Source organism: Pipra filicauda, unplaced genomic scaffold (genome assembly GCF_003945595.2).
Source record: "Pipra filicauda isolate LSUMZ 115617 unplaced genomic scaffold, ASM394559v2 scaffold53_size3534045_pilon, whole genome shotgun sequence".
Taxonomy (NCBI): Eukaryota; Metazoa; Chordata; class Aves; order Passeriformes; family Pipridae; genus Pipra; species Pipra filicauda.
In genome coordinates, this window is record NW_024104687.1 from 2,388,324 (window position 1) to 2,458,896 (window position 70,573).

Genomic DNA, 70,573 nt, shown 5'->3' on the forward strand with positions numbered 1-70,573 from the left:
TGTACACATCAACACCTTGATTTACTGCATCTTTAAATCTTTTTAGCTCCAGGATGTCCTTGAGCAAGAGAAGCTAGCTGCTGTGAGTTCTAAGGGCGCAGTGCTAATTCGTATTCAATTTGCCATCGACCAGGACTCCCGGGTCCCTTTCCGGGGTGTTGCTCTCCGGGGTGTTGTTCCTCAGTCTGTCTGTATATCCAGGGCTGCCCTGTCCCAGGTGCAGAACCAGGAACCTGCCCGGTAAAACATCACATGGTCAGTGATTATCAGTTCACAGAAACAGAATGTTAAACGTTGGAAGGGACCTTAAAGCTCATCTCGTTCCAACTCCTGCAATGGGCAGGGACACCTTCCACTGGACCAGGTTGCTCCAAGCCCTCTCCAACCTGGCCTTGAGCACTTCCAGGGATGGGGTAGCCACAGCTTCTCTGGGTAGCAGATACCAGTGCCTCCCCACCCTCACAAGGAACACTTTATTCCCAATATCCAACAGTCCCTTCCCCGCCGGGGCCTCCCCATTAAACACAACACCACTATCACAGTAACTGGACTACAACTCCCACCATGCCCCGCGCCGCGGTGCCGCGCCCCCCGCTACCGCACTACATGTCCCAGCAGGCTGCGGGGCGGCGGCGCATGCGCAGGGAGGTCTCCCGTCGGGGTGGCGGGAGGGGCCCGATCCCTCGGCGGGACTCGGGAGCGGGGGAGGCTCCGGGCCGGGAGTGGGCCCGGCAGCGCCCGGCTCTGCTCTGCTCGCGGCTCCGCCACGGCTCTCCCTTCCTCGCGGCTCCTGTCACGGCTCTCCGCACTGCCAGCGCTCCAGTAAGTGCGGCGGCCCCGCCCTGGGTGATGCTGTTCCTCCCGCGCCTGCCCGGTGTGTGACCGCGCAGAGCTCTGTCCCGCTCCCGCCGCGCCGCTCCCTCCTCTTCCCTTCCCGTTTTCCCGGGAAGCCGCCGCCGGGCGCGGGGGCTCCGTGCGTGTGTCACCCGTGGGATCGCCCCGGTGGCGCTGTCACGGCCCCAGAGGTAAGGGCGGGGGTGGGCGAGCTCAGCGCCCGGCACGGGTCGGTCCCCTCGCAGCCCGGGGTGAAGGGGCGACGTTATCCGGGCAGACCCTGCAGGGGCGGTGCGGGCTCGGCTCGGGGATCCCAATCCCAAGCTGCAGCTCCAAGGAGGAGAGCGGTGTGGCTGGGACAGCCGGCGTGTGGCGGTGGGTTTGTTTTTAGCCTTCGGAAAGGCCCGTGTTGGAAAACTGTTGCCCGTGTTCCAGGTTAGCTGTAACCCGGGCTGGTTATTTACTGAGCCAGAGCGATTTTGAATGGATAACTTGACTATAAAAATGAGTGTTAAACTGTAACTACTGTTGTTATATCCGCGGTTTTTATCACCTGTAAAATTCCGGAGAGGCGTTTGACGTGCTGCTGGCTTAATACGGGTTTAAATACTGCGTGTGTTGTGCAGCTCCCTTAGGAAGGAGTCAGGCATGACCTTCGTAAAAGGCATTATGTTGTTGCATAAAATGTTTGCAAAGTAACATCAAGAGGACAGCAATTTCACTTCGGGGAACAGGCTGCTGTTTTGAGGCCTTTTTAAAAAAAAGTGTCTAGTTTTCACTAATCAATGCACTGTGTTTATAATCAAGCAGAATGAACAGTCTTCAAGAGGGGAAGCGGTTATTAATTTGTTAGGCTGAGCGTGTGAATTAGGCCTGAGCAAAAGGGGATTACTTATCTGAGTAAAGTTGAGCGGTAGAATTCCTTTTTAAATTTTTTTTAGGTTCTCGAGAGCTAGATCTCCCCGTGCTTCACCTTCTTACCAAAGCACAGTACTTTTAAAGAGACTACTAGATGTACAGCAAGCTGGACAGCATCAGCTTTTTTGTTGCCTTTTGACAAATTCCTTACTTTACTCACAGAGGCTGTAATGTCTGTAAAGATAAATTTTCTATTCTCTTCCCATTATCCAATCCCACACATGGCACTGGAAGACAGAGTCATATTTGATCCTGCAGTTTGGGCCTGTGGGGTGTGAGGAATGGCTTCTCGCTGTTGAATGCATCAGGGCTTGTTGGGTTTTGCATTTTTTTCTCAGATTTGTCCACTTCCTTTTTTATATTTGGGCTGTATTCATTCTAAAGCAGCACAGACACAGTCTTTACTGAGCTGGAATTGTACCTGGTAACTTTGATGATGAGTTATTCTGTCTTACTGAGTTTACTACGCTGCACTTTTAAGGATGGGGGTTTTTTTTAAATACTTTTGATTTGGAAATAGTTATGAAGGGTGATAAATTCATGTCAGTTTATTTCACAGCTGAGTTACAACTTCAAAGCAAACTCAGCAGTCCTCAAGAAGGTCTCTACATCCAGTTTTGTAAAGGAAGACTTTTAAGTTTTATTACTTGTTCTCATGAGGCTCCACACTGGATAATTTCACAGAGCACTCACTGCATTCTAGGGAGTCTTAACAGTGAGTTTGGAACAGTGAACTTATATTTTAAGTCCATTCAGTCTTGTTTCCTACTCTTGGTTATTTTTAGTTGAGGGAGTCACACAAGTAACAATACATAAAACTGTCAGGTTAGTAAAGCAAAGAAGTGTAGAAGTGCTGCTTTCCTGTTTGTCACGTGAGTAAGTGTTAAAAGTGGGCTGGAATCTCTCATGGGAGAGAGAGATGCTGAGCCTGGTTGGTATTTGGAGGAAAACTTTTTAATTCAGGGATAGGTAAGCACTGACGCAGAACGTGATAATTCAAGAAATAATACATGGGGGGTTTATGTATCCTGGATATCAGTGAATGCTGGACTGCTGGAGTCAGCTTTGCATAAAAAATGAAACTTTGCGTGACTCTCTTATGTTCCATTTGCAGTTATTAAACATTGTGATTTGATTTTGTGAGTGTAGAAAATTTAATTTTGAGTTCGTCAGTTCTAACGATACAATCTATTTCCTTAAGCTATTTCACTGCTTTATAACTACACTTGGCCTCATGTTCCACTGTGTAGCTCTGCATTTTAAGGGTGAAGTTAAAGAACAACATGCACACTGGGTCACTGACAGGTATATTGCAGTGTTTAAATATTTTAGAGGAGGAGATGCTTTCATATAAATTAGAGAGTAGGCAAAGAAGAACCAGTGTATGAAGAAAATAGGCAGCATCTTATTGCTTTTCCTCCTTCTCTCCCCCTGTATTTATTTTTCCTCAGCAGTAGTAACTGAGTGACAGAAGACAGACACACACATGGGGAATAAGGAAGGCATGTGCATGAGGAAGAGACATGACTGCAGGAGAAGGCCTTGCTTTTTCCAGGTAGCTGTGGCTTATTTCCCAAGGCAGGGGAGCTGTTTGAGCTCACATAAAGGCTGCTGTATGTCAGAGCGTTGGTGCAGAGGAGAGGAAGTGCAAAAGTCAGTTTTTATTGACTGTAACAGATTAGAAAGAACTTTAGGACATTACTGAAATGTGAACAGATCTCTGCTTGTAACACAGCCTCCAGTGCAGTGTTGGATGTAGCCCAGACTGCCAGGCCTGCACAATTCTTAATCTATTTCAGTAGATTTAGGATTCCATCGGTGTCTTTATTACTGACTGTTCCTGGTTATTTAAGCTGACAGTTATCAGAGTAAATGCAGTTCCTTCAGAGAGCAGCAAACCAGCAGCATTGGCAAGTGAGTGCATGTTCTGATGAGAAGTTCCCTTGCATGCTCTGGTGTGCACTAGGATGTGTCCAGCTGTGCATCAGTTTAGACAAACAATAACATGTGATACCAGAGGATGTATCTTTCTTGCAGGGTGGTTTTTGGCAGGTTGGTGTTTTTTGGTTTTTTTTTTTTTGACTGATAATTATGACAATAGAGATATTCTTAGAAAATACTTACTGAGGTTTGGAGCCAAGTGAACCTATAATTGCATGAAAGTACAGGATAGAAGCTTACTTCAGTGCCAAAATAGGGGAATTTAGGTAACTGGCTTTAGCATAAAACATTTTTACAAAGTGTAGCGAGTGCTTAAGAAGTCACCAGGAAACAAATTATATAAGAAACAGAACAGTCAGTACGTGTATTCTTTTGGTTTTGGGCCTAAATGCAATAAGACATGGCTAGAAGCATTGCTATCAATGATTTATAAAATTATGTAAGAAACCTAAATATCAAAATTGTAGTGAGCTTATCTGACATTTAAAAATAACGTAACTGCTTTAGAAAAATTTCCTGCTGAAGAGGTCAGAGTAGTGAGAATGGTTTGAGTTCAGGTTTTGAAGTTACCCTTTAATGCAGAGAATGACTGAAATGAATTGGAATGGGAGATATGGCAGAGCCATTTCAGAATTTTTTTCTCCTCTTGCACTGATCTCTCAAATTAGGGCTTTGAAAATAAATGGGTCTAAGGTCATCTTGCCACATGCTGTACCCTAACTGTGAGAAATATTTAGATACGTGTTCATATATGGCTGAATTCTATAAATAACACTTTCCTCTCAGTGCTAGGTAAAGCAGCAGGGTTTTGTTGCTGTTGAGGAAGGAAGCTGGTTCATTGTCTCAGCACTAGGCAGCATTTTCTCCCTCCAGGGACTTGCAGAAGCATCTAGAATGTGTAGGTGTTTCTTTAATCTTGGAGAAGGAACTTATTAAGCTTTCTGGTGCAGAACTATATGAGCCACTTACTTTTAACAGATGTTATCTGCTCGAGGAGGGAGTTGCAGGTCTGGTAGACATTTGTGGCATTCAACAGTTTAAACAGTTTTCAGGTTTGAACATATGCCTTTGCCTTAAAATCTGAATAGTTTCAGGTATTTTATGTAGAAGAAAGGTGGTTCAATGGTGAGGTTGCTGCTCTGGGACTTGGGAAACAGGTTCAGCTCACTGTGTTGCCAAAAAGCTTCCTGTGTGGCCTGGGACAAGCTGCTGCTCTGTCCCTCCGTTCTCATACTGAGACTGCAGAGCAGCAGCAGCTCTGCCTTGTGGGAGCATTGTAAGGGTATGTCAGGTTTGATGTGTCCAGTGTGCTAGTCCAGGTGTGGTAATAAAGCTCCATTGTGCTGGGAGGGAGAGGCTGGAGAAACTGCCCAAGGTAAAAACCAGGGATGAACTCCAGGCAGGAGGAGTCAAACCAGAGTAATAAGTGGGGGTAAAAAAAAGTTTTGATTGGAAATATCTTGGGTCAGTTAAAGACAGAGAAAACAAGTCCTTGAAACTTTAAGGAGCGCTGCATTGCTTTGTTTGTTTAACAAAAATTTATAACAATGCTTAAAATACCCGAACAAACATGCAAATCTTTTCTGTTATGGCTCTGCCACGCAGGGAACGGTAGCAAAGCTCTCTCTGTTCCTTTGTTGGCTGTTCTCTTCTTTGGAAGATGGTTTTAATTCTAGCTAACCATTGCATCCAAATGTTTTGGGTATCAGTTTTGTTCCTTTGTTCTGCTGGCATGATAGGCAGAATCTCTTAAATTAGGCCTGATTTATTGACTTTTCGTGTGAAAGAGGCTGAGAAAAAATAACTTCTGTACCTCCCCACTGCCCCAAGGGGGAAAAGAATTTGCAGCCACCTCTAAAGAGCAGTGTATTTAGTAACGTTATAGAGCTAAAAGTCTTTTGGATCTAAAACTCTTCTGGTGCAAATAGGCCCTTGTCATTGCTATAAATTGAAAATGTAGACTAGACAACAATTATCAAGCTTTGCAAACATGTTTTCATTGTTGAGAGTCAGCACTCCCAGGAACAGTCTGGATACTGACAGATAGGTGATAAATTCGTTCATTTAATATGTAATTGGTTTGATGTGTATGCTCTCCTTGGGTGCTTTGGTACCCACCACATTTACATGCCATGTCCAAGAAAATGTGTTTAAACTTGTTCAGACTAGTGGCTTAATTAAGTGTTCTTCTGTTAAGCGCTAGAACAGTTACATGCCAGGTTTATTGTAAGAGTGAACAGTCCTCTTAAAGCTGCACTTCAAAAGATGTTGTTAAATATATTGGTTAACTCTTTAGGGAGGCCTAAAATGACAAATGCAAACTTAGGCTGTACTAAAAATTTGTTTGACAAGTTATTTCCGTGTCTAGTAGACTCTGTGCCTGTGTGTGCATTTAGTGCTGCTTAAGGGATGTTCTTGATTCAGAAGTGTTTTTGCTTATTCAGGACTTCTGGCTTTGGGTATATTGGGTTTTTTTCTCATTAACCTTTTTCTTTTTATTTTTTCTTCCTTAAATCAAGTTCACTGCAGGTCCTGTAATTTATTTATACTGTCTTGCTAATTTGTGCAGTGCCCTGTTTTTTGGGTGGAGGAGCGTGATTTCTTCAGAAGGCTCCTTTGCTCCCTTCTTGGGGGAAGGCAGCAGGACAGTGTGTTGAAAATCAGCCTGTTGCATGTTCATGGTACATCCAGGATTTCCAGGCACGTTGTTGCACATCCACAGGACTTGCGATCCCTCTGGAGTGTTTCCATCTCGCTGTGTGTAGGTCAGACAGGAGCCTGGTGACTTCCTGGTGCTGTTGGGATTACTGTGTAGGTGGAATGGTGTTTTTCTCCATATGCACTGTTTACTTGGGGTTTGGGAAACACCTTTGTCAATGCAGAGCAACAGCTGAGCAGTGACTGGTTTTTGTGTCACCCCACAAACAAGAAGAAAGGTGAGGGAGAAGGTCAGCAACCAGACGTGGGCTGTACCTGGGGTGAGGACAATTCCTTGGGCTCGTGGCTTGTTTCTGAGGATGAAGGCTGCTGGAAATTAATTCTGTGAGAACTTACAGTGAATGATGTGCTTCAAGTCAAGTGCTTGTGTGCTGGCACTGTGCTACAAAACCTGTCACTGCAGATAAGCTTTCACTTAAGGGGTTTCTTTCGGTGTCAGGTGAGACTTTTATTAAATATGCCAGCGTGGGATTTAATGTTCTTGATTTAAGATGTATAAAAGAAAGGAGGGGGGAGGCAATGTCCCCAATATCTTGTCATTTGATGGGAGCTTAATTTTCCCCTCCCACTGTGGTAAACAGGAGCTGACATGTGTTCTGTAAATGCATGTTGGTTCTCTTACATGAGACAGACAAAGCCTTGTTCTCCCTAAAGAGCTTTCACTACACTTGCACTTACTGAAGAGCTCTGAGATTAGTCCTAATCTCTGTGAATCCTTGTGTATATAATTGATAAGTGAGCTGGATTCTGGAGGAGATATCTGGCCTTTGCAGTAGAGGGAATTTTGGCCCACATAAGTGACATGCAATGAACCAAACATGGTCTGTATTGAAAAGTCCCATGGTATTAAAATAACAGTCAGGTGGAATTTTTAACAGCAGTAATTTTTCCTTTACAAAGTTTTAATGTAGAGGAACTGTGGCCTTTTTTTAAATTATTCTGCATTGAATTTGCTAAATTAGATCTATAAAATCAAATTTGATAATCAGTTACTTGCTTTGAGTGCTTTGGTTTCCATTAAATCCTTCTACATCTTTCAAAAGGGCCAAACCACATATTCATCTGATAATCTTCTATTCATTATTTGACCCTTTAACTGAAAGTTCAGTTATTTACAGCCCTTGTTAGACTCCAGTTTGGTTACAAGTGTTAAAGGAATATGCTTCCTTTGAGCTCACTGTAGACAGAGTTGTTAAATGTTGTCCTAGACTTGTGCTTGGAGGGAATAATATGTGATATGTTGTGCTCCTAGTAGGCAAATGTAATGTGAAGTCACAGTTTGCAGGTATTCAGCTACTCAGAGCTGCCTTTAGAGTGTCTTAAATATGTGGAGTTGAATGGAATTGGTCTGAGTATGATATTTTTGCATTTAAATTTGGAACTTGCCTGGATCTCTGTGCAAAAGGTAATCCTTTGCTACTGCAATGCTCTTTTAATTTTTCCTCTGGCTTCCACACAGTGTTTTCAGCACAACATTTTGGTGCTACTGAGGCAGATAATTTCTTTAAGTAGTACTTTCAAAATTAATTTAACACACTCCTATGTACATGCGGCTATTTCTTTAACAATGCTAAAGTACCCTGTGAAAACTGAAGAAGATATTTTCAACTCACTAATTTCCTAACCAGCTGGCCTTTTCATTTCTTGAATACTTCACAGGAAGGAGATCTGTGTTTGTTTATACTGCTGAGTTTATACCCAGGATTCAGAGTGAAAATCAGCAAGACTGGCTCAAAAATGGCAAACTTCTTTTTTTAACCAGCCTCACCTTCTTTTTGTGTTGAACTTCCTCAAGTCAAACAAGCCTCACCAGGATTTATAGTTCGAGGCAAATGGGAATTTGAAATAGATGGCAGTGTGTGGAATCCCAGTGCTCAGAGTGGTTGGCCTACATGAAACAGTTAATAATTTATTATTGAAATTAAACAGGGTTTTTTTACGAATGGTTAACTAGTAATAATAATAAGTAATCCTAATAAGTAATATGCTTATTCCCTGCTTCATTTCTAATTTGTTGTAGTTGTCACGAATGGAACAATTTCTGTAGATGAAGCCTGTAAGCCTTTTCAAGAACAAGGACCTGATTTGTCTGATTTGGAGTTTTGTAGATGGCACTTATTTAAAATTTTGAAAAGGTTTATAATAACGTTAAAAACCATTGTAAATAATAACCAACTCTGAACCTGCATTTTTAAGCATTTTAACTAGTCTGTAACTGAAATGAATGAGCATTTAAAAACTTGAGGATTCTGTGAGATAAGTCAAAGTGAATTAGAGTATATATATTTTGGTTTTGTCATACCTGTCTCTGGTTATATCTCATTTTGGACTAACTTTGTATTACCTAGACTTAATATGAAGTGATGAAAACTGAACTTCTGACTGTTGTAAAGACTTGGCGTTATTGAACATGTTCTTTCCCTGTCTCTTAGCTTTGTTATTTTTCTTTACTGCTTTGTAGGCTGGTCATCATAAGTTATTAATGAATAAATTCCAAGAGGGTTTTTTTATAATGGCCTCATTGCACGGGGCATTTAGAGGGACAATTAAAATACTTGTTTTAGCTTGGCAAAAACCATTAATAGGCGAGGTGGGGTTTTTTTTGGTTGTTGTTTTGGCTGTCTTAAGAGATCAGTGATAGAGAGGAGTTTGCATCCTGTGCAGTGCATTTCCTCATATCCCAAAACCTTTGGCTCCTATTGCAAATACCTTGAGATGGAGGAAAGTAGTTAAATTAAGGATAGTTAAATCAAGAGCATGAAACATCACTGAGAGAAATTTCTGCAAAAGTTTTTGAGGAAGTACCAGTCTGTTCCATTGTGGAATTTGTAGAACAGTACTTGAAGTAGGCCAGTGAGTGATGGATTCAGGTAACTTCAGAATGTTTTCCTTAGAACTCCAGTCTTCCCTTAAAACATAATGAAATTTTTACCCAGGCAAAAGGAACATTAGTAGATAGTATGGAATAAAATTAAGTCATTTGACTTGCTGGGACACTGGGACAGGCAGGAATGGGTGGCTTACCCTGACTTAACAAGCCTTCCTGGAAAACAGCAGATCCGTGTTTTGAAGACAGAATCATGACTGAGTAAGACTTAAGTGCAAGATAAGGCTGCTGGTTTTGTGAGATGATTCATCAGTGCAAAGGATGATTTTTCTATCTTGTGGTCTGGTTGGGAGTTGGATTAGGTACTGGGGGAGGGATGTGGTGGTTGATATCCCTCATAGTTTGGCCAGGGGTAGGAGAGGTCAATGCTACCAGTGTTGACTTCAGGTTTTTTAATTTTGAAAAAAATTAGTTATTTTTAGGAATTCTCTTCCAGGTGAATACTGGCCTTTTGCAGCTGCTTTTTCCCTTCTTTTTGACCACTTTAGAGAAGAAATATAAATTTAGGGGGCAGTGTTTCATGGAGATTTCCACTTCCCATTCTTAGAGGTAGTTAGAATGTTGCTAATAGTGTCATAGGGTTCTTGAAATCAAAGTCATGTCTTCTCTGTTAACAGAGGTATCCAATGGCTGTTGTGCCCTCCAGAACAAAAAGGAATCAGTGAAGGATCTTTGGGAAATAGAAAAGCTCCGAGTGTAATTTTAAATTCATCAATTCTGAATTATCTTTGGCTGTCATCAGATTTGCAGCCAAATCACCTCTCCAGCTCTTGGATTAGGGTTTTTCTGTCATGTTTTTGATACTTAGGAAATTGTAGCTTAAAGGGTTGTGTGAAAGATGAGCAGAGACATTGTCTCGTAGTTTGAGTGATCTCTGTGGTGGACTGCCTGTGCTGGAGGGGCTTCAAGGGGCTGAAAATACAGAATTTTGAACTGCTGTCCTGGCAGATTTATGGGGCTTGTTTTTAGAGGCTGTTCTGAGCTGGTTGTCTTAGGGTTGGGATTTTCCCCCCCCTCTTCCCTTCCTTGTCCTGGATGTCCTCAAGAAGGAAAGCTTTCATTACCCTGTTCTTCAGGGGATAAGCAAGACAGTCTGAACTCATCCCTTCCCCTGGGGAGTCAGTAAATGGTCAGTAAAGAGATGACCAGCTGGACAGGAGCTGATTTACTGCAGGAAGCTGATAGTAATTGCCTGGGCAAAAACCAGGAGCACTCACTAATTGAGCTGTCCCTGGAAGTGCAGGAAAGACTGGACATTGCTGGGGATGCTGCTCACCTTCCCTCTGTGGTGATGGAGCTGGTGTAAACAGGAGGGCTTGGAAAGGGAGGTGGGGAGGAGGGATGGGCATGACTCATGGCATCATTTTGTGTTTATCAGGTGGAGTTGTGCTAAGGTTGTTCTTCATTTCACAGACATGAGTAAGTAGGTAATGTGTGTTTCTTAATCTCCTTAGCTAATAGGAAAAGAACCCCAAAGTCATCTCCTGGGGTAGGTTAAATCCAGAGTTTCAAATGTCCACACCTTAATAGAGCAGGAAGTACAACTGTTGCTCTAAATCAAAGAAATAAAAGTAATAAATCATACCTGGAGCTTGGGGAAAAGATGTAAAATAAAGCTAAAAGGTGAGCTAAAATATTGCTGTATTTCTTAATCAATCTTTCCTGTGGAAAGCCTATTGCATGGGCTTTTTATCCAAACAAAATTCCACTTTGTCTAGTCAGCCAGTGCTCCGTGGTTTGTACCTACCTGTGCTCAAAGGAGAGATTGGGGCATAAGAAGGTCACCTGGTACACCACTGCAACAATCTTGTCTAGACTTTATACTTGAAGATATGGAGGCTGTGACCAGTCTGTAAAAGAGGTGAACTCAAGAACAGGTGCTGGTGGGAAACTAAAAATAGGAATTAATGTAGGAGAGTTGAAGCTGTCTGTTATAAATGGTGAAAAGGAGATGCTTGTGTGCCTCTGCAGGTTCTACTTGTGCAGTCATGCGTTTGCAGGGAGACTGGAGAAGGTGATCTGGGATTTTTATTTATAGTGGTGCCCAGGCAGCCTCCAGTGTGTGATATAAATGTTGGGGAATGCCAGTATATGTTGCACCCCAGAGGAAAAGAGCGGGGAGAGGGGAAACCCGAGAGAAGCTGGGCTGATGAGGTATGTACCTACTTAAATTAGTGCACTGCTGCTGCAAAGGGGGATGGAAGGCTTCAAAAATAAGTGAGACCTCCTCACTTATAACACAACCCTCCAGGAAAGAAGTTAAAGGAGCTGAGAGTTTTCTCAGTTCTTACAGAGTGTCACTATACACCCACAAAAATGGGTTTTCAGAAATCTTTTCGTTTCTGGTGGATTATGGTGAGAGCCAAGAGGAAATGGGCCACAGGGATGTTTTTTCTGAAGCAGCACTATGTCACTGACCCACATCTCCCCTCCCCTGTGCTCCCACCCAGGAGAGGGAAGGCAAAATCAAATGAAGTTTTATGTGATCTATAAAAGGTTTGATACCTTCATCTTTTCTCTCTAAGAACTCGTGATCTTTTTATATTTGATTGTAGAAGTGGGCAGAGGAGTTAATACACTGTTCTGTGCTGCAGATTCTGCTGCAGAAAATAACTAAGGGTTCGTGTAGTAAGTGCTGCAAAATAGACACAGACCTGGAGATTTTTGTTTTATAATTGCCTAAAATAATATAATGACAAGTCACATCTATGCAAGACAGGATCTGTACTCTGAAGACACTGAAGCTGAAGTTCTGATGAATTCTTAGGCTGGTGGTCTTCTAACCAGATTCCCTGTGCTGAGGAATTAATGCTGGCGTTCTGCAATTCCTCATATGAATCTTTAGAAATAACATGGCAATTCCATCATTGCTTTTAGATCTGTCAGGAGTTGCAAGGAAGGGTATTGTGGTGGTGGTTTTGTCGTGTGTGTTCAGTCGCTTCAGTAACTGGAAGAAAGGCACAAATTGCTTTTTTGTTTTTTTAATATGCATTACAAATTGTGATTCATTATTGAATGCTGAATAGAATAGGTACTCATTTACAGGGGAATCTTGCCAAGGTGTGATATAGTGGAAGCAAACTTTTAAAGCTGGAAAGCAGCTGTATGATATTATGTTAGATTTCAGTGTATTATAAAGTGAGAGGGGTTTTTATTTCATATTCTTTAAGAGCATCAATCTGGAAGAGGTCAGTAATCCCATGAGGAATTTAAAACTAATCTGAAGAAAACGGTAGTTACAGAACTGAAGTTTTTAAATTAATGGTATTTTGTGCTGTATTTTCATCAGAGGATAGAGGAGCTGCAAATAGTATAAATTTTTATGCTAGAAATAAGGTAGTAGTACTATGAAGTAGAAAATCTGTATTACTTCATGTTTGGTTTGAGTTTTGGGTTTTTTTCCTGTGAGAATTGGTTTATTGACAAATGAAAAAAAAAAGCTTCTGAATTTTGTCTCTTGCCCTGGAAAAAAAATAATTTCAAGTATTGGAGTAGTTCAGCTTTAGCTAATTGTATGTTCATAATGGAGCATTATGAGCATCCTCCTTTCATTTGCCTTGAAAGGTTTTTTTTCTCATAGATTCTCTTATAGGGGAAAAGCGCTTTGAAAATCCAGTTGGTTTTATTCAAGGACTCTTAATCAATTCGTATCTTGTTTCAAAAACAAGTTTTCCCTGTTTCATTTTCTTCACATCTGCAGAGAACACAGCCCTAAGTCTGCTCAGACAGGAAACCAGCCACCAATATTTGCTTTTTTTAGGCACAAGCCTTTTCTGGGCTTCATAAACTGTTGATATGAAGCCGAAATGGTGCCCCAGAAGTGCCATGTATTTTGTTGAGGGACCACCTGGCCCAGCTTAGGACAATGCTGGTAAATGATGATTTTTATATTCATTTAAATGAAAACCGTGTGTGATGCCAAGTTCTGCCAAATTAGAGGTATAATTTACAGAACAGATCCCCTTAAACGTGCCCTCAGCTACAGATGTGTTTATAAGGAGGTGTTGCTTCGGTGTGAAGTGATCCCAAGAGCCAGCAACTGAATTACTGATGACTTTATTACAATTATGGTATTGTGTTGAGTGCTCAGGTGTTTGTTTTTGTATTACTTATTGTTATAGCTTGGTTACAGAACTTGTCTTAGATCTGTGATATTTAAGTCGTGAGTAACATACCAGTAAAATTTACATTACCTCAGAAAATTTTGTTACTTTATTGAAAAGCAAGCCTTTGCCTATTTAAACCATTGTTGCATCTCTTAGATATAGAGACTCTTCTACCTTTTGGAGGTAGAAATTAAAGCAGATCAGAGAGGTGCTTAATGGAAAGCTTATACACATTTAATATCCTTGTACTTCACTTGTCCTTCCTCTCCTTCACAGAAACCATCTTGCATCTCAAAGCAAAGTGTGTTAACTTTGTCATACACAAAAATGCATTTAGCTTTTTAGTTCAATAGCTTGTAGTAAAAAACCCAAGCTAACATCCCCATGATATTGCAATCTCTCTAACTTTTTGCAAATACTGCTGAATTGAGGTTGGTAGATCTGGTCCCTGGTGCAAAACTTAATGTATCAAACTTGAGCTTGCACCAAAGGATTAGTTTGGTGTTGGGCACAAAAAAAAGGTTAATTGTTTTACAGATCAAGTTAAATGATTTAAAACTGTTTTCTAGAAATTCTTCTGGTATGGTATCAAAGTCATGATAATAGATTTGTAAAAAATTGTTTCTCAAAGTGGTCGAACCAAAATTTGTCTTGTATTCTAATTAGTCGTATAAAATGACAGCTGTAAATACAAGGATACATCTACATGTTTGTATATTGATCCCTAAAATGTGTGGTTATCTGCATATCTGAGTCCCCAAAATGAACACTGATTTCCTCCCCCTCCAAAAAAAAAAACCACTTCAAAAGCCAAACATCGTGTTGTGCTGTGGTGTATCAATAGCTAGCTACAGATAATTATCAGATGTCTGCCTCATTGTGTCTGTATGTAACTATATTTAAATCAAGTAACCTTAAGGAAATAATAAAGGTAAAGAATTTAAAGAAATATTAAAATTAAACTTCCATATTACACAGTGAAAGCTGTAAGATTTTGTGAGAAGTGTGGACTGCTTAAACCTTCTGTTTCTCATGTTAATATTTTTGGATCTGTATTATTTCTGAGTATTGTAACAAAATGTAAAGACTGAATAATTTCTTTCCTGCCCTGGGAAAGATTGGCATCGACCTGATTTTTACCATTTAAATGTCTTTTCATTGCCATTTTTAGATAAGCATGCAAAGTTATCTTTGGTCTTACACAGCTGACTCTTAAGGTAAAATGACTGTCCCATAAAATAAAAGGAAGCAAAACCAATGATGCAGTAGCTGCAGTAAGGCAGAGCCATAAAAGGTGAAGCAGGTAAAATGGGGATAGGTGGTCAGCAGGGCAGATTTGAATTATTTTTTTTTAAACAAACAAACAAAAAAGCCAAAATAAATTAAAAAAAACAAACCTGTCATTCTCAAACCTTAATACAAAGTGTGTTCACATCTCTGTTGCTGCTCATACCGACTGCATTTTGACTGTTTAATGTATAAGGGTGAAGCAATTTCTGTTCTTGGATATGGTTAGACGTGAAGCTCTTTTTTGTAGAAGGAAAGAAAATTGTGCACAATGTTTCTAAAAGCTTTTTACTGAATTTGCCTGAGCAAAATATGAAAAATTGCATTGGGCAGGAGAGCTGCTGACAAAGGTTCTTTCTTGCCATGAAAGGCAGTGTCAAAGGAGGAAGTGTAGCCCCAGTGTTCTCTGAGCTTGGTGCGTGTCATGAAGGAGGATCTTTATTTTTTAGTGATCTTGTAAAAGCTAGTCTAGATCTCATCTGCTATTTACCACTTTTATTTTTTAGGCTATTAGATATCTAAGTACAGTTTTCTAAGAAGAATGGAAGACCTGTCTAAAAATTCAGTGGCAGTGGGGGGGAGAAGCTACGCCTCACTTACTCTTCCGTAGAAACCTCTTGAACCTACGAGTTGAAACTGCTCAAAATGTCACGGGCAGGCACAGAACAGGGTTAAAATTAGCAACGAGGAACTCTGCTCAACTTGTGTGTGTGTGTTCTGTTCTGCAGTGTGATGTCCAGGGTCAGAAATGCCTTATGTGGATCGTCAGAATCGCATCTGTGGTTTCCTAGACATTGAGGAAAATGAGAATAGCGGGAAGTTTCTGCGGCGGTACTTCATCCTGGACACACGGGAAGACAGCCTGGTGTGGTACATGGACAACCCACAGGTGAGGTGGTCTTGGCAGTAGTTTCCTGGTTTATATCAATTCCCACTTTTTTTTCGGATTTTTTTTTAACAATTTCACTTAAGAAAAATGGGGTTTGGCACTAGATTATGGACCCAGAAGCTGAGCAAAAAATAAGTTGCCATAAGCGAATTAATTGTAAATCAGTTTAATATAACCTGATGAACCAAATCACATACATGCAGTTTTAACACAGGTGTTTTAATTCACCTTTAGCCTTATGTGGAGGTGTGTAGTTTTCCTTGCAGTGTGACTCATTTAACTGTCTCATATTACTTTACTTCAACAGAATCAGTTATTGAAAAGCAATTCACAATCATGCCTGCAGTTGCAATCCAGCATGAATGAGGAAAGCTTGTGATGGAGAGCATCCTTTAGATAAAAGCTGCTTTTACAGTGTATGTGGATCCATATGTTTTCTAGCATAGGGAAGGACAGATAATTGCTTAAGTTTTGGGTACAGAGACAGTAAAAGCACATGATCCAGGTCAGCTGGCAGCTGCCTGCCAGGAGAACATCCATGTACCATTCTGCCAGAAAGAGCAGAGATAAAATGCAGGAATCTGCTGTTCAAAGGAACCAGCAAAACCAAAATGTAAATGATGTGCAGCTCCATGAATGTGACTTGTGACTGAAGCATTTAGCAGTTCTCACTGAGGAGAAAAAGAATTGCTGGAAATAAGAGACTTCAAACATTTGATCTCAGTGACTGGTATGAAGCAGTTGGTTGTTTTTTTTTCAGTTGCTCCTGTGATGTAACCAGGGCACATGGACAAAAACTTGGAGTGCTGTAGAAACTGCAATTTTTCAGAAGTTTTAACACTTAATGCTATTTGCAGTGCACACCCAGGCCTAGTTCAGGCATTTTTTTAACGTTAGCATTCACGTACAAATGAAAGGATTTCTTGCAAGAGGCAAATTGAAGCTCCTTGATTTTCTTGAGTTTTGAAGAACAGCAGGGTTTTTATAGAGTCATCATGTGAAGACCATTCTTAATCCCTGAAGTGATTGGAAAATACGTGAGATGGCCTTTGAAGTCTCTGACATAACAGATGAATGTCACTTCTTGTCCCTTCCTCCTGCCCTGGTCAAAGTACACGAGATTCCAACATCTGTTAAGGAAAAAGTATTCTTTCCGGATTTCCTGGATGCAGACCCACAAGAATCCTTTTTCCTCTAGTAAAATACATAAACCTCTGAAACAATTACTATTTGCATTGTTTCTGGCAGTCTTTCTGTTTTTAGTTGATTAACAGATGTGTGTATAATAAACAAGTAGTTTAGATCCTGTTTCAAGCATACATTGTGCATTGTCTATAAAAAGACGTAGGATTTTCTTTTTGTTTGTGGAATTATTTGCTTTTTATGCATAAACACTGCCTGTGATGTGAGAATAAACCAGTTTCACTTTGTGACATATGTGATTTGTTTCAGAATCTTCCCTCTGGATCTCCACCTGTTGGGGTCATTAAACTTACCTATATTTCAAAGGTAAGATAATATGTGAGACACTTGTTGCTAAATTGTTGGTGTATCTACTACAAGCCTCAACTTCAGACAAAATTAAGTACCACTTACTATTTTTGTATGTGTGCTATTCCTGAGTTAGAGAAGTGTTACTAACACTTCAACAGGTTCAGATTAAAATAAGAACAGATTAATTACCATGTTGTCTAGGTTTGTGTAGTGAATTTAAGTAGCAGTTCTTTGTGCAGCATAGAATGAACAGTTCTGAACTGTATATTTCAATTCTTTATGAGTGTTTGAGTTCCAGTTAGTCTTGTTGAAAAGACAGGCCACTTATGAAGTGGAAAATAAGTCTTTGGGACTGATAGTTTGCAGGTACTAATGATCTTTAATAGACAGGACAGAAATATTTCATTACTCTCTATACAGCCAGTTCTAAATATGTGTGAAAAAGAACTGTGAACTAAGAAAGTCTGCTTTGCCTTCTCCCCCACCCCTGACAGAGGTGCTGTATAATGTAAAAATGTCAACACCTCCCTCAGAACAGGACACCTGCTTCTCTCCTCCCCCAGCACCGACATTTTAGAGACCCCTGAAGAAAAGTGGCCATTATTCTGATGTTAATGAACCAAAATGCAAGCAAAAGTGTTATGTTTTCAGATTTCAACATTTGTCTGGTAAAGAATCCTTAAATTTAAGGTGTAGGGACATATGTCTTAAACTGTTTTCTTACCATAGGCTGCATATCTTGAACTGAATCTTATATAGTATTTTTGTTATATCTGTATATCATTATACATAACCAGCTTGCTGTGCTGCTAATCTTTGAATTTAGCCACTTCAAAGAGAGTAAAAACTTGTGATATCTGATGTATATTTTGTATGCACAGTGACACTTATAATCCTAATTTCCCTCCCAGGTTAGCGATGCAACTAAGCTAAGGCCAAAGGCAGAGTTCTGTTTTGGTAAGTTCTTGCATGTGGTGTGTGCATCAAGTACATTCTTCAGAAACTTGAAGGAAAGATTGTGTTCTGCAGTTCTGTTACTGTCTAAGATGGCAGTGTATTTTTAAAAACCAGCTTGTATTCACTTTCTTATTTAGTATGAGGGAAATGTTGGCTTCTTCATAAAGTGTTTTTGTATTTTTTCATATTGCAGCTTAATGAGGAGTAAGTCAGAGCTGTTTTTCAGATGTCTGAAATTTTTGAGGCATTAATAAATGGCATGCCTGTCAGCTATGAAGACGAGAAATTTAACTGTTTTAATCTGTTTCACTGATAAAACAGTCGATTTAGAAATTCTGTCAGCCACTGTTCTCGAGTTAAATTGCAGCCTCTGTTGCTGCATGGAAGAAAAATAATTTGTTTGGGGTACCTTCTCTGTGTTGGAGCCTGTGAAACACTTGGTAAATCGTGTGTGTAGGGCTGCAGGGGTTTTAGGCAAGTACCTGGTGTGTCAGCTCAGTGCCATCTACAGATTCCTCTGCACATGTATGTGTGGAGAGATTTGTCTTCAGCACTTGTAAAATTGCTCTTGTCAGTTGGCCAGCTCTAAAACACCTTAATTATCCAAGCTGCTGGTTGAAAGCTTTAAATATCTATAATCTATTAAAGCATTTTTTATACTTTTTAAAGGAAAACTATAAATTTGTTGTCATTTTATTCAACTACCAGGAGCTGTTGTTTCAGTCAACTCATTATACGGTTTTGTATTTTCAGTTTATATTTGCATCTAATACTGTTTGTTTCAAGCCATCCACTTTGGGGAGAAAGATGATAGAAAAGCAAAAGTATCTGTTTCTGGCCTGCATTTGCTGTTAGTGGTGACCTGAAGGACTGTTATGTTATAGGTAGAGCAGCAATATCTGTGCAGGTTTTAGCTGCAATACTTCAGAATTCCAGGAGGGTTTTTGTCACTGCTCACCTTAAAACCAATTTCAAGATAAGTTCTTAAAATTTGGGAGCAAACTACCTATGATTTTTTTTTACTGTTACACAGAAGTACGTTTGTCCTTTTTGGATAAAGGATGCTGGATGTTTCCAGTAGAGATATAAACTTATTAAAATATGCTTTCTTTGCCAAGTCACTAAAGTAAAAGAAAGATTTATGTTCTGACTATTTTCAAGTTGTTTGGTCTTGAGCGTCATCTACTTAGTAATCAATACTGAGTTTTGCAGAAATAAAAAGTAAAAAGTAAAACCCAGTGATCATAGTCATGTTAATGAGGTTGTCACAGTCTGTATGATGCCATTTAAGTGGAGAGCTTAAATTATTACTTGTTTTTTAGAATAAAGCAATCCTGTCAAATGGATATACGTATTTTAAGGTGGCTTTCTAAAAACAAATGTAGCAGAGCACTTGAATACTTCAACTGGATTTTTCATCTGAAATCAAATCTTTTCATGATGATGTTAAGTTTACTCTTAAATGTCAGTGTTGTTAACATTTCATACTGGTTTTTAACAGTTATGAATGCAGGGATGAGAAAATACTTTCTACAAGCCAATGATCAGCAGGACCTAGTTGAATGGGTAAATGTTCTGAACAAAGCTACCAAAATCACAGTAAGTGATTGAGTTGATACTTAGCAATGCTTTCGAATGGTGACTGTCTCAAGGTGCTTATGTGTAACCTTTGCCTCCAGTTTTTATCACCACAAACAAGTCATGGCTCTGCTTTCCAAGACTTAAAGAAACTCCCCCTGAATTTGATTTTACTTTTTGGAAATCAGACAAAAATGTGCTTGATTACATTTTTAATTACAGCATAGGATGTTTTCTAATAATTTAAAATTAACTGTGCACATTTAATATTGATTGAAATATCTAGAAGACCCTTGCAAACAATTGAAAGACACACATACTTTTGCCTGTTGTCAAAATTTGGTATTTCCTAAAGCATCACTAAAATATTGAGCAAACACATCATGCCAAGTTCCAAAGGCTCTCTCCTGATTTCAGGTAACATCCGTGCAAAGAAACATTAGTGGTTCTTCTGGAAGATGTTAAATTATTCTATTATTTTCTGGTTTGGGCCAGGACAACTCGTTACCTTGTGACAGAAAACCCCGTGTGTTACCTCAGTCTTTTCAGGAGGCAGAAGTTATGGTTTTGTTTTCTCTCCAGTTTTGGGGAAGTGATGACGATGAACAGTTTTGAGAGCATACCCTGACAAAGAAGGGGTTCTGAGCATGGGTGCACATATTTGTATTTGTTGTCAGTAATTTTCTCATTTTTAAGTTGTCTAAGGATGTTTATATGAGTTGTTTGCTTTGTTTTGAAGTAGCCATTTCTTTGGAGTTATAAAAACATTACTGCTAAGGATAAATAAAAAACCCTCAGAACCGAAAAGCTTTTTCATGAGGAGGACACATCACAACCAGGCTTGAGTTGTTTCCAGTTCAAGAAACAGGGTGAATAAATAAATAAATAAATAATTGCATCAATTTAAAATATAGTCTCAACACTGATTACCATGTGTTTAACTTGCATTTTTAAATGGCTGGTGAAATCATCAGTATTCTGTCTTTGAAGGAACAAGCCTTTGAACTGTTAATCTGTTCACAGCTTATTTAGTACAGCCAATTATTTAATCAAATAATTAAGCTAATTCAATTATTCATTTTCACATGAGCATTACTTGCTGTAGATTGTAGTCCTCCAAGATTGATTGCATATTTTAGTGCTCTTGAGTGCTGATAATTTGGGAATGGCTATGAGCCTCTGCAGCCCAGCACATTGTGTACCTGTGCCTGAGTGCTGTTGGAAAATGCCTTCGTGTGAGGAGGGGGTTGTGGGGTTGGTCTGCAGCATTTTAAGCAGGAGTTTGTGGCAGCTGGAGTACTTGCCCATAAAGCTGTAGCTACAAGCCCTGGGCCCTAGGGAGTGCCTTGTCCCTCAGTGCCAGACTTGGCTGGGACTGGAGTCACTCCCTTCTCTTCAGGGAGTCACCAGAGAAGGGGACAGTGGAAGTGAGAGGATGAAGCTGCTGAGTGCCACCATTACTCGGCCAGCCCAGCTGTCCTGGGCTGACATTTGGGCTCTCAGGACTGTTTGTACTTCTTTGCAGGCTGCTTTTTTTGTAAAATAAGCAGTCCCAGGCATAGGAACTAGAGTCACAGCAGACTGTAAAGTAGCTTTGTTTTTTTGTCTGGATCAGTTCAATTTCAAGATTTCAGTGTGCCACAGTCTTGGATGATATTTCGCTGTGTAAAGACAATTTGTGTGTCCCTTGTGTCTGAATGACTTTGGGTGTCTTCTGTAAATAGCCAAGTAGGTTGCTGGCTGGGATATTTGTATGTGAGACTTGATCTCTTCAAATTTACTATATTAATATTAGGGGTGTAAGGAGATTATGAATAAGAATGTCTTAGGTAGCCAGTTAGTGCATTTCTTAGGTTAAAGAATTTTACTTCCTGCATGAACTCAGAAATGTGAGTAAACATTTTAGATCAAAACACTTACTGGGGAAATGAAATTCCCCTGAAGTTTTGATTTAGCTCCACATTTGAGATAATTATCTAATTGTTAATGATAGTTAGAAATAGGTGGGTAGGGTCGTTTTGGACAGAATTTAGCAATATATGTAGGATTAATGGGGGCAGTACATGCAGTATTCATGCCAAGTACCTGTGAGGACAAATGTCACTGGTCAGACATCCCGTGTGACAAAGGGCACTGGGATGTTTCCAGTGTAAAGCACTTACAACTAAAACTGAAAGCAACTGAAAAATTAAGAACCAATTCTTCTACAAAGTAGCAGTGCTTCTTGACTATCAAGTGTAGAACTTATGGCAAAGCTTGCAGTTGATTTCATCCAGTGAAATGTCTTTCTTGGCACCAGTTTTCTGAGCACTAAACCATAGTCATTACAACAAATTTCCGTGTAAGCTATTTCTGGCCTTTTACAATTGGAGAACATTTGTTAAATCCTGCTGAAGACAAATGCAGAATTCTTCAGAAATGCTTTGGGCTTTTTTAAGTCTTCATAAAACTTATGTCAGTTGTCACATTCCACTTCCAGGTACCAAAGCAGTCAGATCCTCTGTGTCAAATGGATAATGCAAATCGTCAAGCTGAAAGCCCAGGTGGAAAGAAGCAAGTCTCTTACAGGACAGAAATTGTTGGTGGTGTTCCCATCATTACACCTACCCAGGTAACACCCTTCAAACAAGTGGGTTATTGTTTGATACAGGAAGCTGTGTTTTTACAGTGTTATATATCACAGTACAGCTGTCAGCTTCCCCTCTTGCTCAGAGGGCCTCTCAGTTGCCTCTGGAAATCGGTTAAAATATTTTGTCCTTTCAAACTGGGAATGGGATTTATGAGCATGGGATGATACAATTATTTCCTATTATAACTAGTATAGTTATTCTTTAATCTTGGGAATAAAACTTGAGTATTTTCTACTTTCCTGCTTTATTCTAGAAAGAAGAAGTCAGTGAGTGCAGTGAAGGGGCTGACAGGAGTTATTTGAAGCGATCACAAAGTCACCTTCCTTATTTTGCTGCTAAGCACCCCCCAGATAATGCTATTATCAAAGCTGGTTACTGTGTGAAACAAGGAGCAGTGGTAAGTGTGGGAGATCAGTGTGTTTCAACAATCAAGAACAATGGTCCTAAGGTGGCAGTTGTACTGATCAAGTAGATGATTAAATAAAAACCCACACAATTACCAGAAACATTACTACAACTGACAGTATTAAGGATGGCTAAAGATAAAACTTATCCTCCTCTAGCATTTGATTTTATGTCTGTTTTACTTCTTTTTGTGACTTTCTTCAGTGTTATGTTGTTGAAGATATTTTAGAGAGGCAAAGTGTGTGCACAGACTTTCACATTATGGTGGGTGCATGCAACTGGGAATTCTCTTCTACAGTTACGTAGAGATTCTTATTTTGCTTATTAAAAACCTCTAAATTAAGGCAGAAGTTCAATGCAGGCCTTTAAAATCACTAAAATGTTTGCAAAAAGCTGACTTTTCAGTTCAGAGGAAGAACTGTACAACTTCTCAGGCTGATTGACACAAGTGGAACTATTCACATGATGCCTTGCTAAAACAAGGAATTAGTAGTTCAGATTAAGCAAGACACGCATCTTCGAGTTCTCAGACTCATTTTATCTTGAATTATGAAGCTTCTTTTTGTAATACTCCCTTTTTAGTTAAAAATAAACTAGAAACCTGTAATTAATATTTCCTCCAGGATATTTGTGCTGCTGAGTTTCTACAGCTTGAATAAATCTTATAATAGTAAATTGTAGCTTCCAGATTTTTTAATTATTGCAATTTTTAAAAAAGAATTAAACAGAGCCTTGCATAATTATTTTGGGGACACTATATATATGTGCACACACACATCACACATACAAAAAATGAAATTTACAATTATTTTAAGTTATAATAAATACATTATTAAAATGAATAATTATGAATAAAATTAATTATACCGTATCATATGTTATAAATATAAATGAGAATTATATCGTTCCATATATGCATAATATATGACATGTAGGTATGTTTTATTTTATGTATAAAATGTAGAAATATTTATTTCTTTTCCTTTAACAGATGAAGAACTGGAAGAGAAGATACTTTCAGTTAGATGAAAACACAATAGGATATTTCAAGTCTGAACTGGTAAGTTTCCAACTGTGTGTTATTTTTCCAGTGATAGTTGCAAGAAAATCTAAATAAATGGGCTTGTATTTGAAAAATGTGCTGTACTGTGCTTGTTCCTGCAACTCCTAAGTTTGTACTGTAATAAACCAAAAAAATAGGGCAACTGTAAACTTGTACTTCAGTCTGTTTGGGAACCCATCTGTAGGACACTGGAGAACAGTAATAGGATATGCTCTACAATCACCCTGATTTTTGTATTAGTATCTTATGTCACTTTTCACTCACAAATAATTAATTGTGTTCTTGAAACAGCAAATCATTATGGGAGAGACAAAACTGTAACCTGGCAATTCTTAATTTAAAGGTAGAATTATGAGGTGTTTTATCATAGAAATGATGGGATCTTCTCCCACATGCTTGTTTCACCAGAGCAACCAAGACAGGCAAAAAACTCTGATTTTCTGTTCAGCAGCAACTCTTGCAGAGTTTGTTTCAGTTCCATGACCTTTCTTCCCACTCATCACTCTCGTTTTGACCACATGATAAATGCCTTCAGACTTCATTTAAAAATTAGGTGGCTGGTTCTGCAGACAATGTGTTTTACCAAAAAAGGAATCCCACACTTAATAACAGTAAGAAAACCTGTACCTAAGGAATGAAGTCTGCATTGTACAGTATTGTAAATTGAGTTTGCAGGCCAAACATAAGATGTGAAATGTCAAGAACCCAAATTTCAGGCTGTTACTGAAGTGAACTTTGGCTCCCCTCTTAATGAGGGTGTATCCAACAGTAGCAGGAGTTTGATCTTGCATCATTACCTTTGTTAAGCTGTCAGCATAACAATTCTGACTCATTGCCTATAATAAACCCTCTGTTTTTGTTTAAAAAACAAATCAGAGTGCAGGTGGCTCACAAACAAATTCTCAGTGAAGAATTGTACTGTGTGAGAGAATACTAGATGGTAGAAATGCCTACACTTCCAGTGTTTCATCATGCTCCTTGAGCAACATAAAATCTGGTAGTATCCTCTGTTTTTCAGGTTACTATTCCCTTGCTGCAGTCTGAGGAAGATGCTGGGCTGACCAGCTGTCAGAGAACAGTGAATTAGATCCTGCTTCACAATTTATACTGAAATCGGGAGGTTTTTTCCATTTTAAGAGAGTCATCCCTCTTCAGGAAGTAAATACTGAATATGTAGAGAATATAGTGTCCTTTTATCATATTATAGTGGTTAATCAAAGAATTCCATGTTTAGGAAACATAATCATGATAATGTTTCATATAGTTAGAGGTCATATTCAGATAATGTAGCACCAGACTTCTAGTTCTGGAGAATTTCTTTCTGTTGGACTTAGTTCCCAGTAGCTGCAGTCTCCAGTCCACTATGGCTTGCACTGGAAGTTTGTCCTGACATCCAGCCTGCTCACCCTGGTTTGATGGAGAGCCCATGTCAGCCAGGTGGAGCACAGTGGAATACAGGCAATATGAGACTCAGGAAATGGTAATTTCTGAGCTGAGTCTTTCCCTGTGACAGGTGTCTGTACTGCAGAGATGATCTTGCCTTTCACTCTTGATGTATTACTCTGAAAATTCATTGTAGGGGATGAGTGAATCTAAGAACAACAGAGAGAGGATGAGAGGAGCAAAATAGCTGAAAACATTGAGTTTTAAACTCTCTGCATTTGATCTGCTGTAGAAACAAGTGATCTAAGGAAAACTGATATTTGAGGATGGTTATATTTGAGTGACATTTGCTGTTTGCTGTAACAACATAAATCTCTTCAGTATCTGTAATAGGAATGGTAGAGAAAGTTATTCCAGAGCTGACAGCTTTTGTTTCGTCTGGAAGTTGTAGCCAGCTGAAGTAGTCCATTGTACCACTGCTTAAAGAAAACACATTAGGAGGTAAAATAAGCTGTTTGTTTGTGGTTTACTGCAACAACCACCGGAAAATAATAGTATGTGTGACATTATGCTGTCATGGCAAAAGTGAAAGTATTTCTGTTTGAGTAGTCTCACTTTTTTCCTGTTGCGTGAAACTTAAACATTTATTTTTGTTATGGTAACAGAGTTTTCTGATATTTTAAGAGTAGCTACTCTTTTACAGATGTTGTAGGATTAGTTTCTTTGTATTATTTTTAATTGTATTAAATACAGAATACAATTAATCTTGCTTAAAGCCATGTCATGCAGTACAATTAATAAAGCATCTTCTATGTTAGCATTTCATAGCAAATGAATATAATGACAATTTTACTGAAATAAGCTGCTTGAGGCAGATTCAATTTTCTGACCTGGTTAGGGGAAGAGGACAGGGGTGGTTGTCTCCATGAGGGTATGGAATGAATGTTTTGGGTTTTTTTTTACTTCTTGATTTGTCCTCCTCTTCATTGCAAGTGCCATGGTTAGTTTAACACTTGCAAAAGCAAACTAAATTTTGGTTGACACCACCTTTTGCTTAAGTGACTGCCTTGAAAATCTCAGTTATGTAAGTCTGCTGTCCTGACCTCTGGCTTTCTGACTCCATTCTAGCTGTTAGGTATACTCTACTGAAATATGTTTGCCTTTTTATTTTTCCAGGAAAAGGAACCTCTCAGGGTTATACCACTTAAGGAGGTCCATAAAGTCCAGGAATGCAAACAAAGGTGAGGAGAGAAGCACAGATGCCATTACATGGGATGTAATTCCCTGCTTTGTCATGGCCAGACTGCCCTTTGGAGAACTGTTTAGTAACTTCAGTTGATGTGTGCGTGTGGGATAGTCTCTCTTTATGGGACAGGACCTGTTTTTGTGCATAAATCTGGTTTTAAGGTCTCTATATTAGTGTGTGTTTCCAACTTGTAACATTCAGTAGGATGTAAATGCACCGGACAAGGGTGGAACAAAGGAATATCATGGAATCATGAGTTAGAGATGCATGGGTGCTGTTTGATCTGAGCCAGCAATTTTAGGAGTCTCTATTCTGCTTATATAATCTGTCAACCTTTAGAGGACATTAACTCACATCAGATGTCTGAATCTGGATGAGAACACTCTTTATCCTGCTGTTTCCCTCCCACCAAATGCCAATATTTTAAGCAATAATTGCCTTTGCAGTAGTCATGATGGATATTGAATTTTTTTTTTATCAGGCTACTGTTTAGGACTAGTACTTTACAAAGACATAACAAAATATAAGTGAAAAGTTTTACAGAAATTTGACAAGCATAGTTAATATTTTTAAACTTATTATATGATTTAGAATGTTCCAATTAGAAATATATATAGTAGCACGCATGCCACTGATAAATTAAAGTGTCTTAAGGCTAAAATTAGCAGAAAACCAATAGTAGAGTGGTCAAGAAATGCAAGAGTCAGGCAACAAATACTCTGATTCTCTGCCCACCCTAGAATATTGTTAAAATAGAGTGGGAAAGTTGTACTTGCTTTTGATGTATTTTTGTATTTCATTTACAGTGATATAATGATGAGAGACAATCTCTTTGAAATTGTAACAACTTCTCGAACCTTTTATGTACAGGTAATTTCTTCTTTTAAACTTGGGGCAAAACCAAGAGACTGCCATAGTTAAATACAGCTTTGAAATAGAAGTGCTTCTTTACTTTGACTGTGCCATGATTTTCAGAGGGAAGGTGATACTCAGTATGTTTTATTTATTGTTTTATATAGCTATATAAACGTAATAGTAAATTCAGGGTAAGAACTTCAAAAATGCCTGGGTTAAGAAACAGAATTTCCAACGGCTTTGAATAACAGAGTGAAGCAGGGTTAGGCTGTTATTCTGGTGCAGGTGATCATGACACTGGGAGAGCTGAGTTGTGTTGACCATGACATGTGTGCTGTTTGCTGCAGGCTGACAGTCCCGAGGACATGCACAGCTGGATAAAGGCAATTTCGGGGGCCATTGTAGCACAGCGGGGACCTGGGAGATCAGCAGCCTCCGTATGTCACTCTGCACCTCACAGAAGATGTGATTAGTTGATGTTCACTTGTGCACATTAAGTTCTGACTGTTTTTTTTTTTTTTTCCTTTTGCCTTTCCTCTCTCCTGTCCTGTAGTAATGTAGCCTCTTTGCATGAACTTTTGTACAGACTGGCATAAAATACTCAGTGTTTTTAGTTGAGCCCTTGGCTTAGTCCTACCTGTGTGCGACTTTCTGTGCCTTGTTTGTCTTGAACCTGTAGATAATGCAAGTGCTAACCTAGAAAAGTTCCTCTGAGTTCAGTGTGATCTTTGTCACTACTACTAGTGTGGAAGTTAAATTGAAACTTTCTAATTCCTCTCAGGTGTTTCTGCTAGTTGCTGCATTTTACAATCAAATGATAAATATCCTAATTTATTTTTAACAATTCTCACTACTAAATTATCATTCTCCATTGCTGATAATTTATTGTATTTGCAGATGTAGATTCAAGTTTAAAGTTACTAAGAGATCTCTACTTGCATGAGTTAGTTTTTGCTGTTGGAAATGTGGTGAGAACAGCATCTCCCAGTACTGAACTGAGGCACTGTGACAAAGCTGAGCCTTTCTGAAGCCAACATTTCATACCTACTTGCATTTAAACCATATTAGATGTTCAGTGCAAAGTGCAAATTAACTTGTGACAAGTAGTGAAAGTTACTGTGGTATCACAGTGTCTCCAAGTATGTCCAGATTTAGCACATGGAATACTTTACAGTTCAGATGTTGCATGCTATGGTTTTCATTTTCTGGCTCTGGGATATTTTGTAATAAGCTGAATATATCATTACCCCCATAAGCTGATATATAATAATTTAAATCTGGCTTTTGACTACTTTTGCACCAATACTGTGTTTCTGGTAACTCAGTCTAAGCTCTCAACTGTGTTTTTGGGAGCTGCTTCGTGCTTTTACATAAAACCTCCCATTACAAATTCTCTTCTGTTTTGGGGGGAATGAAAATACGCAGATAACTTTTCCTGGTGTATGCTTGTTTTGTTGGTTTTTTTTTTTTTTTAATGTGGGGCTAACTGAGCAATGTAGCTATGACTGTCTGCATCACTTCTTGTTCCCTCTGTTCTCTTCTTTCCCCGAGTCCAGGTTACTCTAATCTTAGCTTTGCACTGTGTTCCAGATGCGGCAGGCCAGAAGGCTGTCGAATCCTTGTATACAGAGGTATACATCAAGAACTGGTGAATGCAGCACGTATGTGGGCTCTCATGTAAACTCGCCTTCTTCACAGAGGGCTACGACTAGAGACTAATTTGCACTGTAAAAAAAAAAAAAAAAGCTAAAAATAACGCTACCTGTTGTCATTACCATTCCTGAAAACTAACTCGTCAATAATATCGTTCACTCGCAGGTTTGCACTGGGTTTTTTTTTCATGCTTTTAAATGAATTGAAAGCTAAAAACGGCAAAACCACTGCTTACACTTCAAAGTGTGCTAAACACTTAAACGTAAGTGATCTGCTGTCACTGCAGTAGCAAAGTACTAAAGCTGATTTGCATGAGAGTTCATATTTCCATTTTACTTTACATTTGTTTTGAAACTGCGCAAAGGCGAGGTGAGGTCGAAGCTGCCCACAGACTAATCCAGATGCGTGCACACAAAACATGCACCTTGTAACTCCAGTGTTTGGGAGGATCATATTGTAGCCTGATTTGCATGGCTTTGTAAGTCCCTGCATGAAATTACTAGTTCAAACATAGAAGCTTTATAACCTATAATCGATACACTGTCCAAAGCAGTGCAACTTAGGAGCAGTACAGCAGCACGGCTTCTTAACTGTGTAATTACAGCCAGTGTGGGAAGTAAAATCTGAGTATCCTTCAGGCCAGATTAGCAAAAAGTCATAGAGATGTTTCTTAACACCCCTTTTGTCCCATTTGTTGGACTAAAATTATTAATAGTAAGAAGAATAGTAGGTAAATCACTGAACCATATGTTCTCCTAAAGCAAACGTTGTTCTTAAAGTGGAGTATCCTCAAGGTAAAGGCAACGGAATAATGAAATTAAATAAGGCAGTGTAAATCATGTGAAATACTTCAGTGAAACTGAACACAAAACTGAAGTCCCAAAACAGTTGCACAGCTTCACCCAATAATATTAGTTCATTTATAAAAAGAAATAATGGTAGCACTTGGCAGAATCCATTAGGATTAAATTTATGAATTTATGCGGTAACATTCTAAGAAAAACCACTGCGAAAAAATAAGTATTTCAATTAGTATGTGTATTTGCATCTTGGACACACATCTGGGATGGGGTTTTTTTGCTAACAAATGTGCTTGAAAAATGCCTTGGTTTGTGTATGCCCATGGGTTGGCAGACTCCTGGAGTTCCTGGACTAACACTGGTGATGGCAGAAGTGGCAGCATCTGCAGCTCCTGATGCACACACAGTTCACTGCGTTGTCACACAGCATTTGGATCACAGCCTGTAAAACTGGATCCAGCAGTGTTCAGGGGTTTGAGACATCCCTGCAGAACTGATAGATAATGCTGCACAACCTGAGGAACTCCTGGTTCTGGAGATAGAGCTGTAGGTTGGGCAGCCTGCCCTAAAATATCTAAAATGGCACTCTGTGCCTGTGTTTTAGACAATTAAATCAGACCTAGGTAGTCTGGGAACTCGCTTTTATCAGTAGGTAAATGGTGGAAGATTATTTTCAGTTGTTTAAAGGTCGACAGACCAGCAGTTAACAATGATAAACACAAGACAATAACCTGACAATTGGAAGGAATAGCTTAAAGATCAGTTACTTTTCTAGGTCCGTTAGCTCTGTAAATTGTTACACAGTCTTGATAGCATAAAAAAGCTACTATGTTTGTTTGGTCCCTGGAAGAAATTGGGCATGTGGTTACCCCAAGAAGAGGGAACAGTAAAATGTGCATTACTCCAGGATTTAGGATACAAGTACTCAATTTATATGAATAGGTTTGAATACACTTTTCTCTTGGAAAGATGTCTCTTGCAATGACCTTTGAATTGTTTATCTTCAAAAGCTTACTTAACACCTGAGTAAAATAAGGAGCCTCAATTTGCTGGACTATATTACAAAGTCTAAAGAGCTGCTGTGCTTGATTTAAGAAATTTAATGTCTTTAAATGAAGAAACTGATGTTGCTGTCACATCCTGCTGTGAGCTCACACGTAGTAACACACCGCCTGGAGAAAGCACCTGCCTCCTGCTGCCGTGGCTGATGCTTCGCTTTGTGTTATTTTCTGTCTCGATTTTTTGTTGTTGTTTTGTTTTGTTTCCGAGAGTTGAAATCTGAAACTGCATCTTTCCAACACGACGTCAGCGGCTTCATCTGACGCGTTCTCTTCTCTTCCAGGAGCATCCCGAGCCTTGTTCCGAACCCAACCATGCTGTCCGTCCTGCCGGCCCAGCCCCAGCCTCCTCACATTCCAGCCCTCTGGTCCCAGCCCCTCACCCCAAACCCCCTGCCTTGGAGAAGCGAGGATTTCACGAGTCTTTTACCAAGGCCAGGCCAGGGAGCTACAAGATCCAGGCTGTCGCTCCAAGAGAATCAGCTTCCAAAGTGACTGACCGGGGCCCCTGGGAACTCCGGAGTAAAAATGGCACTCAGGAACAGGATCCTGGCCTTGTGGATCTGGATGATGCAAGCCTTCCAGTTAGTGATGTGTAGGGATGGAAGTGTTTGGAGAATGATCCATTTGTTCGGTCCTCTAATTTCCTTGCTTGGACTTTGAACCAAAGAAAATTATAGGAAATGAGAACAAAAAACCGGAACACTGATGTTATATATATGTGTGTGTGTGTGTTTGTGGGCACACACGTGTATATATATATAATGTGTTTGTATTTTGCCTTTTCACCTGAGGGTCAGAAATGGACCTTAGGCGTTTTCTCAAAGCCTGATAGTAAATCACTTGCTAGGGAGGGGCCAAACTGCACAATTTAGAAAAAAAAACCAACCCAAAACACGTACAAAGGAAAAAAAAAATTTTTAATTCCCAATCTGGCAAATTTACCAAATTTGCAACTAATGCTATATTGTGGAGAACTTATTGCCAACAAATGTGATTATTTAATTTCACCTTGAACTACAGTAAGATTTTAGGCATAAATGAGAATTGTTTCTCTCCATGACTTTCAGATATCAGGAAATGCACAAAATGTTTCCTCTGTTCTTTAGTATCAGCAGTGTCAACTGATTTGTTATCAGAACAAGAATTCTGAACTCCCTTGGAATTCTAGTTATGGTGCTGTAAAATTTCCACTAAAATAATATTTTGACTAGTCAGCCTATTTTTGATGCACTCCTAAAGGTGGGTTATAACTTTTTGCACATTTGGATTTCAATGGACTGCATGTAGTGATGTTTTGGAGGGGGGGAGAAGAGAAATTGGACTTTGGAATTTGGACACTTTAGCTCTTTTGAACTAAGTAGGGTTTGTGTTACATTAGGCTTTGCAGCAATTATGTTTCCTTAAATGTTTAAATGTATCATTTACTGTTTTTTGAGAGTGGTTTCCTTACCAGTGCTTTGTGAACAGTTCTTGTTTCTGTATTGATCAGTGGAAGACCTCGTTGTTTAGTTTTGTTGTTATTGGTACTGAACTGTTCCTAGTCCTGCAATCGTGGCCTATAACTTTTGGTGCACTAATAATCTGAAGTGCCTGTGTTTTCTCTCACGCTGTTGAAACACTTTTGAGTTAGTTCAGTACACAAACCATTCCCGATGATTTTGAGCGTTGGCTTGGAGTCGCTCTGGATAGCATAGTTTGAAACAGCTATTTAAAATAGGAGGCTTATGTTAGGGATACCAGTGTTCTGGTATTGCACCCACTGGCTGTGCAATATATGTGTTTAAAAAGTGAGTATTTGTTGTGTGTGTACACTGTGTTATGGGGCATCAGTGATGCGAATGAGGAGAACCTTTTACATTTCAAGTATTGGATTAGATGGTGTGTACTTTTCATCATTTTTGAGAAAATGTTTGCTTTAATCACCCCCCCCCACAAATATCTCGTGCTGCTGCTTACTGTGATTCAGATTGTCCAGCTTTGCAATACCTTTTTTGTCTCCTGGAACCTGAGATACATATCATTCAAGTCCATCTTCTCTCCGACTTCCAAACTGACTTCCTGCTTGAGAGATATGGATGGCATTACCACAGCAATTTGTTGATCCCAGGATAGAATAATTGGTGTCATATAAGGAATATAATTAATTTCAAAACCTTAAATTATATCAGCACCTTCTTTTTGTTTTTTATTTTATCCATAAGCTAACTAACCACTGTGTTAAGGCAGTGGTATCTGTAAATTACTGGTTTTGTTTGACTCTTTAGATATATGTGAAAACTAGCACAGAATTGGAAGTTACTGTAAATGTCTGTACTAGTATTGTAGGTTTTAATTTCTATAAAGATAAAACAATAGCTCTTTAAAAGCTTATTTTTTCACAAGTACATTCTGTGTGGAAGACACTTTGCATTGAAATATTTTTACTGTAGTCTAACATCTGAATTCACTTGCTCTGGTACAGCTTTCACACTGCATGGTCATTTTAATATATTTTGGTATTGGCAATTTTAAACATTGGGTGGAGGTAAAGCAGCTCCATTATGGGACTTTTTAAAAGAGGGAAAAAGAAAAAAAGAGGAAAAAGAAAAGAACTACTGATGTAGTTCGGTAGCATAGCAAAATATTTGTGGTTGGTAATTGTCAGGGTCTCCTATTTATCAGTACTTTTATAAATCTATGAAATTGTTAAATTATTTTAGAAACAGTGCTGTAAATATGTCACATTTAAATTGTCAATAAATCAGTTTGGGTAACTTAAAATAACATCTGGCTGAGTTTCTTTGCACCACGTTAAATGTTTTACCAGAATTATATATTCCTTTTCAGCATGTAAGAGATCAGATTATCTTTTATCCAGCTGCAACATCTTTTTAATCCTTCAAATCTGATCAGGTTGTGTAGCCTGAGAAAGAAGGTGAACAGAATGAGCTGGTTTTCTTTTGCTGTTCTGTTTCTTCTGTGGAAGTTTTATGTGTTATGCAGAGGGTATCAATCAGGTTACTTTTGCATCAAAGGAAGGGGGGAGATGCACAGTAATGTCCAGTTAATATTTGGAAACACTCAGGCTCCATCTGAAAGGGGAAACAACCCCCCTCCCCTCAGGGGAACAAAATGTAACGTGCATTTTTGGCTTTATACTATTGCATGAGAAAGGTTCTCTCTGAGAAATGCTTTCCTGGAATATAGGCTGTGCACAGTTATCTACATTCCTCTTTGACTGCCACATCTGACTGTGAACTCTGTGCCCCTTTGCTGAAGAGGGAATCAAATCATTCTGTGTAGTTACAGATTTAAACCCACTATGTTAAAATAAGGCACTTACAGAAATTGTAACTGCTAACTCTGCAGTCCACATTCCTGAAGGTGGCTGCCAAGGGGTGTAATGGTCCAAGATATATAATAAAGTGGCAAATGCCTTAACCTCATGGAATAACAGGATGTCAGCACCACCTAGGGGTCATGCTCCAGCTTTAAAAATTATCCAAGTCAGGCATTTGCTTTTAAAGTATATTTCATATATAGAGATTGATCTTGGAACTCCAGTTGTTGAGTCACTGGACTGCTCCACATTTGTTGTTTAGGTGTCTCATTTGTGTTTTTTCTAATTCTTGCTCCTTGTAAGCTTTGAACAGCAATAGCAGCAAACTGATTGAAGACAGAAGATTAGACATAAAGAAGAAATTCTTCCCTGTGAGGGTGGGGAGGCCCTGGCACAGGTTGCCCAGAGAAGCTGTGGCTGCCCCATCCCTGGAATTGTCCAAGGCCAGGTTGGAGGGGCTTGGAGCAACCTGGGCTGGTGGAAGGTGTCCCTGCCCATGGCAGGGGGGTGGGACTGGATGGTCTTGAAGGTCCCTTCCAACCCAAACCATTCTGTGATTCTGTGGCCAGAAAGACCTTTAAAATGTCTCATCAGAGCACAGTCTCCTCAGCTGTGGGACACAAAGATGGGAATTTTGGAGGTAGAACAGAGGAATTGGTGCTGCAGGTTGAAGGAGGGCGCCAGTTTGAAACATCATTCTTTGCTAACAGCTGCCATTTTAATCGTTTTACTTTTTGACTTCTGAGGTTTTGCAATTGCATAAATAGGCTCAGGATTTAATAGTGCACATGGCATCAGAGAGTATCTCCTGTCATAAAAATGGCTGTATTAGTAGAAAATACTGATATTCAAAAGCAAATTTCTTATTCATAGTAAGTCTGTTTTATAATGGATGGAAAAAATTATTGAGCACTCTTAAAATATGCACTCTGAAGGTATGGGATAGAAACATCACTGTTCTTTTAACAGTTCCCTATTAAATAGAGGTGGGAGAGAAAGAAAAAATTAAAGAAGGGGAAATTTGCATAGGGAAATTTAGTCTAAAAGCTCAAATTAAAAAATTGAAGCCCTCTGTGCTATGTGTAGTTCTACCTTTTATCAGCTTCATTTAATGTCTCAATATTCATCTGTATTTTGGAGAACTGCCTATTTAACTATTGGATGCTCCAAGCCAGTAAGCTGCTGAAGTACTTCTGAGATCTTCCAGTGAAATACTGAAGGCAGCTCTCTTAAGGAAGAGTTAAACCTGAGTCCTGCTCTGTAAGTGAATCGTGTCCCACACGCTGTCTGCCTGGTCAGATTGGACAGGTCAGATTTTCTGTGCAACCTCAGAGGAAAAGAAACTGGTACTCATTTGTAAAGGCACTACCTAATGATGTAGGAGAAGTCGAATCCTGCTCTTCAAAGTGGTACTTTTCACACTGTAATTATGGATTTGCATTTAAAACGAGTTTAATTTTGCATATCAATGTGCGCAGTGAGCACATCTGTTAAGAATTTAAACCACTCTGTTGCACTGCATTCCCATCACCTCCAGTCTCCTAAGGATACCCCGGGCACACACCTGAGTCAGTCTGTTCTCAACAGGTGGGTGTCTGCTGCAAGTTTTCATAGCAGCGAGTTTGTTTTCTGTAAATTACAAAGTTTGAACGCTTGTTTTACAGAGTGTAGTGTGATATTTGCACTCCTGCTTGTGGGTTTGCCCCTCTGACAGCAAGAAAACACCATCTGAACACAAACACGGGGTTTGTTCAGATTAGCAAGTGTTTCTTGGGGCAGGTGACCTGGTTTCAGGTGAGGCATTTCAAAAGACAACCTGATCGTTCATTCATTTTGTAAATTATGCCAACAGCAATGCTTGTAAGCATCGGGGCTAAATCACATCTGGAAAAGAACATGGAGCTTTAAATTCCCTGGTTTGCAGCCGTTCCCTTTCAAAGCAACAGCATTTTTTCTGTATGTAGCAATGAATCCAGCATATGTTCTTAAAAAGGGGTTTTTTTGAGTAAATCTTTAAGACTTCTCTTACTATGTTAAACTAACTAGAGAAGTCCTGGGTTTTTGGGAGGTGGGAGTAGGGATGTTACATTTTTCCCCCAGGAAATCTGGGAGAAAGCCATTAAGGAATGAAGCAAAATGGTAACGCAGACAAAATAAACCTATAAAAGCTCTGCAAAGTCCAGGCTTTTGGAATTTGCTCAGACTGGAGGCATTCTGGCCTTCTCAAACCTCCACCAGCCTCATTTCTGGCCAGAACCCTTCTAGACCCAGACTGTCACCTTAACCCCTTTCTCTCCATCCAAGTCTCCTCTTTTTTTATCTTTTACTTGCTTCCCAGCCTTTCCATGTGTGCCCAGATGTGCAGACTCACCTTGCAGGGCTGAGCTGGATGTCACAGCATCCCTGGATCCCTGACAGCAGCGTCGAAACTTTTGTACCTCCAGGAGAATTTCTAGTGTGTGATCTCTAGGTGGAGCCTCCTGTCATCCAGTTCCATGTGAAAAGTGGGAGATGAAATATTTTGCTGCCAAGTCCCTCAAGTGAAAGTGTTTTTCAGACCACTTTTTTGGCCTCTTTGAGTAGTGGTAAATGTCTGCTGGCTTCGAGAGCCCTTCTGTGTGAAAATGTTATGATGGGGGAGAAATGATAATTTCTGGGTTTATAAACCCTCTTGGGCTTCTGTACAGATTAGATGGATAACAAAAAAATACACTTTTCAGTAAGCTAATTTATTAACTTCTACAGAGATTTGCCTCAGTTATTCTGGGAAGATGTTAATTTTCAGTGAAAACTATAAAACTAATATTATAAAGTATTATATTTTTAATGCTGGAAAGAAGATTGACATTCTTACCTGGTTTGAGAAACAGAAAAACATAACAGGAGAAGTTACTTAATACTAGTCCACTTGTTTGGAAGTGAACTAATCAATGGTTTTCACTAAGACCTTGGGATATATTTCCTTTGTAGTGTTTAACTATTAACAAACGTGCATCCCTTTTCTGTGTCATTTATTTAAGAAAAAACGTTGACAGAACCTGGAGCTTTCCCACTGTGTGTCGTCTTTTCCTGCCTATGGAGATAAGGCTCCAGTGCCTTCAAGCAGTAAGTTATCTGACCATGGCAAAGCCTCTCTGGGTGGGGAAGGGTGAAGACCCCATTATAATTCACTGAATATTTTGGTCCTGCTTCCAAATAGGAGCTTATAAGATCCTTTCTGAACCTGTATTTCTTTTTTTTACTAGAAGCTGTTAATCTTTCCTTAAATAATTGTCTTTATTTAAAAGGGGTAAAAACCAAACAAAAAAAACCCCAACAAACCCAGGCTTGGATAAATGGATAAATTTGGAAATATTTTTCCATTATATCTATCCATGTATATATACTTACATATGTACATGTATATGTAAGTATAAATGTGTATAATATTTAAGCATCTAAACATTTTCAAACTTTTTCTCGGACTTGTTAACAGTGTAATGATTTTAACACTAACGCAGTTTTGCTGACAATTGCCCCATTTTACTCCTTTGGTCCCTTGTTCAATCAGGCAATTCTGAAATCTCTTTTCTTGCACAGCATAGAAGCTACTGGAAAACAACAGATGTAAAGGGGCTGGTATTGGAGTTTTAATTGAGGACATTACATGTGTTTTCCCACCTTCAGGTACTAAGTTAAGTGAGTTTTGCACACTTGTGGTCACAGTTGGATAAGTTTTTATAATGTTCCCTGGAACAATTAGGTTTGAATTCAGACACCCGGGATGCTGCTTCTACCTGCTCAAGTGACTCGTTGTTAAACTTTTCCTGGGAGAAAAGACTGAATTATTCTGTGTTAATGTAGTTGCTGACATCCTCAGTTCCTTGGTCACAGCACATCTAACAGTTTACAACCCATTAAGCAAGATGAAATGCTGTTAAGTTCATTAGGTGCGTGGTTATCGGCGCCTGATAAAGGTGCACTTAAATAATTATAGAGTGGTAGTCAGTTCAAAAGTTTAATCGGCTTGTAATTGAAAAAAAAAATAAATTGGCTTTGCTCGATTTCCAGCTCTGTTAAACCGTTCCCTCCCCGCTTTGGCCTTGATGCCTCGTCCCTCGGAAGGCGCTTGTGTGTATTTAAACCGCCTCTCAGAGCACCTTGTCCGTGCTCCAAGAGCATATGGCAGAGAGCCCTCTGTCCATAGGTTCTGGCGGCTGCCCAGCTGCCGGATAAATTGGATCAGCCTGCTTGTGGGATGGTGGAGGACGACTTCTTTTTTTTTTTTTTTCCTTTCGGTTGATTAACCTTCTGCTAATTGCTGGTATCCACCTCGCCCTGCGGCTCTGCGAATCTCGGGTGAGGCGACGGGGAGAGCAGAAGCGGCTCGGGAGCATCCTTCCTCCCATCCCCGCTGCCCTCGGGTACCAGCCATCGCCTCCCGGTCCTTCCCGAGCCAGGAATTTCAGGGGTCGCCTTGTGCGGGAATATCGGGCGTTCCCCGTGGGGGTGCCTGATATTTACATACATTTCCATATAATACGCGTTATCATCTCGCTCTTTCTCCCAGGGGACGGGCTGGCGGCTCTGCGCTCCCACCCATCCCCTTATCAGACAGAATCGTTATCGGCGCTTGCTCTGGATTGCTTTCCCGTAACTCCCGAGGCGGGAAAGAGAGTTCAACACCCCCCTCTTTTTTGCAGGAGAGTGTTATCACCCTTTCCACCGATCTTAATCACCGATTTCGGCGCTTTCACCACCGAGTCGACCCGCTCGGTGCAGCTGGGGCGGACCCAGAAAGTTTGACCCCGAGAGGCAGAGCGGCGGGGCGGGGGTGTGTTGCGGTCCCGGGGGGGGCCGTGCGGGGTGTCCCTGCCCGGGGGGCCGGTCCCTGGGCCCCGCTCCGCCCCGCCCCGCCGCCGCTTAAAGCCGCTGCCCGGCCCCCGCCGCGCTCACCGCGCTCGCCGCCCCTCGTCCCCTGCCCTCGTCCCGCCGCCGCGATGCCGCTGCGGGGCTGGATCCTGCTGCTGCTGCTGCTGCTCCCCGCCGCCCTCGCCGCCCCATCGCCCGCCTGCCCCGAGCGCTGCGATCGGTCGCGGTGCCCGGCGCTGCCCGCGTCGTGCCCCGGCGGGCCCGTGCTGGATTCCTGCGGCTGCTGCCGCGTGTGCGGGGCGGAGGAGGGCGAGCCGTGCGGGGGCGCGGGCAGCGGCGGCCCGCCCTGCGGAGAGGGGTTGCAGTGCGTGGTGCCGCCCGGCGCCGGCATCCCCGCCTCGGCCACGGTCCGCAAGCGGGCGGCCGCCGGGCGCTGCCAGTGCTCCAGCAGCGAGCCCGTGTGCGGCAGCGATGCCGTGACCTACGCCAGCCCCTGCCAGCTGCGGGCCGCCAGCCGCCGAGCCGAGCGCCAGGGACAGCCGCCCATCATCGCCATCCAGCGCGGAGCCTGCGGGCGGGGTAAGGAAGGGGTGAGGGCTGTCTCTGGGGAGCAGGCGATGAGGTTCGGGACGGGAGGGGGTTGTCCCGGGGGGCGGCAGGTGCTGAGGTTCAGCCCCATCATCTTCATCCCTCGTCCCCGGGCGGTGCTGCCGCCGCCTCGCCGGGAGGAGGGACCGCGCCGTCCCGGGCAGGGAGCGCGGAGAGGGGCCGGAGACAAGGGTTGGCCTCGGCTCAAGTCCGGCGCTCCAGCTCAGCGAGAAACTAGAGCAAGAATGCGGTGTTTGTGCGCGGCTGCCAAGAACCGAGGGGGAAAGAATCCTGTACCAGACTTAAACGTCTCCCTCCACCCCTCCGAGGAGCGATGGCTCCGGGCTCGAAACCGGGGGAAACGGCTGCAAACCCCCAGAACTGGGCAGGGGCGCAGAACCGAGCCCGGCCGTGCGGCTCCAGCAAAGTTTGGAGAAATAACTCGGGCGCGCTCCCATCCAGCGCGCTTTGTCACAGGGAAATGCCGCGGGGAATAAAGCCAGGAATGCAGGAGCCGTTCGGATGTGATGGAGCAAATGGGTGGGCAGAGCAGGCAGCTGCCTGCCTTGGCCCGGCTTAGCAGATGCGCTCTGATTATTAGTAATAGACTTGCTGGAAAGGGGGGGGCCTGTAACAACGTGACGAGCTGACTCTGGGTTTTTGTTGTTGTTGTTTGGGGTTGTTTGGGTTTTTTGAGGATGGAGGTGTCTGCGATAAGTAACGATGTAACTAGTGGTGTTTGTCCTTCGGCATTCTTAGTTGTCAGTGTAGTCAAATCGGATGTAACGTGAGCACTCAGAGCTGCAGGACGGATGCGAAATATTTGTAAACCGTACGAAAAGACATTTCTGGGTTACGAAACTGTGGCTCAGCAGCTGGAGGGGCTGGACTGAGCAGCACAGTGAAGTGTTCGGTCTTGTAGGAATGGTGAGTGCAGGATGTGACACACAGCGAGGCAAAACCGTGCTGGGATAAACAGGGGATGATCGTCACAAGATGCAGTCCCTAATACAGGCTGGATTAAGCCTCGTAAGCCAAGGCTGTGTATCCCTTCCAAGCCATTCAAGCACCTTTAGGGGGTAATATTAAAAATTAGCATGAATTACGTCTTTATTTCTGAAGTCATTTTTTAGGAAGTCAGTGCTGTTTGAGTGAGGATTCATTCTTTTCGTAGAGGTTGTGCCATTTCTGCACTTCTTTCTTTAAAAAACACATCTTTTGCTACGTTTAGTCGTTACCTCTCCAGCAAAAGAATCTTGTGATGTATAAATTCAGTTTAGGCAAAATCCTGATCCTGTGTTACAAATCAAACTTGAAGCTTTGGTATCGATACAATCGAGTTTTTGTGCCCCTGCCTTTCCCTTCAGTATCAGGGCTGTGCTGTGCTCCATGAGATGTCGTCGCTGGCGTTTGCTGACATTGGAGACAATTAAAGCTTTCACGCCACAGTTTCCTGACCTCCAGTATAAGATAATGCCTTGTGGTTTTTATTCTCGATTCATGAAACCAATACTGTTTTCTGCTGAAGGTTTGCAGAACTGGGGCTGTGTTTGAGCTGAGATCAGTAAGTGCCTCTGGAGGGTTGTGCAGAAAATGCACAGGCTGCATAGGGACCTTGTCTGGGAAAGCTCTGCTGTCACAGATCCATCATGAGTGTGGCCAGACAATCATTTTGCCCTGTTGCACCTCTGGTTGGAGCGATGCTTGTTTTCTGTATCACCAAGGACAAAAGGAAAGTGCTGGAGAAGCCAACCAGTGCCACATGTTTATCCCTAGGCCACAGCAAACAGTTGCTGCCAGCAAAGCTTTTTTCATATGTAAAGAACCTAAAATAAACGGGAATGGAGAGAAGGCTGTAAAGCGCTTGGACTGCTGTTTTGAAAAGCCATTGCCTAATATTTGGCTCCTTAAGAGTTGTTAATTATTAATTTTACTTTCAGTTCATTTTCAGGAGTACTTTTTCTACCCAGGGATTTCAGTAATTTTTTTCATAGCAACAAACCCAAATGAATAATTCAGGCAATACAGTGCAATGGCCCAGGGAAACGATGGGATAGGGATGTAGAGGAAGTGTTTGTAAAGCACTTTTTGTTGTTGTTTTTAAGTTTCACACAGCTTCAGTAGCTGGTCAAGTGCAATATTGTGTATATTGCATAAAATACAGTAAAACTTTTTGTCTTTTTCAATTTTCATCTGCTACAGTCCACTCCCAGTGCTGTTTTTGTCCTTCAGTGTTTTCCAGGGCATCTGTTCAAACACCAGCCGCATTTAAGAGGATGAGAGAGAGGCAGGAGCAGGTTGTTCTGGATCTGTGTCCATAAGGGGGATGTTTTCCTATGCAAAATGGGAATTGTGAATCTTCAGAACTCAAGAAAAATTCCACAAGCCTCAGAGCTTACTTTGTCCTCATCCCTACACCCTGCAGAGAGGATGGATGCAGAGCAGGTGTCCTGCACCAAGGTGCTGCTCTTTGGGGTGCAGAATCAGCCCACAGCTCTCTCTGCCACCCAGATATGCAGAAAAGACAAACCAGGCTGTAGCTGGAGAAACCCCAGGGGCAGCAAAGGGAGTGGGGAAAGCCCAGCTGTGGCTTTTAGCCAGGAAATGCTTTGGTTGAATTAGTGAGGGGAGCGCACAGGATGGGAGTGGGGTGAAACACACCCTGCCTGTGTTAAGGCCAGGTGAGGCAGGTGACAAGCAGGGTGACAGAGTGTGGTGGCCCATCGACCCCTTTCATTAGGGCTGTGTCCCTGTCTGGGGCAGGGAGCCCTTCCCAGCAATGTCCTGCTGTGGTGTGGCCACGGGCGGCATAACCGGCGGTTCCCGTCCTGCTGTGACTGCAGCACCAGTGAGCCTGGTCTGCACCAGCCTGGGCAGGGCTTTCACAAAGGAAACCTTCCCTGAAAGTACCAAGGCACAGAAAGAAGGTGAAGGTCCTCTGAGCAGAAATCATGGCTGTGTAAGAGCATCCCACACCCGGGAGCGAGGTCAGTGCCACGAGACCTCGGTATTCTGTGTGATGAGGTTCAGTGTGCTGGGAGGATGTTTTCTTTTTCTTCTGCAAATATGTTTTTTGGTGCCCTTAAATCCCTCCTGCCGACCAAGGGAAGAAGACTCAGAATGTTCAACACAGAACTGAAACTAGACTTTCTTCCCTTCCCCACTTTTCCCACAAGTGTTGGCAGGCGTTTTAGGACAGCGTGCCCTTCCCTCCATGTTGTGCTCTTCACACTGTAAAATATGAACTAACCTGGATTTGTCCTTTCAACTTTAACCAGAGTAAGAAGAAGAAAGTTCCTTGTGGTTGCTCTCAGTTTCTAACTGTGCTCTGCCTGGTTTTGAGCAGTTTTTATGTGTTTTCATATTTTTATTAGGCTAACTATGTCTAATGTGGTATCCCAGTAATGTCAGCAGTCCTCAGCACGCTGGCATCTGTCACAGGTGGCTCACACTGCTGTCCCAGGCGTGCTCACACCATGATGTCATATCATGAGTGTGATGTGAGCTCTTATGGTTTAGATTAAGCAGGTCATCACAGCTTCATTGCTTGGGGGGAAGGCAGAGGTGAGTTTAGGGGTAACTCAGCCTAGAAAGCTGTGTTATCACTAACAGATACAACTTGTGCTATTTCTCTTCATTGCATTATTTTACAGTTCTAGAGACGGGGAGGGGGAAGGAAAAAAAATCCATCACTCAAATTCTTGCAAAGGGGCTGAGTTTGTTTTGAAATGCGCCAGGCAAGGCTGCATCCAAGTGACTCTGTGTAATTATCTGGCAGGAGGAAAGGACCTCTGCAGTCAATAAACCATTTGTCATTAATTGAGTCCTTCAAAAACAGCGTAAGAGTGAGGTCAGTGCAGCAGAGGATGGGAAAGAGATGGACCTGCCTGAATTCCTGTGCCTGTGGTAGTGATAGTGCTAATGGACTGGCAGTGCTGAGCCTTGCAGGAATGAATAATCAGGGCAGGCTGAGAAACCTGTGAAGGTTGGGAGCTGAGCCAGACATTTATCAAGGGAAAGTTGATACTGTTGTTATGAACAAGGCTTTCAGCTGTTTCCTGAAAGATAATAACAGGCCAATGGTGGTTTGTGCACTGAAGAAATGCTGGGAGACCTTGGCAGGTTACTTGGCATGTGTCAAGTCTAGTAAAAATGACCCAGGAGGACCAGGTTTTTAGGGTCTGGATGCACAAATGAGTGCTCTGGTGCTGTTGAATTTCCTCTATCTCCCTCAGTTACTGTGTTTGGGTGGTCTAAATGTCATTCTCTTCTGACTTGCCTAAGTCTCTTTTGCAGCAACAAGAGAAGGGGAGGCAGGGAGAGAGAGAGAGAGAGAGAGAGAGAGGGAGGGAAGAGGCAGCTGAAGGCAATGGAAATAAATAGCAACATATTTCCAGAAGAGAACCAATTCCCAAGTGTGGGATTAAAAAAGCTTTTCCAAAGCCAAGTATTCAGCTCTGAGAGGAGGCAACTGTAAGAAGTGGTTTGTCTGAAGAAACTCACCTTTTCCCCTCTCCACATCTCGATTTCCTTCCCGGGGAGCAGCCAGTAATTTTGCAGTCTCCAGACCTCAAACAGTCAAGTCAGTAAATACAGATTTGGAAGCAGGAAAGATTCAATCCTTTCATCTTCTGGGCTTTGAAATTTAAAGGTACCTGTGGACTGGGCAGGAATACTTAAGGCCATGAGTAAGCAGCAGGAGTGTTGTCAAGCAGAGTTTGGCTGTGATGGAGGCAGCATAACCTGAGCAGTTAAAGGAAAGACTCTGCAGTCCAAGAAAAAGGAGAAGCTGGAAAATATTTTTCAAATATGAATTTACTTGTGCTGGGAGTGACAGAAAGAAAGCAATGTTAGAAATAGAAACTGGGATAGTGTGGAATTTAAATTCTGTTGTAAATAAAATTGTTCCTCACTCCCATAAGCTGCTGGGGCCTCCAGGAACCCTGGTTGGACTTGGCAGTAAATCCCACTGTGCTTGTAACTGGACCCAAGTGAATATCTAATATTATTTTGGAAGCTGTGTTCAGGATGTAGGAAAAAAAGAAAGACTTCTATTTTGCCTGCCAGTGAAGGTCATTGTGATTCTCAAGTTGGTTGTCCTGCTTCAAAGAGAAGACTATAACTAAAAAATAAGTCTCAACTCCCCTATATCAAAGGGCTATAAAATGATGCACTGATCTTGTACTAACTGATGATGTTGACCTCATATCTGTAGATAACAGGTGAGTTGTAACATAAGATGGTTTAGTGAATTGAGAAGATCTCAGCTACCATATTTTAGCAGGTGGAGTTGAATTAGGCAGCCAGACAGAGATGCTCTTGAATTTCTGGGATAATATTGGGTACCCTGGTGCACTGGTAAGATGAAGCACAAGGTTGTGCAGTTTGTAACAAGTGCTCTGCCAGGAGCTTGTTTCTGGAGGAAAAAAAGCGTACATGTGTCTAACATGTGGGCAGCTGCTTTTGCCTCTGCTTTTGTTGCACAGCAGCTCTGCAGGCTGGCACCAGGGGGGTCCCTGCTCCTGTCAGTGCCAGCAGTGGCGTGTCAATGGCATTTAAACTGTGTGTGGTGTTAGTTCACCAAACCTTGCTCTTGTGTCTGTCATTTTTTCCCATCAGGGTTTCTCAGTCTTTCCATTTCCTTTGCTCATGTAAAGCCTTTTTTTTGGTGAGGCATGAGAGAGAGGAATGTGCAGTGAATAGTTCCTACATCCACTTTGCAGACTTGTTACTGTAAATACCAGTAAGACAGAGCTAAGGGGGTTCAAATTAAAAACTGCATCATGTTTCTGGTAGCAGTTGGATTTGCACATGTATTTATTGACAAACAAGTGATGGATTAAATAGTGCATATTAAATCTAGGGGCCATGCATAGAAGTTACCCAGTGGTCTAAAATTTGCAATAGTTTATATGGCAGGAGATAACATCAGGAGGAGCTCACAATATTTTTCCAGAGGCTGATGTTGTTACCCCATTTCACAGATAATGAATCTAGGGCAGGGGAAGATAAAGAGCTTTGCTCAAGGTCAGCCAGTAGCAGAGCCGAGAGCAAACCGAGCTTTTATGAGTCCCTGCTCGTTTTTCTGCCCCTTGCCAGCATTGCTGCTCCATTTTCCATTACTTTTCTTTTCCATTACTCTTTCTTAAACTTTCAGACTGCAGTTTTGGCTTTGCTCTGCAAACAGCATCGATGATCTGTCGATGTGCATCCGCAGAAAGTAATTTTGGAAGAGGGAAGATGCGGGTGGATCAAGCGCTAGGAAGGAGGAGAAACCCAAACAACTCTCTCCCCTCCCACCATCCCACCCCCAAAATAAACACAACCCCCCCAGGAATCTCCTGCTTCAACATTTGTGGTGGTAAAGGGATGATTCATTCCTTTTTCTAGGACAGCACACACACTGTTTGGCGTGTCTGCCCTCTCTGTGTCTCTGTAGACCTCTATCTATGAAGGTAAAGGCTGGCTAAGCCTTGTTTTCTTTTAGATTGAGACACTAAAAGTGAGCAAGCTGAAGTGACTCGCAAATATGAAAAATATTCAGATGATCCATAAAATAATGCAGAATAGGTGCGTGGATAAAAATGTCACTAATGTTGACAGGGGAGCAGCGAATACAATAGCTGGAACTCCAAATATGAGTTAAAAATGTGCATTTGGGAGAGTGAAAGAGAAACCTGCTCTTTAAACCTTTTATGAGAAGCTGTACCTCAAGCTGGGTGCTGTGTGGTGGTGGCTGTCTCACAATGCCCCAGAGTGAGAGGGGTGTGTGTATTTCAGGTTTGTTTGTTTGTTTGTTTTTCTATAGACTTTCTACTATATTTCTTTTTCTATAGATAGCTTTTCTATAGATTCTATCTCTCTGTGTATCAACTCTGTGTCACTCAAGGTCCTGCCACAGCAAAGTGGTGAAATCAATGCCTTCCCCAGCTGCAGAGAAGCAGCATCTTAGGAAGCTTTTTTTAGCCTCTTAAGAAGCTTTTTTTAGGTTTCTCCTCGGAGAAATAAACGTTTAAGAAGTATGATAATAAGAACTTGTTTTTATTCCCTGGTGTCTTCATACCAGGGTTCCTGGAAGTTGAAACTAAGCCTCTCTTAGGCAGGGATTTCTTCTGAAGATGCAGTGTGAAAGTTTCTCACATACTTAAACTGAGATCCTAATGGGTTTATAATTTTAAGAGGCATTTTCAAGGCGGGACAGCTGTTGGTTCCGTGTCAGATATAGGAATTACCACATCGTTGTTACTTAATGGGCATTTTGAGGTTGTTTTGCTGGTTCTCTGCCTGTGGTGAATGGAGCTGGGAGGTAAAGCAGGGTGATGACCCGACTTGGAAGGGACACAGACTGAACAGGGCTGGATAAAGGAGAGGAGAAATTATTCCTGACTCATCTGTTGTATTTTCAGCCTTCTGCAGTGAAGAGAATACATCCTCTTTAACCCGTTGGCTGAAATGTTCTGTTCATCTGTCTGCAGGAAATCAGGCAGACTCCATTCCAAAACTACCTGACTTACATTTCTTAATGTTTCCAGCTCAGACAGGACTACTGCTAGTGCCATTTTTGAGCTCAGCACTCTTTGCCCTTGCCCTGAATTGCTCCTCACCTTTATTTTGTGCATCTGAGCATCTCCCTGCAGGCTGCCTCCCTCCCCTCCTCATCCTGATGCTGGCACGGCCACCCGGAGCCGTGTGCCTTTGTCAGAGGGCTGCTGGCTTCCAATTAATTTGTCATCTCCAACGAGCCCGGGCTCAGCATTGTATTAATATGGCAATGCTGCTCCGGGAACGGCGTGTTCCTGCTCCCGGGGCCGCGTTCCTCCAGCCCGGGGCTCCAGGCCCGGCTGTTTATGCACAAGCTGGGTTTCCTCCCACCTCACCGCCGGTGTTTACAGAAGGAATCGCAGTTTCCTGTTGTGTTAGATGGAGCTGTCGCTCCGCTCTGGGTTACTGCCCTCCCAGCTTACACCCAGCTGCTTTCGAGCCTCATCAGCTTGAAAGTCTGTTGCTTTTGCTCGTTGCTGTAATAACTGCGAGCCTATTTTGCAGGGGCAGCCAGTGCACTTGGTTTATAAAAGAATTTCTGGCATTTCTGAGAGGTTTTATATACATATTTTCTCCCTGTGAGGTTCTGCAAGGGTTGCTAAAAGCCCAAGGCTGTTCCCATCAGACAAAATAGGGGCTATGCCCATTTTAGAGATAAATCTTAAGGCACTGAGGATTCAAATTGCTTTTCACAAGTTGCATGGAGGCTGAGTAACACAGCTTAGACCAAGATGCACACATACAGGGTGTTCCTCCTCTGCAGAACCTTCAAACCATCTGATCTACCCAGCAATTCAGCAGTTGAGTTGCAACAAGGATATTCCGCATGTGATAAACTTACCGTTTATTCAGCCTTGTAGATAAGTGGTAGGAAAAGTTCCTGTTTGGCTAAAAATTTGAATATCAATCTGAAATTATGCTAGAAGAAAGCTGTAGGCACATTGCGGGAAGATGTTGCCCATTACCCATTTTCAGTGACAAGAACACCTTGAGTTACTAAGGAATTGGATTCCAAAGAGGTCTGATTCATGCTAAGAAAGAGAGTGGACTAAAGAGGCCGGGCCAAAGTTCTCTGAAGACTTTGCTTTACAATTTGATTATCTTCAAATACTTTCTGTAGTTGTTTTCTTGTTTTGTATACACAGAAGAGCTCTGTATGTGTCATTCTCTCCATATAGCCTGATCATTCTTAGAATCACAGGATCACAGAGTGGTTTGGGTTGGAAGGGACCTTAAAATCTCCCTGCAAACCCGTAAAGTCAGCTTTGGTTTTTGAGAATATTAATTTAAACCTGCAATTTTGTTTGCCTTCATTTTGTTGCTCAAACGTGAGATGTTGTGTGAGCGGCCACACATTGGTCTGAAAACTGTCCTGTGCTACCATTAATTTGAGTGCTGTTCTGTTCCACAAACTTTGTGTAGATTCCCTGTTTTGTTTAGCTTGGCAGCTCTTTGTGGCTTGTTTAAAATCGGTGATTAAAATGAATGGGTTTAGGCTTTTGGATTGGCAGGGAAAATACAAAGTCCTTGTTAAAGACTGTCAAGGAAGAATTGATCATCTAAATATTACAATGATGAAAATGGACTTAATTTTCCCTTTGCAAGCTGTGTGTCCACAGCAAAAAGTGATTTTACTTTAAATCCTCACTTTATCTTGCAGTGGTTCTTGCTGCAGGAAATATTTCAAGTGAATACCAGATTTGTGCAGTTCACTGTCTGGAGAGGTTTCAAGCATTTTATTCTACCATTATTTAGGGCTATGAAAATATTTTTGCTTTTCGGGTTGTCACAGTCTCTTACTTTTTCCTCTCAGAAATCTGTGAAGGGTCTTTAGCTCCTCCATGGATTATACAAGGGGAAAAATAACTGATGTCATAGCATCTTTATTAACAAGGTGCTGTGGTTTAGACCTCTTAAAATTCCCTCCACTGACCTAAGAGTTGCTCTTGAGCAAATTGCCTATGACACGTAGAATGTTGTTTCTTATTTTTTTAGTGTTTTCATTGCGTAATATCCTATTTTGGTGTATTACACAATTTACCCTAGAATAGGAAGTGGCATATTTAGCCTTGCAGTTTTCTATAATTTAGAAAAAAAAAAAAAGTGTGGCAGCAGATTCCCACCCTTTTTCCTTGTCTCTCTCCAGCAAGGGCTTGTTGATACCCCCATTTTCAGTGTTAGCTGAGCACCTTTGCTGGAGATTTTTGTCTCCCGTGGTAGTGTCAGAGGTTTTAGAGTTTTCCTATATATGAATGGGGGTTTGTGCAAACACCAGTGGCTGGAGTTTTATTTGGGAGGGTGGAAGTTCTCCAAGTAAAACTCGACGTGGTTTGTGGTTTGTGTTGGTGGCCACCGGTTCTGGCAGCCCAGAGGTTTCGTGACTGCTGGAGCCCTTTTGGTTTCGTTCTGCAGAGAATCCCAAACCCAAGCTGTGCTCTCAGACCCTCGTTGTGTACCTGTGTCTAAATAAAATGTTGACCAACTGGCGAGCACAGGAGGAAATAGTCACCTATTTTCAGCAGTGTGGGTAATTTAATATCTTTAGTTATCGACTTCAGCGGGTTGTGGTGGCTCTGCCTGTACTGTGTGCTACTGGGTGAGGATTTCATAGACATGCTTCTGATCATTATGGAGTTAACAGGAAAAGACAGAATGGCCATAGATCCCTGGGTCCAAGCCCCATTTTCTTCCACTGGCACCAGCCTGCTGTTGGCAGACCCTGGGACCTCACCAGTGGAGATGGTAGTGCTGAATCTGATGTACAGGGTGGGGGTGACAGAGCCCTCCTGGCTTTGTGTGTGCAGCTCAGGTGCAAGCAAGAAGCAAACCCAAAGGACATCATAATTTGGTGCCCCTGCAAGGACAGGGGCGTTTCACTTTTCCAATATGAAGCAGCTTTAGTGATGAACCTGGAGGTGGTGCTCCACCATCCCTGCAATTTGCATCCTCTTTACCAGTTCTAAAATTACAAATACTGCCATTTGCAGCTGTTTTGGATGATTATTGTTTCATGGGAAGTTTTTTGGTGTGTTTGTTGTTTTTTTTTTTTAAATATCTGAATGGAAATGGAAATTTCTGGCTGCTTTTAAAAGGAATCAAAGGTTTGATTGCAGGCTGAATGTGGAGCTTTTCACTTGGGACATGAGGATATCTGGTGTGGTGACACCAAGTGAGGGTGGCTGACAGAAGTTTTGTGGTGTTTGCTGGGGTGTGCCTCTCTTTTCCCTCTCTGTATCTAAGATTAAAAGCCCCGTTGGATGGGATAATTTTGTCAGTTCTAACTTCAGGCAGTGGGAAGGAGACATGGGAATGTTGGGGATGCCTCAATGTGGGCTGACTGCTTTGGAAGGAAGCAGAGGATGGAGAGCAAACTGTGCTGGTGGACAAGAGCAGAACCCCCTTGTTTGAGAGGGGGAAAACACCTGAAAACTGCATGGGGAAAAGATCCATTTCTGACTGAGATGTGCCTAAAACTGTTTGAAGACCTGCTCTCATGAGAGAAGGACTTATGTCAGGAGAAGATCCTTTCAGACAGTTCTCCCAAGTGAAGGGGAGGGGTTACTTTAACAAGATTTCAGTCTCCAAAGCACCTTTTCAGTTTGGCTCAAAATATCACCCAAAGCAGCACGTGAGAGTTGTAAGCATTAATGCATTCATGCCACTTTGAGTAATGACCTAATCAGAACCCAGATCTTAATATGCTTTTTGGCTCCTCTTTATGAAACTGAATTATTTCAGTTGTTTACAGCTGGGTGTGCTTTTTCTTTTTTCATAGCTTGGTACTCTGTCTTGCCTTCCTAGCAGTTTGTTTACAGGTATTAGTCCTTTTAATGTCAGTTGGCAGAGATTCGCCTTTTCATTTGAGGTCTGACAGCCAGCACACCTTTGAAGTCCTGAAAGAATTATTTGCCTTGGGAATTTTTCGTGCTGTAACCTATTTATATTTTTTTAAGTCAGGTTTTTATCATTAGCTGAATTCACAGCAGTCATCTTTATAATTTAATTAATAAAGGTTTCTTAGCCATGCTTGTGGGCATTTAGGGCATTGTGCAATAGTTCAATAAAAATGTTACAAAACACAATAATCACAGCATATAAATAGAAAGAGGAGCAGTCTGTGAAGATCTGAACGTCAGAGCCTGAAGGTATTTAGGAACTGGAGCTTTATTCAAGCTCACCTCTCACTGATTTAAAAACAAAAACCCAACCAACTAACCAAAGAAAAATAAACTCCAAGAAACTCACCACCAAACCACAAAAAACTTCAACCCTGAACACAAAGCAAAAAAATAATGAAAATATTAAGAACAAAATTCCAGACGGTTGTGCTTTAAAGCAAAAGTCCAGAAAATTGGGGAAACTTTATTCTTATTAATTCAACCTTGATTATACCAAAGGAGCAGTTTTTAACTGAGAGAACTGCACTCTTTGGATCAACTTAAGCACGGAATTAAGTTGGCCACCCACCTGTGGGGTACCTGTTAGTCAGGATGGACATTGTGGTTAGATGAGAATATGAAAATACACAGGCAGTGGGAACTAAATAGTCAAAACCATGTCATCAGTTGGAACTTAAAACTATTACCTTTTTGTTGCTTGATAATCAAGCACAGTCCACGAAACCTGCAACTCTTTAAACCTGGAAACTTTTGGAGGATGTTGTGTTGTACCCATTCCACTCTTAAAGCTGCTTTCTACTAAGACCCTGAGCTATTTTATACAGCTGAAAAACATCTGTGTTAGAGAGAAGAGGAAAGGATCTCCAGGGAAATTACCAATTTCACCTCTGTCTTCTCCAGTGGCTGGTGATGGCTGGGAACTACCACGTGGTGGTTGAGGAAGGAGCATCTGCTCATATTAGGTTTGTAATATTGGTGCTTTTGTGGCACTTCAGGCTTGCATGTAGTAGCTTGTGCCAGGATTCAGACCTAAAGTAGAATTTTACACAGTGGTGGTTGCTTGTAGGAAAGATAAGTTCACCTCTCAGCTCCCACGTGTGTGGCTCAGCAATCCCAAAGAGCAATTAGCTATGGTGAGCATTAATATCTACTTCACAGGTAAATGGTATGGATGCACATGTTCCCATTTTGGTCTCATTTTTCTCAGTGATAGAAGAAATTTTCCACATGCTAATGCTTTTACTACAGCCTTCAGATTTTATGTCATCACCTGATGGTAAAGACCAGTTGATGAGATTTATTTTTTTTTTTGATTAACATTCATCAATTAATTCAGCTGAATAGTACTTTGACTGTTGATAGTACTTTGACTGTTGTTTATTTGCTCTAAAAAGGTATGTTTTCCATTTAAATGGGCAGGGGTTCAAGAGCTGTTGCAAAATTGTGTTACACAATGCAGGAATTCCTAATACATAAGCAATAGGCAGGCGTGGTGAGCTCCTGTGAACTTTTTGGGTCAGTGTGCCATGAATCAGTATTTAGTATCTAATTTTTTCAGAGTATGAAATTTTGAACTTTTTTTTTCGCTCTGCAGTTTAGTTTTGGGACTTCATGAGGAGGTGGGTTATGCACAAAATACTGTTGTCTCTGAAATCCTGGCGTTTGTAGCCTCTGATTCCAAGTGAAGGCAGCCCTGAGGTGAATTATTTGTAGTCTCACCATGTACAGCCTGGGCAACCTTTCTCTTCTTGAATAGCTAAATGCTAAAAAGATTGAAGGCATAAAAAAAAAAAAGCTGTGTGTTTCCTGTGCAGTTCCCTCATCCATGGAACTCTCTTTTTTTTCCCAAGGGCAGGATGTGACCTCTGGATTGTAGCTGAGATGAAACCACTTTATAAGCAGTGATCAAAAAGCATATTGATGGATACAGTAGTGCCCTGTGGTGTTTTATCCCAAATTCATGTTAATCCCATCTGATTATCTGTCAAAGCACCTATTTATTGTGAGTGAATAATTCAAAACTGCAGTCCTCATTCTAGAAGTTTTCCAAAACACCCCCATTATAGTTGTCAGCTTTATAGCCATGGTGGGGCTTGTTTGATGCTGAATATTTCTAATATACAACATGAATCCTTTGGTAAATTGATTTTTGTCTATCAGCAAGCCCTTATGCCTCTCTGGAGTGAAGTCCAAGGGCAGTTTATGTGTAAATCAGAGGAAGCACTGAATACTCTTGAGGAAGAGAGTAGGTGAGAGCACAAGTTTCCTGATCGATGTTCCTGCTTCATAAAGCAGATAAACATCTCCAGACAGTGATCCCAAACTGCACAGTGGATTATGTGGTTACTGCGGCTGCTGCTGCTCATGACTGACTGCATTTAAAAGCCCTTGAGATGCTTCACAGGGAATAAATAGGAAAAAAACTGTTCTTAAGTGATCAGATAGTGTTTGGGTTGAGCATCCACCCCTCTCATGAGGGCAGTTTGTGCTGGCTGGCATTGGAACATGTTCACCCCTGAATCAAACCAGTGTCTGGATAGTACTAAAAGCAGAGATGTTTTGTTCCCAAATCATTATTGTCTCCAGTATATACTTGAAAATTTGCATAGTTTTCCACTCTGGTTTTTCTGATAATGAAGGGCACTCAGGGTTTTGGTGTTGGGATGATTTTATAGGATAGTCCTGTCTCCTACAATTCTGCAAATAAATCGTCCTGTTACACCACCAAAGGCACTTACAGCACCCACAAGCTGCTTATTGCTTAATCTCTGGACTGATTTAGAAGCCCGATGGCAAGGGTGGATTGGAGCAGCACAACACATTAATACTCATCTGCAAGTCAGTTAGAGGTTTGACTTGTGCCTGTATAACGTGAGATGGAGGCATCAGATAAAAAAGTGAAAACAAAGGGAGTTTCTTGCCTCTAAAGAAACACAAAATAACTCCCTGGGGTCTTCCCAATTCCTTAGTTGCTCTCAGTTTTAAAAAGGAAAGTTTTGCCCCTGAACTGCTTGAGAAGGAGGAGCTGTGTCAGAATTGTGAGTTTTTCCCAGAGACCTTTAGATGTCTGATGGTGCAGACGGGTTTTCTGTTGTCCACAACGGGACTTTGGTGTCCAGTTGCTTTTGAAAATCCCACTGACCCCTCCTAAATACTCAGTGACCATGAGCTTTTGTTACAGCACTGCCCAGGAATGCAGAGCTTTGCGGTCCCATTGTCCTCGTGTGTTTTCATATCTATTTTATAGTCCTGGGGTGGCTCAGTAACTCCAAAGCACAAGGGATCCACTCCCTATGGAGCTGATGGACCTCAGGTGGTCTCAGTGGAAAGGATGCCTTGGGTATGGTTGTGTGGAGCATATGTAAGGTGCACCCATGTGTAGGTGCCAGGCTGAGGGTGGTGGCTCAGGCTCAGTGGGGACACTGGTGGGAAAGGAAGCCCAAAACTTGTACCCAAGTTAAACTTTCCCAGCAGCTGCTGAGGGCTTGCACCAGGGTCAGGACCTCTGTGTCCTCAGCATTTCACAAATGCAGCAGCATGAAACTTCAAAACCTCCAAGAAGGCGTATTTTGGCAGAGGAACAGAGCTCGTTTGTTTAATCTGAGAAGACCATACAAGTGAAATGGACCATCCAGAAAAGAGGCGAGAGCAGCAATGGAGACATCTGAGTACAAAATCCCTTTGACAAGGGAAAAGAGGGCAGTGCAGACCTGGACTAAACCCTGTGCTCCTCCGGTGCCTCGTCCCTGGGCACCACGGGGGATGAACCGAGCTCTGTGACTGTGCCTGCGGCTCTGCTGCCCCATGGCCCAGTGATCCAGACAAGGAGATTTCACAGATCCTTTGTCCTAAGGATAAAGCACGCTGCCCCTGTGCAAAGAGGTAGCAAGGAAATCTGGGTCCCAGGGTCATGCTGCAGGTGACTTTTAAGGAAGGGAAAGATATCCACTCGGAGCTTTTTTTAATTCAGGTGTTTTGCAATGACCCTCCTCCGGTCACTTGAAGAACTCATGACATGTTTTCTGTTTCTATTTCAGGCCAAGAATACCCTAACAGCCTGAGGCACAAATACAACTTTATTGCAGATGTGGTGGAGAAGATAGCTCCTGCTGTGGTTCACATTGAATTGTTTCGCAAGTAAACAAGATGCCCAGTTTTGATTTTATTATTATTTTTTTTTTTTGGTATTCTTGAAAACAGCTGCCAGCATGCCAGAAATGTTGATTGATGCTGTGTAATAGCAAAGAGGCTTTTGAGATAATAAATATCTGTCATGCTTAAGATTTAAAGATAATTTAAGAGTCCTTGCAAAAAAATTAGTTAAGCTAATGCATGTGCTTTATCTTCTTGATGAGAGAAGTAGCGGTAGATATCCTAAAACATTAAAACCCACCAAGCTCCTTTTGGCTGTGTGGTATTTGGAGTGATCTTCCAGCTTTTTTTGCAACGATAAATATTTGATTTTCCTTGTCTTTTAGGCTTCCCTATTCGAAGAGGGAGGTTCCCGTTGCCAGTGGTTCAGGGTTCATTGTCTCAGAAGATGGACTGATCGTGACAAACGCCCACGTCGTCACCAACAAAAACCGGGTGAAGGTGGAGCTGAAGAACGGGGAAACATATGAAGCTAAAATTAAAGATGTTGATGAAAAATCAGACATTGCACTAATTAAAATAGATGCTCAGGTGAGTCACTAAAAGCAAGACACGTTTTATTCCTCTAATTTTAGTGCCATCCTTTCCAAAAACTGCTGCTGATTTTCGTGTTTGAAGGAAAAAACAAGTAGTTTGCTGAGCTGGGTTTTATGGAGAATATTTGAGCAAGGTGGATACGCCTTTTTAAAAGCTGAGTTTGTGGGTGGTAGTGGTTAATTTTGTCACCTCTCAGCGTAGAGCAAGAAGTCAGCAGCACTTCTGTATGTATCCTCAAAATAAAAACTAGAAACATAGTTTGCTGGCTGGTTTGCACACACATTGTCTGATAAAACTCTCTCTCAGAGAAGAAATGGGGGTGTTCTTTTGTGCTTGGGAGAGGGGTGTTTTAGTCTGTCTCAAGTGCCTATACTGAAGTCACAAATTGCTTTTAGAGGATGCATTTTCCCTCTGAAAGGCTGCACCTCACAGATATAGATCATGAAATGGAAAATATCCCGGGAAGCATCTTGCACATGGAAATTGGAGCCGGCTTGGAAAGACGCTCTTACACTGCAAGTGGTTTTCTGAACAAATGAGAATGTAACTTCCCATCCGTAGTCCTCCTCCATATCAGATGTATGTCTGTCAGCATTATTCTGTCTCCTCTAACAGCAGGAAAGCTGTCATGAGGTTGTGCCATGGAATGCAAGCGGAATATTGTGTTGAAATCCTGCGTAATGTAGATGCAATTAGATGCATGTGATTGCTTGGGGTGCTGCTCATATTGGTTTCCCTTGTTTGGCCTGTCAGTTAATGACCTCCAAACTTAACGGGCAAGAACGTTTCATTTGAAACACATGACTCAAAAATGTGTAGGTCTTGCAGTGTTGTTTTAGTTCAGACCTATTCCCCAGTGAGGCCCAAAGTGTTTGTGCCAGAGTTCATGACTAAATCAGATGTCCAATGCAGAACTCTTGGATGACCTGAGATAAGAAGTGCTCCTGCTGCTCCCTTGCCACCTTTATCATTTAAAAGATTTTTCTTATTTAAAATCTTCTTAACAGCAAACAGACAGGAAAATTTAACAGTACCAATAAAGATTTTTGCCATGTGGATTTTCCCTCCGTTTTCCTGAGGTAACTTACTTACATCAATCGCTTATTTTCTCATTTTTATCTTAAAGTAAGCAAAAGCAGTAACAAAGCAAAGGGAAAGATCCCCAGGATGAGCACTGTCAGCGTTAGGATGAGTAGGGATACATCAGGGAGTGAAGGGCAACTGGAAAAGTGCTTTAAAACTGGAAGCAAAACATGGTGGAGAAAGCAGAGCAGAGAAAGGTGGTGAGAAGAGGATTTGGAGCAGCAGGAAGGTGAACTGCAGAGGAGACATGGGAGTTAGAGAGGAACCACTGAACTGATGTGATGGGTCATTTTGAGGACTTGGGAAGAGAGCAGCCATGGGACTGAATGGTATTTGATATCCTAAGGAAATGGCTCCAAAATTCCTTGGGAAACTGCTTGTTGGAAGGGAGAACCTGGAAGACTGGAAGCAGCTTGGAAAAGAGAGAATGCAGCCAGATGAGTTGCCTTCCTTAAGGCAGGAAACTTTTTCTGTTTTGGAGCTAAGCCAAACCAGCTATATTTATATTTTTGGGGGTGGACAGGGAGGGATTGACTCACTAATATTCAGTTTTCTATGAGAAAAAAGGTTGGCTTTAATGAATCTTTGGGAAGCATCTCTGTGCCTGGAGGCTGAGCTCCTGCAGAAGGAGGTGAGCAAGCCCCCGTTGTCTCCCTCACATAATGTCAGCTCAGCACATCCATCTGGGTATCAGGATATCAAATTTCACATCTCTGCTCTAAATCAGGTATAATATGGATTAAACTTGGGTCTGACACACCCTTGGCAAGTGTCCTATCAGTGGTACAACCCAGTACCTTTTGTGTTGTTGCCCCACTGGCCTCTCCCATTGCAGCTCAGGATAATTTTGAGAAGACTTGGGAAAAACTTCTTGCATCACTTGTTTTTTTTGGCGGGATGGGAGGCCCAGATTTCCAGCTGGTTCTGGAGATGTGGCACTGGCAAATCCCAGTCCAAGGTGAGGCCTGAGGCACCTCTGTTCCCAAGACAGATGTGAGATAGGCAGCATTAGAAACACAAAATTTTATGTGTTCACAAAAAAGTTAAAATGGAAAAGAAGTCAGCTGAGAAATTGGTTCTCAGACTGAGCTTTTATGGGACATTTTTACGTACCCATTCGAGTTCAGCATTTGAGCTTTCCTTTTTGTACCAAAATGCCTTGCAACCATTCAAATTCATAAAAGGCTTTTTAAAGTCACCGAGGTAATAATTTGTTGAAGTTGAAATGTATTTGATGGCTAAAGAAGTCAATGGGATGGTACAAATGACCCTTTAAAAATCTGGATACGACATGAAAACCACTCCTAGGAATTTTTCTGAAGCAAGAGGTGAAGTTCTTGATTTTGAATAAATTATTCAAAGGTGACATCAAAGCTGCAGAAGTTTGTTTGTTTTTTTTTCCTTCTCTTTCTGTGTGGCATGTTAAGGCAGGATCTGAAGGATGAGGAATGTCTCTGTGGTTAGAAACAGAGCTGGGCTTGAAGTATGGGATTAGGCTGTCAGCTGGTATTCCTAAAGCTGTTCAGCTTTTGCAGCAGCCTGAATGCTGTTTCTGTTTAAGGTGTGAACATCTGGCCAAAGACATTACTAGAGCTAATTTGGCTTTGCTGAGTGCAATAGGAAATGAAAGAGAGTGGTAAAATCTGGGCACCAGTAAGAATGAACTGTTTCCCTGATTAAATTCCTCTCTGTGGAAAAACACATTGCAGCTAGTGAGGAACAGAAACCTTGGAGTAGTTGTTCCAATCCTGAAATGTATTTGTTTTTACAGTCTATAAAAAGAGAGCAACTGTGTTTCTCGTGTCTGTAGTAACAGAGAGCAGTTTGCTGAAGTGTTGAAAGTAGGAAGTGAGGTTGGAGTCACTGTGGTCAACATGAATCCAATCTAACTATCTTTCCAGAGGCAATGAGGAGACCACAGTTCTAGAAAGAAACAGTGCAGTTGTAGACAATTTGGATATGAATATGCAGAATTTATAAAACTTTCCTAGAAAAATTTGGATTTTGGCAGCATATGCAGAGACTGGTGAAATAAATAATGTGTCCTGCGTGGCACGTGTGATGCTGCAGTGAGTGTGAAACCCATCAGAACTATTGCACAACACTCCAAAGCAAACAGATGCTTTGGAGCTGGCAGAGCTGGATTGTGGGACTCAACTCAGGATGATTAACTGTCTTGTTAAATCAGAATGTGTGATGCAGCTGCTGAAAACTAAGCACCAGGAGGAGGAGAGAAAATTTTGGGGTGGTTTAACAGACAACATCAGGGCTAATGGGGGGCAGAATCATAAAAGAGCCCTGTGCCCCCACCCAAATGAAAATGAAGCCAAAAGTAGTGGAAGGTGGAGGTGGCTTTTCCCTGGAGATCTTTTTTACCCCCAGAAATTGGACTCTGCCCGCAAAAATGATCTTTGTGGATGTGCCTCTGGTTTGGCAGTGGGTACTGAAGGGAGGAGCATGGTGAGTGGCTTTATTTTGAGGTGTTTCTTCTTCCTACGTGCTTAAAAACCAACCATGAGGCACTTGCCACCAGCTCTGAAATCACACCTGTGCCATGGAAGACGTGCCAGGTCCTGAAGGTTTTTGTTCCTCAGCGTGTCCAGTTACTGATTCTTTATCCCAGCCAGGATTTGGCATCCACGTGGTACAGCAGCAGTGGGTTTGTGATCCACCTCTAATTTGTGGTGGCATTTCAGCTTAAGGTTTTTCCTGCATCTTACTACTGAGCACTTAGTTTGACACTTTTAAATCAACACCACCTTCTGCCCTCATCCCTCCAGTGGTTTATGAGGCAAAGAGTGTCTGTATCTTTGTGGTCAGAGGGGATTTGCTTTTTTTCCCCCTGTGTGTACAAACTGGAGGAAGCAGGAAAGCAAACTTTCCTGTTTGTGTATCAATATTTTAAGAGCCCACATTTTGTAAAAACAAGCTGCTTGGACACCAGATGTGAGTGGCTTTTCTAAAATGCTGTTTGACTTTGAAATCTGTCGCTGGATATTACGTGGCTTCCTCTTGAGAGCCTGAGGAAGCCCACATATTGCTTCCAGAAGACCCTAGAAATGAAATAGCTTGTAAAAAGCTTGGATGTTAACTCCTGTTTATTCATCAATTTAGACAGCAGTGGTTTCCTGCCATCTTAAGCTTCTAGTAGCCCTTGCTGTGGGGACAATGCACTGGTCCAGCTCCCCATGCAGCAAAATGCTCACCCAACTTTGGGGTGGGTCTGCCACCACCAGCGTATTTTTAATTTATTTTTATTTCATTTTAGTGTTTTTTTAATTGTAATTTTATTTTTATTATATTTTTAAAGCAAGAACAGCAATCCCTTGCCAGGCAATTGAAAACCTGGTGACATATCAAAACAACACTTCATCCTTTTCTTCTCTTTTTTTTTCTTTTTGCAAGCTTCCCATGCTCCGTATTTAGATAAGGAGACTCAGTTTTGCTTTTCTAACTATAGATGAAATACTTTTTGAGGCTTGTAATGTACTCAGCTTGGGTTTTTCGTTTTCTTTGGCATTTTGTCAAGCAGTTTCTAGATTTTAGATGATACTGTACATTTTTACATGTTCGTGGCCTGTGTTTTTATTTTGCCATGATGTATTCTGAAAGTTAAATAGTTTCATTAACCAGAACAGGAATGCAATTCCCAGAGTCACTTACAGCAGAATTAGTGTACCAAACCAGCATCTGTTCCTTTCCCACCTAAAAATAAAAAAGCATGAAGGAAATCTGCTGCTATTTAACACAAAATGAACCCAGAGCGCTTGTCTCCTCTTCATCCGTTTGTTGAACTGCAAACTGCTTCCTGCAAATTCCTGATCTTCCATCCACAAACGAATGGGATTACAGAACAGAGGAGGGATTTACTTGCTTTCTGTGCCAGCACAGAGACAAATTTGCTTATTTCATGGATGAAAAAGCTCAAACCAAAACGCCCGCTGGTTGTGGGTGTCTGTCTCTTGGTTCTACATTTCTCTGTGGCAGTGGCTGTGCCTGGTGGTGGTTTTGTGCTGCTGCTTCTTTTAGTTTCAGAGCTGGTTTGTCCAGGCTCCACTTACTGTGCTTGACTCAAGCTACATTGCTAATACACATCAGGTGAACATCTGTACTCAGCACTGGTGAGGCACCTCGAACCCTGGGGTCAGTTTTGGGCTCCCCAAAGGAGGCATTGAGGAGCCTGGAGCATGTACAGGGAAGGGAATGGAGCTGGGAAAGGGTCTGGAGCACCAGGAGCGGCTGAGGGAGCTGGGGGGGCTCAGCCTGGAGAAAAGGAGGCTCAGGGGGGACCTTCTGGCTCTGTAACTCCCTGACAGGAGGGGGGAGCCGGGGGGGGTCGGGCTCTGCTCCCAGGGAACAAGGACAAGAGGAAACAGCCTCAAGTTGTTCTGGGGGAGGTTTAGATTGAATATTAGGAAAAATTCTTCATGGAAAGAATTGTTGAGCCCTGGCACTGCTGCCCAGGGCAGTGGTGCAGTCACCATTCCTGGAGGGATTTAGAAGTTGTGTTGATGTGGCCCTTGGGGTCATGGTTCAGTGGTGGCCTTGGCAGGGCTGGGGGAATTGTTCAATTTGTTATCTTAGAGATCTTTTCCAAACGAAATGACTCTCTGGTTCTATGATTCTCTCTGGCTCCTGATGCTGATCTCTACTTGCCCTGTTCTCTCAAACCACAATAGCTGCACCTTATTGTTGGATGGAGCTGTTTCTTGTGGTGGTGTGCCTGTCTCCATCCCGTGGGAGTTGTGTTTATCCAGGGTTTGAGTCAAATCCATATATAAAAACGTCTGAAGCCCTCTGGGATGTGAAAGGCTTAAAATATTAACCCTAATTAATGGCTCCTTCTCCGGCTGGGTGTAAACAGTGAGTCATGTGCCACTTAGGGTTTTGCATGTTTAGTCCTATTTCTGTGTGCCTGCAGAATGGCTTCTTGCAGATTTGTTTTATTGAGCAAACACGGAGCCCAGCAGAGCCCCGGGGCTCCATCAGATGAAAAGTGGAGGGGTAGAAAAGACAGTTACACGTTGCCCAAGGTCTTGCAGTGAGTCACTGGGAGAGCTGGGTTTAGGTGCTGGGTGTTCCTGGCTCCCTGCTGGTTGTGCTGCAAGGCACGCTCGTTTGCCTGGGGTTTTAATTAACTGCCGTGGCAAATCTACTGTTAACCAGGAGAATCACGAGCTGTAGTGAATTATGTCACCCTGACGACCATCAGACATTGTGTAAAAATTGAAGAATGCCTGTTTATTAAGTGTAGTTATTAAAATCCCCAGACTCAGGCACTTAAACCTGGTTTACAAGGATTCCTTATCATCCTAGAGATGAGCTTGCCAGTGGAAGGGTGTGAGTGCACAAGCAGGGTCTTCTGCTAAGATTGTGGTTACAACACTGCCACAAGTGCTTGCCTGGCATTTCCACTGCTCCTGGTGGGGACTGCAAAAGGATGCTTTTCCCACTCCATCACTTGATGCCCAGGTATTTTGATAGGTTTTATACTGATTTCACTTCAAAACCACATCTACAATTCAAGTAAATACTTGGTTTGATTTTTGTTTGGTTTTTTTGGTTTTTTGTTTTTTTTTTGATAATGGAAAATTCAATTCTGAATGTGGCAATGCTATTTTTAAGCTACTTAAGAGAGAGACACCCCCAAATTTAAAGCCTTTACAGCACATATATTCATCATAACCAATTCTGCATGGCACTTTCTTGCAGAGGCACTAATGAGTGTGCTCATGCAGTGCTCTGCACCACACCATGGAACCACAAGGAGTAGAGGACAGGTTTTCCAAAGCTGTATTTCATAATATGTGCAGAACAAGGCCATTTTTTTTTCAATTGATTTATGTTTCTAGCAAAGGAGAGGTTAGCCAAACTTTCCAGAAGGCATTTGAATCACATGGATGACCCACAGCCAATCCATAGAGTGTTAGAGTTTGAACTGAAGCCTAGCTAGTATAGGCTTGAAAACTCAGCACAATTAGAAGTAATTGTATTAGTCAGAGATGGTTCCTGTATTTTCTTTCTGCTGCCAAATGCAGTTTTGGCTTTGTGACTGTTGTTGCAACTCAGGAACGTTGTATAAATCTTTTAACTTTGTATACAACCACTCTTTCTGCTAGTGAAAAATAAAAAGCATCCTGTTTTCTTTTGCTTGTCTATGTTTCATTTGCTGATAAACGTCCTCTTTCTCTACAAAGTATCCCTTTTCAGAGCACTGGGATACAAACAAAAGCCACTTTTTTGTCTTGTGTTGTTTTTTTATTTTCTTTTTTTTTTTTTTTTTTAAATAATGAAAAGCAGTGCCAAAAAAAAAAAAAAGAGATGCTCTTCTTGACCAACGACATCTTGAAAACACGTGCTACGTAAGCTCGAGAGCATCTGGTGAGAGAAGGAAGAGCCAGGGTGCTCCCTGTGTCCAAACAATACCCATATGGGGCTGTTTGTGTTGCATATGCTGCGTGCTTCCCAGCACAGCTAATCGTGCTGGAGAGATCCCTCGGAGTCAGGGCCGTGGGCTGGGACCAGGAACTGCTTGGCAGTGCTGCCTTGGGATGTTGCTGCTTGTCTGCCACGCTGCAGACACGATGGGGAAACTGGGTAGAGCCCTTGAATCCTTCCCAGGATTAACCCACAGCCATGTTTGGGTCCATCTGTGGCACTAATAGGGGTTGTTATGTTATAATTAATAGGGCATTGCTGGTTGTGAAAACTTTCATATGAAAGATAATTAGAAATGGAGATGTTTTTCTCCTTTCTGCGTTGCCTGTTCTGTTGCTCTTCCGGCTGATTCTGTTTAACAAGCAGTTGGTTTAATTCTTTTCTTGCTGTCTGGAGACTGAAAGATAAGTTTCCACAGAGCATCTTACCCTGTCTGGGATTTGGCAATGAGTTTTATTGAAAAAATCTGCTCACCCGAGTGAAATTTCACTGGTGGAATTGTAACCAAGCTGGATAAAGGATACACAAGACCAGTCTTGTCAAACATTAAAACCATAACTTCTGTATTTGCAGCGGCATATAGTGATAACTGATGCCATTATTTTCTACTTTCTACATTGTCTGTCTCCTAGGGTATTTGAAAGAAGACTGTAGGTGAAAAATACAAAGTGATGGGCACTTAGGTTAGTTTAAATTAGTGGATATTTGTCCCTAAGGGTGAGTTATTGATATAGGCTTTCACACTGCTGGTAACAAAAGGCCCCTAAAGAGCTGTCTCTGGATTTCCAATCTAAACTTGTAATATTTTCCCTTTTTTAGCCAAAATTTAGAATTTTGAAGTGGGTCAAGCCTGGAGGAAAGCTGGGTTAAAGCTACCTTTGCCAGCAAAAGATGAAGCCCATCAGACCTCTGTTGTTAATGGGAGTATCTTCAACAACATGATATTTAATATGTTCAGAGATAAGATATTGAAAGGAAAGTATAATGGTATCCTCTACTGTCATAACAGAAAAATCACATTAAGTCTTTAAATTCTGGCATCTTCAGAGGAAGACATCGGGGTTTGTAGGAGGCAATATGATTATTTAGAAGAGATATTTAGTAAGGTGAAACATTAGCTGGTGTCTTGTGAGAATACAAAATGCTTTTAACTGTACGTATGCATGCTTGATACTCTTTGGCTGTTGCTTTCATGACTTTAGTGTTCACTCTCAAACAGTATCACTTTTACTTCAGCAGCTGTTGGCTAGTTATTTCAAGAAGTGTTGGGAACAACCCATCTTGGTATCATCAGGTGTTTGCTGTGTAGAGCAGAACACGAATATTCTTCTGGTCTTTTAATTGTTTTTGATTTAACGGGTACCTGTTGTGGAAAAAAGTTTGCTCCGTTGTAAAGAGCCCATTGGGGTATTTCTGTACCAACCCACACAAAATACTCAAAGAAAACAGAACAAGCAAAATCCCTGAGGGATAAAAGCCTCTCTTTTTTCCTCTACGCTATGAATGTATTCATGTTTCCGTAGCGTTTGTCTGCCAGCGTAGCAGCGTCTTACACATTCTAATCTGTTTGCTTGTTTGCTTTGCTTTTATTTGTAGGGTAAATTGCCAGTTCTTCTGCTCGGTCAGTCTGCAGATCTGAGGCCGGGAGAATTCGTGGTGGCCATTGGAAGCCCGTTTTCCCTTCAGAACACGGTGACCACGGGCATTGTCAGCACCACCCAGCGCGGGGGGAAGGAGCTGGGGCTCCGCAACTCCGACATGGACTATATCCAGACAGATGCCATCATCAACGTATGTCCTGCCCTGAGCATCGGCCCCTTCAGCTCTCAGATTTCTTGAATAGTTGCTTTGAAATTTTCACCCATGATACAGCTCTTAAGAGCCCTGAGCTCTGCTTTTATCCTCATAAATACGGACATCTGTGCCGCAGCAGCACTTGATTGTTGTTTGAAAATCCCCCAAGGAACCTCACCAAGTACAATATCTGCCTTCACTTCAAAACTCTTGCAGATTACAAGGGAGGAGGCAATATTCTCTGGCAAATAAATGTCTTTTCGAAATCCATCTTGTTTTCTGAAAAAGGAGCCAAGCTCAGTTTAAGGATTCAAGTTTGTTTCTGCATTAAGGCAAAAACAATAGTTTTTGTACTTCAAGTCTTGACCTTGTAAGAAATCTTCTCTAACAGCTCCCAGAGAGCTGTCCTAAAATCTTCTAAGTTGCTAGTGTGGCACTATTAAAACAAAAGGAAAACCTTGTCTATCCTAACCTTTTCTGGCAAGAGAAGAAGAAATGAAGCATTTGCAAAGCTCAGCTAAAATGGGTGACTTTAGTTGTAGTTAATGGGTTTGGCTGTTAGGACTGTTCTATTGCACTGCAGAAATATCTCAAAAATTTCTTTTATGTTTTGCTTGCCACAAATTAAGAGCTAAACATTAAAATGTGTTCTTGACTTATGTTTATTTTCAGTATGGGAACTCCGGAGGACCCCTAGTAAACCTGGTAAGAGTTTCTCCAAGTTTTCTTAGTGTCAAGCTTATTGCTTTTTAGTTTAAAAACAGAACAAAATGCCCCAACCAACAAGCAAGCCCCCCCACCAGATATGTGATTAAAAGCTTTCAATATCTGGCTGACTACACAAAATTCACATGGTTCTTGCAAATCACTTGTCTGTGTTTATGTTGGCAAAAGGATTTCAATATTTAAGATGTTTACAGTTTGCATAGTTTCAAGCAAGTGTAATGTTTTTCTGCTCATGCCTTGCAAAAAGTAAAAAGCCCATTTTAAAGCGAGGCATTTGCCCTGTCTGTCCATCTGTCCACCATGCAGCATTGGCAGCTCTTTTTTTTTTTTTTTTTTTTTTTTTGCACAGTTTGCACACTGAAACTCAGCTTAATGGTTCTGAGACGTGCCTTCCCCTTTATTTTGAATCACACCAGGGAGGCTGAAAAATTTTGTCAGGATATGAGGGTTTATTTGCTGATATTGTAGCACGTAGTCAGCTGGGGATGAGGCAAAGAGGGAACAACTGAAGCAGGTTGCAAAACCCAGCTGCTGTGTGAGAGCTCTCAGGTCTCTTGTGGGTACGTGGGCTTGAGCAGGGGAGAGACAGTGGTCCTCAGGAGGCATGGCAAAAACTGGAATTCAGGGCTACTCAGTTGCTGCCTCGGAGGAGATTTAGCAATTCTTTTGCACCCAGTTCGCAGCACAGTTTCAGTCCCAGCAAGCTCCAGTTAAAAAATTGTGGTTGGACAGTTTTTATCTGGGATGAATCAGGGAAGGAAGCTGCTGAGATTTCAGAAGTGTTCCAGTCATCAAGTGACAGCAGAGATGTTTTATCTGAAACTCTTGGAGTCACATTACCAAGAAAAACTTTTGATTCTGATGAACTGTCATTTTGCTTTATAAATTATTATGCAATATTGGCTCAGAAGCAGTCAGTGCCATGCTTTGTGAGGTGCCTGCTGAAGTCAGCAGGTTCAGATTGGCTGCAGAACGTGCTGCTTGTCTGGTGCAAGCAGAAGAGCTGCCCAGTTATTATCTCTATTCTGCTTGTGGCAAGATGAATATCCACATCAGCTTTCCAGAATTCTCAAAGAGTGTTCTGTCTGTAGAGTCAAAAAATTAGACTTAAAGAAAGCATTTAGTAAATTGAAAACCAGCTACAGAGTGTGTTGTGTGAATTTGTCTTTGTGATTGCTTTGAAGAAATGATCTATTTCTCTTTGAGATGTTTTATGTTGCTAATAATGATTTCTTGTTTCTCTAGGATGGTGAAGTCATTGGAATTAACACATTGAAAGTTACAGCAGGCATCTCATTTGCTATCCCATCAGATAAAATTAAAAAGTTCCTAACTGAGTCCCATGACAGACAAGCTAAAGGTACTGCACTTCACTGCTTTGAAAGAGGAAAACATGAAAATAACCTGGTCTAGTGGGTGGCATCACTTCCCATGGCAGAGGGTTGGAACTAGATGACCTTTAATGTCCCTACCAACACAAACCATTCTGTGATTCTATGAAAACAGTAATAAACCAGAAAGTCAACAGCCTTTGAGGCTCCTTTGGTGAGAGCAATTTATCCAAGACCTGCTTTCTTTTTTTTTTGCAGGAAAAGCTATAACCAAAAAGAAATACATTGGCATACGAATGATGTCTCTAACTCCCAGGTAAGTGACAGTGGTGGCTCCTCACCTTTCTGAAGTGTGGTCTCTGCATGCATTTGGATCAAGCCCATGATCTGCAGACACGACCTGGAGGTCTGAGCCAGCAGCACGTGGCTCTGTGCATGCTGGTGACAACTCACAGCCAGTTCTTGCCACCTTCTTCTCCTCTGCGTCTGCTACGTGGTCGAACTCTCCTCTAGGCTCTTATGTGAGCTAGTTCTTAAACAACTCCTGGCTTTTTCTTCTCCTTAATGCTTCAGAAGAGAATAGCTAGCAACTGTGAATTTGTCCTGGGGTTCTATCCCTGCTGTTGTATGTTTTCAAGAATTGCAGCAGCTACGTGCGTTTTCCCGTTCCTATAAAATTATTTTCCATTAAACATTTCACTTAATGTAAAATGAAGCTTTTGTGTGGACTTGCTTATTCATGCTCAGACTGTAAAAGACTCGTGAGCAGGTGATTCCATGTCCTGTAAAAAGAAACAGAAGGTTTCCCTTTTACAGGACCCACAGGTAGAACAAAGCATTGAAACACGAAGGGTTGGGGTTTTTTTCAGGTGTTCAGAGAGGGAATTCTGCCCCTCTACTGCACTCTGGTGAGACCCTACCTGGGGTTCTGCATCCAGCTCTGGGGTCCCCAGCACAGGAAGGACACTGACTTGTTGGAATGAGTCCAGAGGAGGCCACAAAAATGATTAGAGGGATGGAGCAGCTCTGCTGTGAGGAAAGGCAGAGAGGATTTGGATTGTTCAGCCTGGGAGGGAGAAGGCTTCAAAGTGACCTTATTGCAGCCTTCCAAGGCCTAAAGGGAGCCAGCAAGCAAGAGGGAGAGGGACTTTTTACAAGGGCCTGGAGTGACAGGAGAAGGGGGAATGTATTCAAACTGAAAGAGAATAGGTTTAGATTAGATATATTAGTAAAAAAATCTTTACTGTGAGGGTGGTGAGGCCCCTGCTTTCAGGTTGCCCTGAAAAGCTGTGGCTGCCCCTTCTCTGGAAGTGTCCAAGGCCAGGTTGGACGGGGCTTGGAGCAACCTGGGCTAGTGGAAGGTGTCCCTGACCATGGCAGGGGGTGGAACGAGATGAACTTTAAGGTCCCTTCCAACCCAGGCCATTCTGTGATTCCACGTTCTGCTGGTTCTAAAATAATGACTGAGCTTTGAAATGTTTTAACTCTGATCCTCTGTATCTATTAAAGTGATTGCCATTACCAGAAATAGGCATTAAAAAGATATGTGCATGCAAAAAGTGTAATAATTCTTGAAATACACACCTAAGGGTTAAAATAAATGGTGAAGTCACTCATCAACACATGTAAAGCACCTCAGCTAGTAGATATTGACTTCAGTAAAAATGCCTGGTTTTTTTTTTTCCCCCCATCTTGACAAAATATTTTTGTTGCTTGTTTCTTCATTTTCCAGCAAAGCTAGAGAGCTGAAGGATCGCCATAAAGACTTCCCTGATGTTGTCTCTGGGGCCTATGTTATTGAAGTAATTCCAGAAACACCAGCTGAAGCGTAGGTTGAAGCACTTTTTTCCTCAAAACCACTGCCACTGATTTATGGGGGTAACAACGATGGAGACTGCTCCCTGCTTAACTGGCTTTCTTCATTATGCTAAATTAACAAAGCTATGACCATCTGATAGCTATTAGGTTGTCTGCTGGAAGTGGGTTTGTGGTTTTAGTCTGGTCCCTGATGGGCAATACTGTGAGTGTATCAGGGTATTGCAGGGAAGCCTGTCAGCCTTCCCGGCCGACAGGGCAAGGATTCAGGGGGTGTGAAAACTCCTCTTTCGTTTTTCTCAGCAGTTGCTTCCAAGGCATCTCCTGCACCAGTGCCAGTGCTGAATAAAGACTTTTGCTTGTGAATACTCCCTGCAGCCCTGCTGGTCACCCTGGCAGGAGAGCAGGGGAGGAGTTTTGGGTTCACCTTGGGGAGACGTGTCTGGCTCAGCCCAAGCACCTCAGTGTTGGCCAAACCCACCAGCTCCCCCGGCATGCCTCGGGGGTAAAATCCTCTCTTGACAGGAGACACTCTTCCACGTGAGGGCTTTGTCAGGAGTCACGTTACTGGGAAGAGCTTTTGGGTTTGGACAACTGATCTTTTTCTTCATATTACTCAATATTTGCTTAGAAACAGACCAGGTGATTGGTACTAAGCTTCACGAGGTGTCTGGCTGAAGCAGGGCAGCTGGTCTGTGGTCACTGGCACTGCTCTGGATGGCTCTTGCTGGAGACACTTCCCTTTCAGGGTTTGCTTGATATGGAACTGCTCAGCAATCCAGGGCAGGAAATGGGAAGCCTTATTCATTTTCTGAAACTGGTGATGACTTAGGAGAAGGGTAAATCTTTGTGGCAACAAAGAGGCTTATGTGGCACGAAAGGCACGTAGGCAGAAAGCTGCTGGGGCAGGCATCACTGCCTCTTAGGAAGACTAAGAAGGATGGTTGGATGGTGTCTTTTCATTGCAGTTTGGGTACCACTGTAAGGTAACTAGTGTTAGCTCTCTAGAGTGCTCTCTGAACTGTTTTGTAGGTGATTCTTGTTGGCAGCGCTGTTGGGGCACGATGCTGGTGTGTGTCTGTGATGTGAAATTAAACTGCAGCTAGGGTAGGAATGATGTGGCTGCTCCAGTGTGGGACTGGACTTGGTGCCTTGGCATGCAGATCCAGTTTGAAAGTGCAGAAAAGTCATCATAGGAGTGTGGGTAATTGCAGAGAGTGGGAGAAGGACTTTGAAGAGGGAGAAGAAACGTGAGGCAATGTAAACTTATAATTTGAAGGCAAACCCAAATCAGGATGCTTCATCCAAAGAGTGGCCTGGCAAATAGAATGCAGCTCATGTTGGCTCTGTCTTCCCCTGCTCCCAGTTCCCTTGTCAATGGGCTTCCCCGCTCAGCTGAACTCTCCAGTGCATGCTGTGTAGATGTGTGCTAGGGTGTGGGAGCAGTTCTGCAGTGACCTGTCCTGGGCAAAAGTCATGTGGAGAGGCTGTGTGAGAGATCAAGGTACTCTGGAGTGGTTTCCTCCAAGAAAATGTTTTGAGCCATGCCTTTGGTAGGCGACCAGATTTGTTGCAAACGTTGACCAAGGCATCCTGCTTGCAGGAGACACTCATTTGAGGCGCCTTCTGTGGGTGGAAGAGGCCGATGACTGCTCTGTGGTTTTGTGCAGGATTATGCTGAAGGGTTGAATCATGTCTGATCTGTCTTGGTTAATGTTTCCATAACTTGGAGCCAGACCGTTGTGCAAGACTGGGCAAGATGTTGTGGTCTGTGGCATCCCTCACCACCCGTT

The 70,573-nt window shown here is 41.9% G+C and overlaps 2 protein-coding genes across 8 annotated transcripts in view; both read left to right on the plus strand.

Moving 5' to 3' along the window:
• Positions 1-695: 695 nt before the first annotated feature.
• Positions 696-33,468, plus strand: PLEKHA1 (pleckstrin homology domain containing A1). 7 transcript variants are annotated; one of them, XM_039387194.1, is made up of 14 exons: positions 696-822; positions 15,420-15,580; positions 17,033-17,089; positions 17,986-18,031; positions 19,533-19,630; positions 22,089-22,220; positions 22,493-22,636; positions 23,636-23,704; positions 26,267-26,331; positions 27,143-27,206; positions 27,539-27,628; positions 28,782-28,852; positions 29,010-29,106; positions 30,987-33,468. In XM_039387194.1, the coding sequence occupies exons 2-14, from the start codon at positions 15,440-15,442 to the stop codon at positions 31,299-31,301; spliced, it is 1,389 nt and encodes a 462-aa protein (XP_039243128.1). In that variant the 5' UTR covers positions 696-822; positions 15,420-15,439; the 3' UTR covers positions 31,302-33,468. The 7 variants fall into 7 exon arrangements, with proteins under 7 accessions (XP_039243128.1, XP_039243127.1, XP_027596519.1 ...); XM_039387193.1 differs by lacking the exon at positions 696-822 and adding an exon at positions 894-1,025; XM_027740718.2 differs by lacking the exons at positions 696-822; positions 29,010-29,106 and adding an exon at positions 894-1,025 and having other exon boundaries at positions 30,987-31,281.
• Positions 33,469-38,971: 5,503 nt separating this feature from the next.
• The window catches only part of HTRA1 (HtrA serine peptidase 1), a 33,059-nt gene continuing 1,457 nt past the window's right edge, over positions 38,972-70,573 (plus strand). The window contains exons 1-8 of the mRNA XM_027740722.2: positions 38,972-39,454; positions 54,942-55,041; positions 55,383-55,587; positions 64,711-64,905; positions 65,581-65,613; positions 66,880-66,994; positions 67,224-67,281; positions 68,698-68,793. Of these exons, the coding sequence (XP_027596523.1) occupies positions 39,004-39,454; positions 54,942-55,041; positions 55,383-55,587; positions 64,711-64,905; positions 65,581-65,613; positions 66,880-66,994; positions 67,224-67,281; positions 68,698-68,793 (1,253 nt within the window). The 5' untranslated portion in view covers positions 38,972-39,003. The remainder of the gene's footprint in view (positions 39,455-54,941; positions 55,042-55,382; positions 55,588-64,710; positions 64,906-65,580; positions 65,614-66,879; positions 66,995-67,223; positions 67,282-68,697; positions 68,794-70,573) is intronic.

What these genes read in the sequence shown, in the direction of transcription:
- PLEKHA1 (XM_039387194.1), top strand. Translation starts at nt 15,440, where the DNA reads ATGCCTTATGTGGATCGTCAGAATCGCATCTGTGGTTTCCTAGACATT. An exon ending in GGTACATGGACAACCCACAG is followed by an intron (nt 15,581 to 17,032) that starts GTGAGGTGGTCT and finishes GATTTGTTTCAG; the next exon opens with AATCTTCCCTCTGGATCTCC. An exon ending in CTGGGAGATCAGCAGCCTCC is followed by an intron (nt 27,629 to 28,781) that starts GTATGTCACTCT and finishes ACTGTGTTCCAG; the next exon opens with ATGCGGCAGGCCAGAAGGCT.